Below are 72089 nucleotides of genomic sequence, written 5' to 3' on the forward strand. Positions count from 1 at the left end.
ATGACACCAGCACCTACACCCTCCCTTTTCCCACCGCTCTCCCAAAAACAATAAAAGCGCAGGAAGGAAAATTGTATGAAAATTGGCAGCTTTCCACATTGCAGGCATTTCTCTTAAGGTCTTAAAGAAAAATTAAATTTTAAACAAGCCAAGGACACATGCATGTGTCCTTGGCTTGTTTAAAATTTAATTTTCATTGTTCTATCCTGTAAACGTCGAGCTGATAAATTATGCACACCAGAAGCTTTGGTTATTAAACAAGGTGGCTTACAATTTCTTGTACTTCTTGATTTGTAGTACTAACATTTGGTAACACTTTAGGATTAGCCACATCAGGAGACAATAAATTATCATCAATGGAAGATTTTGAATAAATTGATTGAGAAGAACTCCTTGAACAGTTCCACCTTACTAGTCAAGTCAGTAGAATAAAAGTAAAAAATAACCTAAACTTTTGCAGGCTTTCTGTTCACGGCTGCTTAAGCTGCATACTGCTGTGGTTGCTCATTCATTACCAGTAATTCCTTCATCCACTGTTTGAATACTGGAATTGCATATATTTTTTGTTTCACATCCACAATTTTGTGTATACATGTATTTAATTTCAAAACGATGTCCAACTACAGTGTGGTTATAAGGTCTAAAAGTGATGTTAGTTACAGCTCGCTTACTTGCTTTTGTGTATCTTTGTGACAATTACATGATGTCATTAAATTGATACTTGACCTATGCTTGTTACTTTCCTTTACCTGTAGTTTATCACCCCCCATGCCATCCGTGTCCAGGCCCCTCCCAGACCCCTCCAAGGTGTAGTGGAGGTTACCCTGATGTACAGAAATAAACAGTTTTGCAAGACTGCCCCCGGCAGATTTATCTATTCTGGTAAGTAATATGTCATATATCTATATTCAATCACATGTCCTTGTTATGCTTGCATTTACAGATCTAGTTCATGTTTGTCATTTTTATTTCAGGTAAAAATTGTATTTAAGGTTGATTGTACAGTTTTAACATGCAAGAAACAGTTATAATTAAAGTTTAACACAAATCCAGTGTACAGAATAGTATTTATTTAGTAGTGTTGCTTCCAGGTTCCACATTATAACCACTAAATTTGCATCTTCAGCACCGCTCCCAACCCCCTTCATCTTCCTCAAGCAATAAAACCACTTCACAGACCACATTAAATTTGTCTGTCTCACTCATTACATTGTATTTATTATTATGTATTGTGACATTTGCAGCACTTTGTGAGCCCACCATTGACTATGGATTCCAGAGACTAGCAAAACTTATTCCACGGCATCCTGGAGATCCTGAAAAGTTACCTAAGGTAATTAACACATTTTTAAACTCCCTTGAGTGCATATTAATTGGTAATATATTCACCCCATATCCAACAAGTGTGAGTGGAATGATTATAACATTTTTTTTATGGAAAACAACGAAGAAATAGCGCTAGCTTTTGCTGATTTCATTTTGCAAGAAGACAAGGAGACGATTTAATGGCCGCTATTTGTCGGAGATAGTGATATAATGGCTGTAATTATTACCCCAGGCATTGCAACGCTGTCCACATATGCTCATGCAGCCCTATCAAAATATGCCAGCGGCTGGCAATTTCGCCAGCTGCGATGGAACATTTGCTGCCTATTCTTACCCTTATTAGAAAGAAAAATGAAGCGTACTAGCTGTAATCCAAATTGTAACCAAAAACAAAGGTCTTGAATCTGTACCTACAATACATGCGCTGGTCACTTGATTAGGTTAAGAGTAAACTCAATGATGGACGTTCACAAATTTGGTCTTAATGTTCAATTTAGTATTGTTTTACACTTGACATTATTTGCAAACACTTGCTTAACTTTGTCACTTAAGCTACTGGTGGAAAATAACTATGATTTGAAATAAAAAGCTCTTAAAGAGTGCTATCTGAAAGCTGTCAAAAATGGGGCATCAGATGCATGCAACCATTTGAAGCCATTATTTTCAGGCCTCTGGTGCCTTGCCATGAGGTCACTCCATATTTGCTGAACGTTTACAGCCCATTGAGCATCACCAATTGAACAATGAAACAACCAAACAAGTGACATTTTCATTCATTACTAAACAATAACTCCTTTGTTACATATGCACAATTTACAAGTTAAAAAATTATGAGATGATAAAATACTTAAAATCTATAAAAAGGGAGAGGCAAAAGAAAACAAAAATTGTATACCATGTAACCATCACTTGCACAAATTTGTCCCTGGACCATTTAAGTAGTTAGTGAAATTAGTGTATTAGCAAGATACCCGGAGTATGTAGCAATCCTTCTCTAATATTAGTGCTTCACAACTTGTTTCTTTTCTTTATTTTACCAGGAAATCATTTTAAAGAGGGCAGCCGATCTTGTTGAGGCTGTGTGCTTCAACATTCCTCGCACCCCAACTCAGATCCACGGATCCCAATACCCACACCCTGGGGGTCCACCACCCACCACTGCGAGCGGCACACATTCAATGATGATAGGACAGCACTTGACAGCTATCACCCCTGATGGGATAAGTAATGGAGGGACGTATGTAACCATCACTAACCCAGAGAGTGCATCAGGGGTTTATGGCAGTTCAAACCCTAGTAACCAACAACAGAGAATAGCAAACTCTACTGATGTGAACAATAATGATGTCACAATAGCCACATCAGGTATGCTTAATTCCTGAAACTAAATATTTTTAGTTTTCTTGTATGGTTGAATTTTTACTGTCCAGAAATAGCTTACGGAGGTAATTCTCCACTTCAGAAACAATGGGGAGACTGGTACGATGAGCGATTGTGGGATGGTTTGGATAAACAGAAGAACCTCACACTGATTAATAAGGGCATTTTTCAGTTGTTTCTCATAGGTGGTGTTGACCTCATCCCCAGGGTCTTTGTGTTATTCAAAATGGTGGATGGCAGCAAAACCTTGGGACAGTATATAATACTCCAACGATCATGGAATGTTTTGTCAATGTTTTTGACACTTTATATTCATCTTTGCTTCAATTTTTCCGCGAGGAAATATGGTATCCATTTGATCTTTTTAAAAGGAAAGACGTTTTGTAGCGTGTCTCAGAATATTGCAAAGACCCTGCGAACAACAGTTTTTTCTCCACAGCTGACTGCCACTGCCTTTTGTCCCCCCCCCGCTCCCCGCCCCTCAAAAAAAAAAAAGTGTATAGGTGATATTGACCAGCATAGTTTAGAGAAACAACCAAACAAATCAAGGAGAAATGAGAAACTTGTGATACCATTGCTATAAATTCACTCAGTTGGTGGATATATTTTCGCTCTAAAGTGCTACTACATTGTACATTTTACATATCAAAACATGTTACTGTTCAATGGTAGCTTGATCTTTGTCATTATAAACAATAAACAAGATTAAACTATATAATAATGATCATTGTTTTTCACCTTAGGGAGTAGTACACCCACATCAAGACACGTGAACATGCCACCACCAGGCTATCCACATGCCAACTCTCTCACGAATGAAGGACATGTAGTGTCTCAGCCAAACACCGATGTGCCAGTCACTCTTGCTGCGGCAATCTCCATGTCCAGTGCGCCAAACGGCATCAATGGATTCACAGGAAATCTTCCACCATCAATCACTCTGCATAACATGGCTGTTCCCTCCTCACCGGGCTTCCTGAATGGTGCTACATGTAAGATTAAACAATGCGTGCATGATTTTTGCCCTACAACACAGATTTGTGATCACATGTATGCAAACTTCTTTTGATCAATTAAGCTAGTCACAAATCAAGGAGAGTTGCAGCAGATCAGGAAATTTGGTTTCATGGAAGCCATACATTCTATAGTACTGGTTGTAGAGATGATCACACAAAAGATTGCAAAGTAATAGAAAATGGACTCTCTCTTGCGTGTACGTGTCACACTGTAACTAAGTTGCATTGCTTGCCATCCATCCTGAAATTGTTATTGTTGTTTGTTTTAGTTGTGCCGCAGTCCCCATCACTGCCACCAACACCTAACAGTGTACCTCCAAGTGCAAATGCAGGAATGTTCACATTCCCACCAAACATGCTTCAGGCTGTGAAACAAAAGAGTGCATTTAATCCAGTTATGAGACCACCAAACGTCTCAGAGGGAAGCGCACCCACTGGTTCCCATGGAAATGCAGTGCAAGGTTAGTTGTTGTTGTTTTCTTTTTTTGCCCCACATAAGAAGTGACAACGCTAAAAATACAATTAGGCACACAGTTAAGCCACAGGTTTGTATCAATGGTGTGTACTGTATTCATGGGTTGTCATATCCAGATACCTCATGTTGTCTCTGTGAAAAAGAAGCGTGAAGGTGAGACTTGAAATCAACTGGTGATACACAGTCAGCCCTTGCAAAATGTCCCGGCAGCTGTCTACAGACGATGATTTGCAGCTAAGTTCATACTAATATCCCCTAAGACCTTAGCTCTTTCTGCCTACAATAGGCCATTACCGAGTTGCTTTGAACCTCATTTTGAAAGCGAGGCTTCTTCATATGCAAACAAACTAATTTTCATAGGAAAAGCTTTGCACTTTAATAGCCTCGCTTTCAAAATGAGGTTCAAAACATCTCTGAAATGGCCTGTTGACTTGACTGTGACTGCCAAGGCTGTCAGAACCGTAAATTATCACTGTCACCAATAGAAGTACTTTAATTCATTAACCACCACCCAAGTTTGTTTGTTCATTTTTGACTTCATGGAAGGAAAGGGCTTCTAGGCTAAAGCTGATTGGTTGTTTGCTTTGTTATTTCATAGGAATGGTGTCTCCGTCCTTTGGCGGTACTTTTGCTATTCCTGTAAGTGCCGCGGTCCAGTCTAAGACATCAAACCACGTTGGAGGAAACTCGTAAAATGGCCCGTGAGAGCTGATGACTGAAGTAAAAAATACTGACAGTTGAGATTGCTTGGTCACTTGCATGAATAAACATACAGTACATCCGCAAGAATACAATGATTGTCATATGCGGAGAAGATCGCTGGAGAATTGTTGACAACTCCAACATCTCGTTCACGTGTACTTATAACATGTATGCAAGCACGCACAAGCATTTTTCGCAATTGCACAACAATCTAATATGATCTTCAATCAAAGTTCTCTAAACAGTTTTTCCCGTATCAACTGAATAATTGTGTACGAAGCGACACAAATTTTGTTGCTTCTAACTCATGCCATCGCTTCATTGTTGAGCATGTACAAAGAAAAGTCATAATTTGTTGCTGTGACCTTGGTACCACCACTAAATTTTTAATCGAAGATAGGCCTTCAAGAATTCTCATAGGCACGGTGGACAAAAACATTTCTAGATGGATCAGAATATTTTTGAGAGTCATATTTCCTAGTAATAAGCTATGTAAAAAAAGAAAAAAACTATTTTCCTGCTATTTTCACGAGTTACCTGGCCCAAAGATGAGTTGTAAAATTTTTTCGATAAACTGCCTTCGTCATTTTTCGAGAAGGTGGAGGCTCTTTTGTATTTTATTCTGCACAGTGAGATAAATATTGTAATTTACAAAACTGAAGGTTTTTGCGAATACGGATAAAGCAACGTGATGTATTTTCACTGAGATTTTTAATTCCAGTACAAACAACAGCCTTTTCAGTTACATCCAAGGGGTGGGGAATTTTTTGAAATCTCTTTTATGCAAAGACTTCTTTTCTACTTGAATTAAATTGTAACAAGTCAATAATTCAGAAATTAGTGAATTTCATGTCATAATATTTTTTTCTAAAAAGTTAATATATTTTTGTACTATAGATATTTTTCGAGCATCCAAACGTTATAAAAAAGATGTATGCAATTTTTGGTGAGAGTAATAAGCGACACTTTTATACTGCAGGTTTCGTAAGTTATTTTTCTATACTACTGATGAATTTGAGCTCTTTTTTGCATTGCCCACTGACTATAATTCATGTGTGAGTAACCAATATTTATTTTGCTACATTGTACAGTAATGACTGATTGCAAATTTATGAACTTTTCGCGACAAAATCCGTCATCTTGAAAAATGGGACAAATACGAAGCTAAGTGCAATGTTGGCATCAAGAAAACCTGTAATCTTGTATTAAATAATTTCCGTAAAACTTAAGATCTGGCAAATCATCAAATAGAAACTTAAGAAGCTAAGTAAGAGACTATTCTCTTGAAATGTTTGGTACCGATTTCGCTGAGGTAGTGCTGAGCTCTTTAAATTTTGCCGTTTATTTGCCACTTACATATTGTCAAAGTCCGTGCTAGAAATTTAAAGACATCTTTATGGAAAACTGAAAACTTGGTAACTCGCTATTTAGCTAACCTTAGCCCAGTTGCGTATCTTACTTTTGAAATGTTTTCTAAATGCCAAATTTGACAGAAATCAGGAGAGTAGACTTTTGCACATACAGACACCGTTTTTCATGCCATATGTGTCCCATTTTTACAAAGACAGATTTTTGGGCGAAAAGTTCTATTTATTTGGTAAATCGCGGATAACCTTAAGTTTGACAAGCGTGAAAATTAAACTAAAAGTGTATTCGATAGGAGACACGCATGCGTAATGGCGTCAAAAATGGAATTGACAGATTATAGACATGCTATCGGCTACTGAGGATAATGTCACGATTTATACTTTGTAATAAATGAAAGGATTTTTTTGACCAGTCCCGGAAGAACCACAAGTTTCATAAACTCCACTGCAATGCGGACACCAGGGATTTACCTAGACGGAAAAGAAAAATCTTCTAGAATTTTTCTTGCTCTTTACCTGTTCTATCACTCTTTTTAGAACACCTAAGATTAAGTAACAACTCTAGGATTGAATGACAAATAACCGTTTCCATGAATCTGGTTAAAATGGTTGAATTGTATTAGCGCCCACCAGTTCCTTGAATGTAAATATATGATGGTGTGGACTATTTTTTTATCAAACGCGTGCATTAAACACATTTAAAAAAAAAACAAATTTCGTGGTGTTGTTTTGTACTCGCGGATTCTTCTCTTCCGGTCTCTTGTCTATTTATTCAGGGTGTTTCTTGTAATGGGTTCAGGCAAGAGAGTTCATCCTCTCTTGGTTCAGGTTATTCTTGAGGCGTCGAATATTTTTCATCTTCCCACAGTTCACACGCGACAGTCGCGTCTTTAGTACACTGGAGTATCTTCCCCCGTGGAGGTCGGGGGTGGGGGGTGGTGCCGGGACTCTCATATAAAAGTGATGGTGATCGTGGGAGCATTTGAAGAGAACCCTTAAAAGGTACCAGAAATCTGTTTTGTGGGCGTGGTCCGAACAATTTTTTACCCCTTAGAGGTACCAACTCTAAAACAATACGCTATTAAACTGACAGTTGACTGACATTTACTTCCTCTCAAATTTTTCGGCTCAATACCCTAAAAGGTACCACCATACCTCTGACGGAATTCATTTTAGATTTTGACACGCTAAGTGGTACCAAACCACGAACTTTAACCACTAAAAGGTACCTCCTGAATAGTGCAGGGACCACTTGTACAAACAGTAGCAAAGTGTAGCCGGATCTTTGTGTAGATCAGGATCAGCAATGTTGAATGAAACGTAAAATTAAATGCAAGGCTGATCGGACAGCTAAAGTAATTTTATTGCCCAATATTTCGGTTAGACATATTCATGGGCGGCAGAAAGCTAAGTAAAAATTGGAAATAAACGGTTACCATATTTAAATACGATCCAATTTTTACTTAGCTTTTTGCCACCCCTGAAGAAGGTTAGTATTGTCTAACCAAAATTTTGGGCAATAAAATTATTTTAGCTGTCCGATCAGCCTTGCAGTAATTTTACTAAAAGGTACGACGACCACACCCGTCGCTTTTATATGGGAGTCCCCCCCCCCCTCCCCCGGCGTATCTGCGACATGATCTCCGTTTTAATAATCACTTTCAATGCCGGAACATCCAGGTATCTCTGCGACAAACCGCCTGTTGACGAATTTAAAATCATTGCTTCGCACCTTAGTACGAATGCTTCATGCTTTCCGTCATATTGAAATCTAATGATTTCCTGGCATAGATTTTACCTCCGGTCCAGCGCCGAAGACGTTCTTTCTAAAACATTTTGTCACCAGCGTTTGGGTAGAATTGCATGCCGTCGTGCTGCTAAGTAAACTTCCTGGGTACGTCGGTGGTAAAGATTTGCATATGTATGTGCTCTGTGATGGTAGGGGGTCATGTTTTCATACGTCGGAACAGTATCCCAGGTAGTGTCAGAGGCTATGTCGGTGGTGTATAAGAAACAGGCTTTTGCCTGGGCATTTTATCTTCAACAGAGACCCAAGGGAAATAAGTAAAAGTACAGCTGTGTTTTTAGGTGCTGCTGTCGGGACCTGTGACAACATAGCCTGTGCACAGGCTCCCAAGTGGGGTATAGGGCGAAAAAAAAATCGGCGAGCCAGGTAGGCTTTTACACAAGTTGCTCGGCAACTTTTTGACAACTTTTGGCCTTTCGAGCAACTTTTGAACAACTTATGGTTTAGAGCATTTTTTCGGCAACTTATGGTCTTTCGAGCATTTTTTCGGCAACTTTTTTCAATCTGAGAAAATATATCCTTTCTTAGTGACAAAAATCTCTTTTTTGATCCATTTCCTCTCTAACAAAACGGACAAATATCCATGCTAACTCGATAGTTAGGCTCTACTGACTACAAGTGACTAGTGACTACTGCCATCAGTGAGTGCCATGTCTGCAGTGTGTTGTGTTAGTGTGATCGACAGAACTTTGGGTTACCTGTGGCTGTGTGTTTCCAGCGCGCTACAAGGTCATTTTCAAAATGACGGCTCGTGCATTTACTTTCATCAGTAGTAGAAACTGATTTTTTGAGTTGATAAAGAGCAACTTTTGAGCAACTTTTTCGTGAAATGAGCAACTTTTGGGCAACTTTTGAAATTTTTTTGGGCAACTTTTGAGAGATATCCGAGCAACTTGTGTAAAAGCCTAGAGCCAGGCGAGCGGCGCACGGTATGGGGGGGGGGGGACCCCACCTCCCCTTTCCGAACTCAATTTTTGTCTTCGCCCTGTACCCCACTTGGGAACCTGTTCACAGTTAAGTGACAACGAAGCCCGTAATACCACCTGGGATACTATTCAAACATCAGCTGCCGACATCAGGAGATTTCCTGACACATCCCAACCGACACTGAACCGACTTTCTTTTATAACAACTTTATTGAAGAAGAAAAGTTTCAAACGGGTTACAACAAATAATAACTAAATCCCCATATTAAGCCGTATCAGGGATTTATGGCTCCTCCTGGTATCAGTCAATTCCAGCAGTCAAATCTTGAATAATGCAAGGGCCACTTGCACAAACAGCAGCAAAGTGGAGCCGGATCTTCGAGTAGATCAGGATAAGCAATATTGAATAAAACGTAAAACCAAATGCAAGGCTGATCGGACAGCAGTACCCATCCCATTGGGGGGGGGGGGGGGGGAGAGGGGGGCTAGTGGGGCATGTTTTAACATTGCCCTTCGAAGCATTTGACAGGCTCTTGATTTTCACCTCACAGCACTGTCGTTTCGTTTCAATGACGAGTTCATCAACAAAGATAATGAATTTATGATTTACGACGTCTGAGGGTGATACAAGTGAGTTGATAGATATAGATCCATAGAACGAACGTTCACTGCGACAATACTCAGAAATACATACTCAGCTCAGCTCAGTTGGTATCTCTAGATAGAATATTAGGTCTATTAGATGCTTCGTGAACTGCACTGCTATCGCAGAGGTCATGCGTTCGAATGCCGTTCAAGCATCATTTTTTTTGCTTTTTGCGTCTCTCACCGTTGGTATGGCTCTCTTTTCCTTAGTCTTTGTATAGATCAATACAAAACGGCCCTAAGGTCCAGTCTCCCTCGGCTTCGCCAGAGAGAAATCATCCACAAACATCACAACACTTCGGCACCATGGTTTGAGGAAGAGAATGAATTGTTGGTGGTTTTGTTCTGCCATCGTACTTATCCCGCATTTTATATCATGTGAATCTGGTAAATGCACAAAGAACCTTGACTGTATCGGTGGTATTTGTAACAGTGGATCTTTCTGCGTGTGTAACGCGAATTGGTGGGGCGATCTTTGCCAGTTTTGTCGAGAAAGGTGAGATGAAAACGTATAAAACTACGCTTAAATAATAGTCGAGGTAAGGCTTATTTGTATCATCTGTTTATCATAATAAACTGTGCTGAGATCTTCAGCATATTGGGGTATCAAAGAGTGCTACATCGCTTGCACATTCGATCTGTTGGTACCGATTGAGTGGATCATTTTTGAGTGTCAAACGCATGGCGAGCGTGAATATAAACTTAAGCTTATAATTAAGCTTAAAATATCTAGAGATTTTTAGCGATGCGATAAGCATTGTGGCATTAAAGTCTCGCTTTATAAAATGGTTTGAGTAGTCCTGGTTTTGTGTAAGAGTTTTATTCATTTAAAATTCAATTTAATATTTTGATCAGAGTGGAACAATATTTTTTAAACAGCTACAGTGTATGAAAAGGCCATGCACGAAACTTTGAGAAACCTGGTTATGTGAATTATCTGCATTGTCTGACAGCTGTTTCTAAAAAGACATGCTACCAGATGCGAATTGAACTTGGGATTATCAATTATCACTAAAGTTATAAAACGTGCGATTTAGAAAAAAAAGGCACTTTATTCATTTCCGATTGGTTTAGACACTTGTGGACAAAAAACAATGATCTCGTTTAGGTTGTTTTATATGGTCTTTTTCTTTTCCTTTGTTCTTTATTTTCCTTTAGCTCTTTATGCAGTCATTTAGCTTTTGACTTTCAAAGATTCCAAGTTGAAAGTGTTATTTCATTAGTGTTTTGCCACTTTTTGGTCCAGACTGCGTCAGAGCTCCGAAGTCCTGAGGCACTATAAAGCACACAAGTTCTCAAAGTGCTTGAGGTAGTGCTTCTGTGTTCAAAAAGTGACAGAGTAAACGATGATAGCCTTTGTATTGATTGTTGAATGATTAATTAGTTTTAAACAAAATTGCAGAGTTGTTTTCTATAGGTCTCCATTGATTCAAATGTCATTTGGGTTTTCAAAGTGATAAGTTTAATCATCTTGATATAATGTCGTGAACCAAATACTTTGGCCGTTCACTTGGTGAGGAGTTATAAGAGCTCTACTTTATGTTTCACACTTGGAGAAAAATTCTCAAGTAAATTATAATAATCTCATTTTGTACGTCATGTAATTAATTTTAATATCATTGTTTGCAATAAATAAAAACTCAATTCTCATATTACAAGTAAAAATAATTCTTTTTTGAAGTAAAAGAGAAAACTTGTGGCTTAAAGTTATCTATGTAACCTGCAGTGGTCCTTATGCAGTCTCTTTCATGGTATTTAATGGTGTAATCTAACAATAATAATAATCTTTTATTAGGAAGCTTTCGTTCACTAATTGTGGTTTTCAGAAAGGTCCTATAAAGATTAAAAATATAACAGGTTAAAAAATACAATATATAAGACAAAATTACAAAGTGATAAAAACAGCAATTCAAACTAGAAGCTAAAACTACAAAGATATCATCGATGGGGTTAAAAACTTCAAATTGATAAAAAATAAAAAATAATAAAAGCAAAAAAGCTAAAACTACAAAAATTCTTACCGATAGGGTTAATTAAAAAACCTGCCAAACATGTTTCGCTTAAAAGTAGCAATATTCGGTGCATTTCTGGTCTCTCTCTCTAATTCATTCCAGTCTTTTAGAGAGTGATGGCAAACTCTCTGCTTCCCCCAATTTCTGGTAACACAGGGTAGTCTGAGCATGTCTTTGTTCCTTGTATTATAATTATGAATGTCACTGTTTGTTAGTAAATTCAAAGAGTGGTCCATAAGTCCATTAATGCACTTGTAAATATAACATTATGCTCTGATTGAGTGCAAACGCGTGGTTAAATTTCATGAAGCTAGTACTCCAAAATTAGCAATGTCTTGGTTGATTTCAATAAGCACTATGCTTCAAATATTTATAGATGAAGAAATCCTCTTAACTGATAATTATCATTCAACTCCAATCTTTTGCCTAACTAGAGGCAAAACAAACTGCAGTGGAATGGCAGCCACCTTGTTATTAGACTGTATATCTGTATATCTGTTGTTGTTCAAAAAAATTTTGGTTTAAATTTTTTAAACTAGTTTGATATTTACTTGCCTTTGTCTCAGATTGTGGTAATGAATACTGCACAAAGAAAAATGAAAATTAAACTGGTTTGAAAAATTTTAAATAAAAAAATTTAAACCACAAGATACTGTATCCACTTTATTTTGGTCCAATCAAAATCTCCTGCAGCCATATAAAACAATAACTTCTTACCGTTTAGGCCGCAGTGGGCCCTTATAAAATATTGCATTTTAGTAACATGTCCAATGAGGTAAACTATCATTGCACATTGTGGTGGATTTTTGTTTCCTGTCTGGGCACGTTGTCTTCCTCAGACTTGCTGCTTAGTCTAATATATTTCATTTGCCCTCTGTAATAATTCAACTCATTCCTCAATCCAAGGCTAAAGGGTACCTTCTACAGTGTACATGTACATCTTCATTAATGAATTGAAAATCCCTAAAGGGACATACAGTAAGTTTCAATAGTACAATAGAAATTTAAAAACATAGTACTGTACATGTATGTTATTAACTGACCCAAATGATTTCTCAGATCCCTTTTATTGTTTTAGCTCAGATTCACTCAAGTTTTTACACATGTGGCCTTATATTCCTTCAGGAAATGTTGCTTCAATGTTTTATCCACTGCTTTGCACTTTGTTGGCAATAAAAAAACCCTATCATTTTGGGCAAGATGTTTTTTTTTATCACAAAATGAATTGCAAAGCAGCAGATAAAGCATTGGGGTGACATTTCCTGAAGGAATTCAAGGACACGTGCAAAAACTCCGGTGAATCTAAGCTAAAACAACAAACAGTGATCTGTAATGTCATTTGGGTTGGTTATGCTCTCAGTCCTTCAATAAAATTATTATAATATTATTTTACATTTAAAGAAAGGTTTGATTGGAATGAATAGGTGACAGATTTAAAGCGTGACAGACAGCGATAATTTTTCTGCTTTCATCTTGTTCTAGATGCACTCCTAACGTGAAAGACACAGATACATGTAGTAAGCAAGAGATAATTGAAGGAAAACAAAACTCTTTACCATCCAAATGTGCATGGCTTATTGAGATAGATGGGTGAGTACAACATTATTATGATTGTGACGATGATAATCATAATTTAAAGTAAAAAGAAATAAACTGAATCAACTTCGTTTAATGGGGATGATGCTTTGCAGTATACCTGCATCCAGATATTTTGGAAAAGACCACAACAAAATTCTGAATTGTTTTTCAGACTATTTACTTTGTTTTTCAGGCATAGAAATAACAGATCTGTGGTACTGAATATAAATGAATTTTCTGGTACCTGTGGTAATAGAAGACTGAACATATATGATGGAAATTCTATCCGCTCGCCACTTCTTGCAGTTATCAGGTAGGATTTTGTCATCCAGTTGAAGCAGCTGTGCAATTTAGATGTACATGTACTGAGTAGCAAAACTTATACATAATAATATTATTGTAACGAATGTAATTCAATAAATGCATGAATTTGACCATCCAGTCTAACACTAATTTTTGTTCATAAGGAAATTTTCACTTTACACAGGCAGAGAGACCCTAAAAGATAAGGCTAGTATGTCAGCATTTCAAGGTATCCAAGGTCCTCATCAAGGCATGTTTTTGCACCAAAATATCATCCAGTGTTAATATTTATCCTTCCAGGAAAAAAAATTCATTTCCTGCAAGTGTTCAAGGGAAACTGAAAATTTTACAGGAAAATACTGTAAGAAATAGCTGAAATAAAGTGATGTAAAATGGTTTGACAGTGGCTGAAAAAAAAATGTTAAAAGCAAACGTTTTGTAAAAAAATTAACAATGAAAGATGTTTCAACCTAAGAGCTTAGGTCGTCATCAGACAAGCATAACAATGAATTATGAAAAGTCAAAAATTATGCAAATTTCTAGGCATGTGAGCAAACGGCAAAGTAGCAAAGGGAACTCGCATAAGTGTCAGGAAATTGTCTACATGGTCATTCCCTGAGTTGGGATCTCTTTGGGAATTTATCATGCTTCCAGAAATAGTCTTTTTATATCAAATGATAATTTCTTGCTCTGTCAATGATGTTGTTTTCAAAATTCATGTTATGATCGTGTTGTCAACACAGTTGATGTAGTCAAAAGTTTAAACTGCTCTAGTTTTTGTGTCACAGAATTCTAGTACGTGTATAACAGCTCTTCCGGTTTGCCTATAATACATAAAATGGCAACTGGTAAGAAATACATGTAGCTGAGTTAGTCTTTTTTTGTTGCTTAACTGATTTCTTTTGTGTACATGTTGTAGGTTAAAATGAATCCCAGGTTAAAATGATTTCAACCTAGGTTGATTTGTGTTTTCCTTTGTTTCAGATGTAAATTACCCAACCTTAACAAAGGAAAATACAAATCAACCTAGGTTGAAACCATTTTAACCTGGGATTCGTTTTAACCTACAACATACACTCATGACTAAACCAAGTCAAGCAAAGCATTTATGATTGTGAACAAAGAGAACCATCAAGTGTCGGTATCTCTTTTGTGTAGGTCACTTCGTACTTGTACTAACAGTACTTCTTGTTTACTATGTAGCATTTTGCCCAAAAACAAATATACAGCTAAGTTTCCTTCATGATAACCAGTCTCTGAGCCAAAATAGAGCTTATCTGAAGCCATTTCTATTTCAAGGCAAAGAAGCCACTTGGACATCAAGTCTTGCCAAAAACCATTCAATTAGAACAATAAAAGGCAAAAAATCCTTCAAGAGGGAGGTTGGGACTGAATGTACAGGTGTGCAAAATCATGGGTGGCTCAGGGTGGCACTGGCATGAATGGGTTATATTTAAAAATTATAATTTTATTAGATTAGGAGCTCAAAATTTCTATTGCGTGATAGGGGATAGTTGATGAGGGTGAAGCCCGAATCAACTGTCACGCGATAGAAATCAAGAGCGAATAATCTAATTATTTTAGTGTAAATCTATTAGTTGTTTAAAATCCTCTTCACAGACGCTTTGAAAACACAACCGACAACCACATACTGTTAGGCTACTCACTCTACTAACTATCTACAGCAGAATAGATAGCGAGTAGTGTAGCCAATTAGAGAACAGCATTTGTGATAGAATGCTAGTACATTTATACTACCGTAATACTGAATAGGGGATGTTATTTCAGTGACGTCATTTCAACTGGTCCAGAAGCAGAAGCTAAACCACTTCTTCAGCTGAGAGCGAAATCAGGGTCAGCATTCATTGTCCTTGCAGGAAAAGAGGAGAAAGCATATGGTGCAAAGTGTGGATTTAATATCACTTACAGGTATAATACTGCTAGTAAGAGTTGCTCCAACTCACTTGTTACAAGAGGACATATTAGGTTTTTTAGCAAAAGCAATGGCTGCTTGACTGCTTTCATGTAGGAAGTTATTATTTCATTTATAAGAAAGTATGACATATTTGTGTTTAATAACCAAACATTGAGAACCCTGCACCATCTATGGAGTATCAAAAATGAGAAAATGAACTATTAATAAAAGTTATTTATAAGTGTCCATAATATTCGCTTGAGATTTACGATACTATTTATAAGGCTAAAAAGTTAAGATATTAATAAAAAACCAAACGTTTTCGACCAAGCAAGTCATAAACCAAACGTTTTTGACTAATCAAGTCATCCTTAGGGTAGCTTTTTAACTTCATCTTTTTAACTTTTTAGCCTTGTAAATAGTACTGTTTATTTATAAGTGATTATTAGGTCGACATAAAACCCTTAAGTGTCCCTGACTGAGAAAGTGGTCCAGATGTTGGAAGTAGGGGTCAACCGAATTTGATGAAACTTGCTGCAGAAGTTGGCCTTGGTGAGATATTCCAAACGCCATTTGGGTTTTGTTTTCCGACCTTTGGTTTAAAAGTTTCAGGGGGGGTCCCATTTCGGGCCTCCGAATCAGTGAAAATCCTGTTTTTGAGGGGGTATGTTTGTACTGGTACAAAAATAAACACATTAAACATACTGAATATTTTTCTGCATAGTGTTTTTCTACTATAAATACCCTTTCAGGTCGTATGTAAGGATTCAGCATTAAGGCATCTGACTGTGTGGGGCCTGATACTAGTTTTGGCCAAATTTTAAAGAGAAAATTACCACCAAAAATTGCCAAAGTTTAGCAGTTGATAATTTTTTACTGCCAACTTAGCTAAAACGGATTCTTCTGTCAGGAGTTGCTCCAATGTAAGTACAACCAAAATCAACTGTGAAAAAATTGGCTCGCTAAATTTAAGGGGCTTTAGCAAAGCATTTTAGAGTCACACCCTCACAAAATTTACATATTACCAAAAGCAACAATTTAACAATCATGGTAGCTTTATTTATATTTTAACATTTCAGTTTGCTTTGTTAATGCTTACTTTACTCACAAAGTCTGTGATAAGCAATAAGTGTGTGATTAAAAACTACCTGTGACCCTTAAATTGCCTTAGAACTGGCAAATAGTACTCACAAAATCAACGTTTGTTCCACTTAAACGGGAATATTCGTACAAAACAACTAATTGGAACTCAAATAACTAAATAAGCGGCATGATAGTTATACTGACATTTCTCCCAAGCATAACCTTGCTTGCTTACCTTTAATTAATTGTGTTAAAGCTTATTCGAAGGTCCTTAGCAAGGAGGAAAATTAGTCCAAAGTAAATGCAAATATACAGCTCCGGATCCATTCCTAAAAATCATGGAAAATGAATCATCCTGGGCCTAAACCACTTTGGCTGATAGTCAGGTTAACTCAGTTTTTTGGACAATTAGATATTTAACAATAGTCTGATGCAATTTAGAAGCTACTTACATGTAAGTCTTAGTTGTTTCGAAGCACCGCAGCTTCTTATCGAATTTAGTCAGGAGTACTCGTTGGAGGTGAATCATTATAAACATTTGGCGTAGGAGGTGCATATGATAGGCATATTTTCTCCAGGGATAAAACACACATCATTTTACTGGATTGCAATGCATAGAAGATGAGTCCAGGCATCACATGCTTACATCCTTGCCATACTTTGGGCACCGCCATTTTGGACCGTGGCGTGGCGGTACTGGGTCGAGGGTAACCTCAGTACCAGTCTTTTTGAAAGTGCTCACCCCACAAATGGCACCGACATATATGCGTTGATCATATGCGTTATTGACCAAGCGTGAGGTCAAGATGGCTGGATATTGGCCAAGTTCTTTTTTTGCGTTTTTATGGGCCGAGATGAAGTCGAGGTCCATAAAAACGCAAAAAAAGAACGAGGCCAATATCTGGCCATCTTTACCGAACAAGCTTGGTCAATAAAGGATTTATTATATGGCTTTACCATCAAATTAAAACTATAACAACAAAACAAAACAGGACAAGAAACTGCTCTACTCGGAAAGAAATTCTTCATAGTTGGCCGGTACAAGATTTATTTTCAGTGCATTTTTGGATTAGCATGTAATCGTGGAAAACAAGGAATCCTAAATTATCTTAGGGCTCTAACTTTGCAATGGCAAAGCAATTAAAGGGAGTATACAATTATTGAGAACGAAAAATTTAGATTTTCGCAAGAGCGGGAAGATTTGAATAAAATCCGGCAAACTCGCCATTTTCAGCTGATCGCGCGGAGGCGTAAATAATAAAAATGTTTACACATTTTTCGGCTTCCATTCATTAATTCTTGAATGAAACAATAGATTTTGAGATTATATTCAAACATAAGCCGAAAAAGAGAGCGGGTAAATCAGAAAACTGGGCGAAAGTTTGACAAGATTTTGTTGTTTACAACAAGCAAGACGCGGCTAAATTAAAAACGTGAGCTTCTTCGGCGAACTTAAAAAAAAGACTTTTCTGAACTGCTCTAAACACTAACCGCCACTTCCACTACGCTATGATTTAAATACAGTCATTGCAAACCTAGAGAACTTATCAATTTGGCACTCGACTTGAGACAATAAGTTTTTCAAAATCAATTCTATCCAAAATACTACACGCAGAGCAACTCACCGATTCAACTCACATTCATTGTAGCTGAAACAAAGTTTTCACTACACCAGGACGATTCCAGTCTCTTTCCTTTCCTTTAGGTAAATGTTGAGAGTTTACCGAACTTTTTAGTGAGCGTTTTCCCCCAAAACAACGGGAAAATCGAAGAAAACCCGCATTGTTGTTGGGATTAAACTTTCGATGCCAAGCGGACAGGCAACAGGTAATCCCGAGCGGGCAAGATAGCTCCATCTTGCCCGCTCGGGTAGCCAATCACAGCGCAGGATTTGACTCATCTTGCCCGCTCGCGGAGCCAGCCATATAATAAACTTATTTATTCAATCTGCCAGAAACAAACCTAAGAATAGCTATGTCAGAGTACGAGGAAGTAGTTGCATGCCAATAATCCTATTAGGCTAAACGATCTCAACAGCCATTTACAAATAGAATGTAATGAAAAACAATTAATAGCTAACTTAATAATACAATGGTAACATTAGTGAGAGCATGCAGCATGGGTAGATAAACCATTGTCAAAACAAAAATCGGTCCTAGATTAACCCGGGATTATAATATGTTCGTTATGAGCCTCCTGAACTAAGATTTTTGATATCAATGTGCACCATTACAGGGCCTGCTCGTAGTCTAAATTCCAGCTCTGGTTTTTGCATCTTTACCTGACAACTAAACAACTGAATTCAAAGGTCCATCATTGGCACCGGCAAGATCTTACTAGGTCAAAAATAGGACTGATAAATGATGCTTTACGGGTAGCTGGACCCTCAGCCTCCACGCCAAATACATCACACATGCATTTCAAAGTAGATAAATTTAACTTTCGCACGATCGAGTTTGTTGTCAACAAAAAGTTCACAGAGATTGATGCCCTCATATATTAGAGGATGCTGAAGACCAATTTGGTCATGGGCTTCATGTATCAAATTTTTAAGGAATTCTTCTTTTTCGACCACCACATCTTGACAGCCTGTCTCTTCCTCGTTCATTTCTTGGCCTTTTTGCAATGCAGCCAGTCGAGAGAAGTATCCTTTGATAGTTTTTGCCTCCAGCCACTCGGTTCTCGCGAACTTCATTTTCACATCTTCTGCAACGTCAGCAGGGTTTGCTTTTGACTGTCCTTCCTTGGCACCTTCGTTGAAAACCAGGGTGAGGTATTGCTTGACTGCTGGTGAAATTCGAACGGTAGCCTTCTGCTTCTTAAGAGCCCATCCCTGACCAGCCTTCTCTTGAACTGTAGTGTCATGGTCAATGTATCGACAGGCCCCAATCTTCTCACTCTTCCCCTTGATTGAAGTAGTTGTTGCTGCCCACTGTCTTTGGATTGTGTCGTATACATTTTCCTTTTCGGGAAGCATGACATGACGTCCAGCATCCATATGTTCATCAGCCTCTTCCAGTGTGCTGAACGTCAAAATGCATGCTGGCTCCAAACAGGCATATGTGCTCGTAAGATCACCATTATGAGCTATGGATTTTGTTTTGCTTTGCTTTGCTTTGCTCCATATTCTCTCGCCTGCATTCCTCCTGATACAAGTATATAATCTTGGTCGTGGTCATAGTTCGGATAAGAGCTGGAATCGGAATGGATTCCCCAGAATTGAGCTTCAGTGTTTTTGTGCCAAATGCAACATCTTGTAAAAAGGTAGATCGCGAAATAAAGTCAACGAAATCCTTCACCTTTTTCATATCTAGTCTGCATCGAAAAGTTTGCTCATTTGGCAACGGTTCCCCTGGCCCCTGCTCCTGGGCGTGCTTTCTTGCCTTCTTTATCTGCAGTAAGGAGATTCCAGGGAGGAATTCTTGTATTTGGGACTGACTGTATTTGTTGCTTATGAGTGATAATATTTGCATCTTGGTGGACTTGTTTTGACATTCCTTATAAGCGAGCAAAATCGCATCTAGACCAACATCTGGCGGCTGAGCATTCTTAGAGCTGTTTATTGCATGGTGACACTGAATAAAAGCTTGCCCCAAACTTTCTTCCTGCAGAGGAACAATAGTGCCCAAAACAAGTGATACAGCTTGTTCAGCTTTTGCACTGTAATCATTTCTGGTTTTGTCTGAAAGTGCATTCCATTGAACATCTACGTAATGCGGCAAAGGTTCGAATTTCCCCTCCGATATAAGACTCAGGGCGCTATTCAGAGCTTCTAAGTGTTTCCTTTCTTGTTCACCATCAGGCAAGTAGATGCTGCTTCGTTCCTCCTGGGACGAGCTACTGCAAGCAGAAAACATTGAACCAAATGACACACGATAATGCTCACTATTTTGCCTACGCTGTCGGAACTGTCTGGGTATGGATTTTGATGTAGTTGGCACTGCCATTTGTATATCTTCTCCAAGTTTTAGTGCTGGGGTGGCCGGTGTCTCACCGACTAGTTGTCGACACGTAGAGCAAATAGCTGCAATGTAGGAAGAGAATAAATTAGAACTGCACATATACAAAGGTCACCCACACACTTAGCTAACACAGGGTCTAATCTCGACAAGACACTAATATAATAGACGGGAGAGAAACCGTTTTGACTTTTGGTCTCCAGATTGCATATGTGTTATGTGTCTCTTCGAGGGAAAGGTAAAGCACAAACCCGACCTGCTAACTACAGGAGGCTGCCAATTAAGGGTAAAAGATATCCCAACAAGGTTAGACTGTTAGTAATCGTTCCTTTCAGTTCTTTAAAGCAGCCGGAAAGGCCGGCAAAGTTCCCTCCTTTCGGGCGCGCCATTCTAAGACAATTGGTAATCATGGCGTTAAAATTATTTTATTTTGTTTCATGTGTCAGGGTATCACATGCATATTAAGAACTGCACGTTTATGGGGCAGCCCAGTGTTGCAATGCAATACTCATTTCTAAAGAAACACCTGAATAAAGCAGAAACGACCGAGCATCTCAGGTTTGAACTTTATCCATCGTCAACGGCTTTATTTGTGTACTGATACTGTTGCACGTTAGTTTCTAGTTTCGAAACGGGTGTTTATACCGCCTACCGCCCTGGATATAACCACCCCCCCCCCCCCCCCAAAAAAAAAAAAAAAAAAAATCTGTTTACAAGTCCAGGGTTAAAATAACTCAGATTTTACAGCAGGAGATTTCTGGGATACCTGTGCCTATAGCAACAACAATCCCTGTCTTCTTATAGATTGTGTTGGCCATGGTTTTGTTCACCCTTCGAGGGCGTTTCAGCATTTTGCTGACACGTGTCTTTATACTTGAAGGGCCTTTACTATTTACTTGAAATGGATGACAGCACTTGTCCTATGAAAACAACAGTACAAAAATTAACGGTTATCAGACAGTTATCACTTTTAAAAAATTCAAAAGCGGTTGTGGTTAACTCTTCTTACCTTTGCTTTATACAGCGTTGTAGGTTTATAACGATGTTTGGGGCAGATAGAAAGTCCCGTTGCGTTTACATTATCACACGCTATCCCTGCACGGTTCAATATTAGTTCCCATTCACAAACCTCATTGCCTAAAGGGAAAAAGATTGATTCAACACATGCAAACAACTCGGCCTCCCTGATCAGTTCCGTGTGAATAACACTACTCCCCCCCCCCCCCCCCCGCCAAAAAAAAAAGCCTCTTAGAGAAAACTACATCAGCATGGAAACATTTATACACAGTTTATTTATGTATTAATACACAAACCTTCTACCTGTAACCATCGCTTTTCATTCTAAAGTGACGCGCTTTTGCAATGTAACTTTCGCGGCGAGAAAACCGAGTTGGCAAGATTTGTGATTGTAACCATTTGGTCACGCGAATGACGCGTGACTGCATGCCAACTGCAGAAAGTTGTCCAATCGAACATACATTAAAAGTACATTAACATTTCTTATATATGAATATATGAAGGGTTAAATAAACGAGGGTATAACAAATTATCTTGCATTTCTTACCGCCACTTCCCGAACCCTTGTCAGCAGGACGTCCCCTGCTCCCTGAAGCCCCTGAACCTTTGTATTTATCCTTGAGCCACGAGCTCATATCCACATTACAGCTAAGCAATGGTACCATGGAACTTTCTTGTTTTGCCCATTCTATAGCACCACATAGATTGTCTTCCCCCGGCCCCCCGAAAGAACAAAACGCCATTTCTTTCCTTTCCTTCCTACAAGATTTATGTTTCCGACATCGACAGGTGCTTCTAAACAAAGGAGCAGTTGATAGGAAGACTGGGAACCACTACCGACCTAGTCCTTCTTTGCCTACATCCAAGATGGCGGAACAAACAGTGAAATTTCATTTACTGTACAGTAGCAATATAAAATGTGGACGTAGAAATATTGGCTATGGCTATAAGGACGCAGGTACCGACAAAGAGAATATCTCTGCCTTTTTACACAAAATGTGCATAATATTACTTACACACAATCATGAGCTGAATATCGAAATCTTCGATAAAGAAAAGAGCTGCCTAAACAACTCAGTGGCTTGAGAAAGCATTCTCCGTACATATATCAGACTGTGGACTTGTCTGTAAACAAATACAACAAGAACTGTTCATCGGGCATTATGAATTGTCCGTAAAGTGCTGTCAATTATCAGGAATATGGCTATTTCTTGACATAAAAGAGTACCTTGGAGACATTTCTCCCGAAGCCAAGGAGCCTTACCACTGTAAACATGGCTAATATAAAGTGATATAAAGGTAAGCAAGCAAGGTTATGCTTGGAAGAAATGTCAGTATAACTACCATGCTGCCTATTTAGTTATTTGAGTTCCCATTAGTTACTTTGCACAAATATTCCACCGTTCAAGTAGAACAAACGCTGATTTTGTGAGTACTATTTGCCAGTTCTAAGGCAATTTAAGGGTCACAGGTAGCTTTTAATCACACAGTTATTGCTTATCACAGACTTTGTAAGTAAAGTAAGCATTAACAAAGCAAACTGAAATGTTAAAATATAAATAAAGCTACCATGATTGTTGAATTGTTGCTTTTGGTAATATGTAAATTTTGTGAGGGTGTGACTCTAAAATGCTTTGCTAAAGCCCCTTAAATTTAGCGAGCCAATTTTTTCACAGTTGATTTTGGTTGTACTTACATTGGAGCAACTCCTGACAGAAGAATCCGTTTTAGCTAAGTTGGCAGTAAAAAATTATCAACTGCTAAACTTTGGCAATTTTTGGTGGTAATTTTCTCTTTAAAATTTGGCCAAAACTAGTACCAGGCCCCACACAGTCAGATGCCTTAATGCCGAATCCTTGCATATCAACTGAAAGGGTATTTATAGTAGAAAAACACTATGCAGAAAAATTTTTAATATGTTTAATGTGTTTATTTTTATACTAGGACAAACCTGCCCCCTCAAAAACAGGATTTTCACTGATTCGGAGGCCCGAAATGGGACCCCCCCTGAAACTTTTAAACCAAAGGTCAGAAAACAAATCCCAAATGGCTTTTGGAATATCTCACCAAGGCAAACTTCTGCAGCAAGTTTCATCAAATTCTGTTGACCACTACTTCCAACATCTGGACCACTTTCTCAGTCAGGGACACTTAAGCCTCCAAGCTCTTAACCAATAACAGTGCTCAGCAGTTCATTTCTTCAACCATATATCACAGCACGAGCATTCATGTATATAGAAACCTTAGCCTCAGCTGATCACTGGGAATTACTACTGACAGTAACTGTCTTAATACAGTTGAACCTCCCTGTATGACCACCTCCCATTTATAAGCAACCACTTTTCCAAAATATAAGCTTAAAATTTTTCCATTCAAATTACTATAATTAATAGTTGGAACCTCCTGTTAAAGTGATCACCTCTCGTAAGCATCCACAACCACTTTTTGGGCTGACAGTTTTCAATTTTCTATTGTTGTTAACCTCCTTTAAGCAACCACCTGACTGAAGACCTGTAACACATAAGTAAGCCATAAACTAAGAGACATCGTCAGTCTCTACGTTGAGAGCATTGAACTGTCGTACTTTGGTGAATACAGTATGCAGAAAGATCATATGATCTGTGAGAGGGAAGTATATAAAACTATAGCCCGCATCAAGTTAGTGTCGTACGTATTTACATGCCCCTGCATGATTTTTTTGTTATTATTTGCTCACCCTAATCAGCCCATCACAGAAAGAAGTTCTGCAGAAAAATTTGCAGTTTGGCTAAAATACAATTTTTTTTCTGTCACTTGACATTTTGGGTAGTTGCGTACGAAAGGTTCATTTGTACATGATGAACAACACAAACAACTGTACATGCTGGAACAACACAAACTGTGTTGTTCCAGCAAATATTGATTATTACTTCAATCTTCCCCTCCTCCCTTGAAAGTTATTTTTTTTCAGTTTGGACCTTTAAACCCTCTGGAAGAATTTTCCAATTTAGCTTCCTATTTTTCCTTTAAAGCCATTTGCTATGTACAGTGTATTTGAAAGCCCTCCACCCCCCCCCCCCCTCCCTCAGAATTTCCAATGAAAAAACCTTTCACAGAAGTCTGATTTATTTTCTGGAGCTACACCTTCTTCCAAAAAACAACTATAGTTAATGAACCATCATCCTGAAAGATAGCACTCTTTTGTTATATGTTGTAGTTTTGAAGAGGAATGCACCATAAAATGTGGTAGCCATGGTTTCTGTTCTCAAAAGGGTAGTCCAACGTGTGATTGTGATGCCGGGTGGATGTCCAGTAACTGTAGCATACCAACTTGTCCTGTTTTGTGTAACAACAACACCTGTGATGTGAAAACAAGAAAGTGTGACTGTAGAAATGGTTTAACAGGTGTGTGATGTTTATGCTTAACCTATCTAGACTGCCTGTGATGTTACCATGGCAACCAATGTTTGACAGGCAGTAACGTTTGTGATTTAAGTGTTGCTTTTAAGTATTGGTTTTGATTACTTTGCTGCCGTTTGGTGATTGTGATCAATTTATCACGTCATATGATGTCATCACTTCCTGTTGCATACCTCAAAGGAAACATCAACCTACTACCTATCCTCAAAGCCTCATTCAGCTGCGACAGAATCCCCAGCCCCAAAAGACCAAAAAAATTGCAGTCTAGATAGGATTAATTATGCTACTGTTAGTGTGTGTATCATTGGGTAGTGAATGGTTTATCAAGACAATGATTCTCTATGATCGCTTTCCATTTGACCAAAACTTCCAGAAACCACAGGTTAGAAATCAAATGGAACAGAATTTTTCTGCAATAAATTTTGGAATTTTGGGCATGCAGTCATGTATCCGGCAAGGTTGTCCTAACGTTCCAGAAGATCAGAACAACTGGAAAATGCCAATTCTACTTGGCCATGGGTCCAGTTTCGCTGACCTCAATTGTGTCAATGTTAGTTTATGTGGGAAATTCTTGAATGGAATCGGGTGGCTTTCAAGTTGATTGCAGTATGTTATTTGGAAAATACTGTAGTTCCATTTGGCACCTACACAGTGTACATGTAAATCTTTTGAACCCTGAACAGGTATTTTCTATATGCAATCATTATCCACTGTCTCCACCACTGAACAAAAATAAACTCATCTTGACAGTATTTTCAGAATTTTACAGCTGAATGTATACATTGTGTACATGTTAAGTTCATATAATAATATACTTACATTTAGTGTATTCTTGAAAGCAATAGTAAGGAATTTTGTATTTAATGGAGTTGCCTTGTATTGCAGGGGAATCGTGCGAGATCTCGGATGCAAAGAGTTTTTGGAGTTCACCTATAGCAAACAACCAAGGTGCGCCATTAAGTACCCAATAAAATAATTATTAATAGGAAATTAATGCATTGTGAAGTGAACACAAATTTTAGAAAATTAACATTTAAATTTTAGTTGTGAATGTTCCACAGAGACAATTTTCATCAGTGTTACTTCAATTGCTGAATCTTGTAGGTAGCTGGAAAATTTACCACTTGTTGATACTTGCTGACATAATCAGAATTATAAAATAATAAAAATAATAAATATTCACTTCCCTACTTGTATGTATCAAAGGGCCTTATAGGCCAAAACGTTTGTACAGTATCTGGACTCTAGACTCTGATCACATTCAGTGGTCACAACACTCAATGACATCATTTGTGCCCAGGGGGGGGTACTCGGGTATAAACGTGACGGGGGGGTCCGACAGAGCCTAATATTTTGCGCCCCCCCAAAATACATGGACCTTATATTGTGCACCCAAAAAAAATGCAAGATTGCCAGCGATGAAAGTTGTGTTCCCAAAGATACCGATGATCGGGCCAATGATAAGCTTGTGTAATAGATAAGTCATGGAGAGAAGTAAATGACGTCTCAGTTTACAAAGTGTCGTTGTCGTCATTCCCATTGGTGTTTGCCGGTGGCCCCCGGGCCCCATGCTGCTTAGAAAATATGCAGCTGCCTGGAAATTCGGCACTCCAGCTACATGCAGATGATTTGAATCATGCTTTCGGATCTTGCGGGAACTTTGGCTTGAATTGTGTAAGAACTATTAGCCTGGCGAAAATTCAAACCCAAAAAAATACGCGCAGATTTTTCAGACCCAAAAAAATACATGGTTAAGTTGAAAGTTTTAGACCCAAAAAAATACGTCGGACCCTCCCAGTCATGTTTATACCCGAGTATCCCCCCTGGGCATTTGTGCATCTATACTCTAATCACAAGCTCTCTTACACCAATCAAAACACAGATTTTACACTGTTCATTGTATAAATTATTATCACATTGTCATGAACCAAATAAAGGGTTGAGGGTAAAAAGGGCCTACCGTAATGATTCGATTTAGCACCCAGGGCGCTTATTTACTTTTGGTACCTCAAGGGAGGGCGCTTTTTTGAGACAGGGCGCTTATTTAATTTTTTGAGAAACAACCTAATTTTCAAAACAAAACTTTAATAAATATTAAAATAACTAACAATAACATAAACCGTAACAGTAACAAATTGTTGAAAGTTCAGTTGGTTTTAAAAAAAATTGTTCATTTTGGCAGTAATAAACGGTATACATGTACGGTACGGTGAATGTTTATGAGTTTATCTATTCGACGTCGATGACTTCAGTGTCACTTGCGTCAATTATCAAGCTATCTGGTGCTGCATCCTCAACGTTGGATTCTGTAATCCCGTGGAAAGGATCTTTGTCGCGTGAATTGCTCATGGCTTGTTGGACAACCTTGAGCCGTTCTAGCCCTGCACCGCAAGGCTGATTTTCCTTGAAGCAGTGAATGTGTCTGTCCTCTGATCCATCCACTGCAATGGTTAGCGCACAGCTCTTGAATGAATTGATAATCTTCATTAGAATAGGGGCGCTTATTAACAAAAACACATTCGAAGGGGGGTGCTTATTTGGAAGGGGGTGCTTATTGGAAGGAGGGCACTAAATCGAATCATTACGGTATGTGCATTTTTAGGCTAAATTTTAGAATACACTCAGTTTGAACAAAATAGAACAAACCATTTATTAAGTTGTTTCTTGGCAGGCTGATTTCAACACAGAACCTGCTTCAATTCTACCTTCAGGAACAGATTTGGCCTTAAAATGCATGGAGGCTTTTTTTTGTGTTCTTCCCTTTAAATATTACATCCTCTATTTCACAGCTTGCTTATTTCCGTGAAGAATTTTACAATTACCAAATGAATTAAGTTGTAGCTTGTCATCACTTGGTAATATTTTTTTTCTCATAGGCATTTTAGATGGTGTTGCATCTCATGCAATGGTGGTTATTGGAGATCATTTATGGTTGTATGGTGGTTTGTCTTTTTCCAAAGGACCCTTAGACACATTAGCAAGGTATGGACATCCATTTACTGAACACTTTTTTAATTTAACAAGGGTGACTTCTCATCAAGGGGCCTCAATGGTGATGGGGAGGGGGGGTTATTAAGTTAGCCAAACATGACATTAATTCAAGTATTCAGAAATCGAATATTTACACTTACAGTTGTAGAAAAACCAATGCTGAATGCTTTAACATGTTATCCAAACAAACACAAAGTAGAAGTTTGACTTCGTTAAAGCATTTTGCAAGGGGGTTTCTCTGTGTAAAGATTCTTATTTATTCTGATTTGTATTTAGCCTGTTATTTAAGGGCTGTGATAACACTAAATAGTAAAGCCAATTCCATAATGTTAAGAGACTCACACAGAAATTACACTAGAAATAGCTACTTACCAAAGTTCCCTATCCCAAGATTGATTGGGGGAAAAGAACAACATAATCTTTATAGATGTATAAGTTACCATTTTGAATTTTCAAGCACAACATATGTATCATATAGTTTTAATAGTATTTTTAGAGACTGTGATTAGTTCAATGACCTTTTATGAACTTAAACTTTATATTTGTACAAATTATGCTAATCACATGTATCAATAATTAAAAGCAGCATTCATTTATAAAATAGTAGCGGTACCTGATTATTTTCTGTAGCTATATCTATTGGTGCATTTAGAAAAACTGTAAGATATTTTGCTGACTGTAACAATGAGAAATTGCTTTGCTTACTTAGGTATAACATCAAGGAAAACACATGGGAGATTGTTCAAGCTTCCAGTAAACAAAATCTAGGACCAGAAGCAAGATATGGACACTCATTAGTGGCATTTAATGTGAGTGATTTCTTCTGACTAATAATTCATCTCTTGCGGATGTAGTAAAACCTCTTTGTATGAAAACTCTCATTATCATGGGCACTTCTTCAGTGTAACCTCTATTCTTCTGTGGATAACGTCACTTTTGTCTAATCACACATAACACGACTGTAGTTGACACAGAGACGGCTGAATACTACATTAACTGGTGTATCTTTATTTTTGTCTTGCGCTGGAATTCAAATGCATCATGAAACTCATTGAGGTTGAAGTCCTGGCAAAGGCCAAGAACAGTGAAGTGATGATGTGATGAGTTGATGATGATGGTTCGAATGAAGCAAGAAATAACAATAATGATCAGCAGGAAAAAGACATGAAATGGCAACTGGTAAACTACGAACTTACAAATGCTTCCAGAACACGGCAAGAATGAATTGAGCATCTTGTAGGATGAAAATTCTTGAAAAATTGATTTAAACTTGAACGTTGAAAAACGAGAAAATTGGGACAAGTTGATTGAGGTGGAAAGCCCTAAAGTACAAGGCAATGTGTGCAGCGTCTGGGGAATGCGTTATTGAGCCTTATAAGCAATACATATGCGAAAAATCTAAACTAAAAAGAATGTGCATGTGTGAATCCTACGATGACCACCACCATCATGGCCAATCTAAATGCTGTCATTATTGTAAGAATACATTGTACTGTAGGGCTGTGAGGCTTGCCTATAGATTTGGTGAGCTGCCCAATAATTTGATAGTAATAAACGTTTTTCATGTGCTCAAGCTGCCTTAACTGCACAAGTGCAAATTGATTGCACCAAACCATACAGTCATACATGTATACATGTAGAAGCCAAGATCGTTATCACTATCATCATTACTACCGCCTTCACCTTAATCTCCTTGAATCTTTACCATCATCACCATCATCACACACACCTTAACCTTTACCATCACCATGAACACCACTACTGTCACCATAATCATCACTGTCACCACCACCATTGCCATCATCACCATTCACTGCGGCCGCCTTCATCTTCCCAGTGATCGTCGTCCTCGTTTTCATCATCATCACTATGTATGGCACCACCACCACCACCGTCTTTGTCATGTTCCTCATCGCCATAACTATTCCCACTACATTTTCATCATCATTATCATCAAAATCATCATCATCATCACCATATTGCCAAACTTTTACATGTACTATCACCATGCCAGCAGTATTTAATTTTGACCTTTGCAATTATGGTTTCAGAACTCTTTAATCCTGTTTGGTGGAATTTGTCAAAGAGTTGCATCAAATGAGACATGGATATTCAACACATTATTACGCCAGTGGACTTTGTTAGAAATCAACAATCTTGTAGTCAAGCCTGTGGGTACCACAGGACACACAGCTACTGTTGTTGGACAAGAAATGATTGTTTTGTTTGGGTATAATCCTGAACATGGTTTTGTAAACAGAATGCAGTTTTTCAACTTGGGTGAGTAAAATGTGAAAATTGGAGGGCTTGCTCAAACACTTTGCTAATAAAGTGGAAATTTGGGCATAAACCCAAGTTGTTCAAAATAAGTTCTAGTTTGGCATACAGATTGATAATTATGTGGGCATCATCAGTATTTCAGTTTTCATTTGCTCATCTTGAGATTGAAACTTCAAGACGTAACATGACTTTTATTGCTTCCATTAATTTAATTAGCCAAGATTAGGAAAAAGCCATAGGCTAACTCTTCAAATTTATACCTGTATATGTATAAAAACGACACAGACCTACATATTTTAAATTGTTATCTGATAGTGAGTCTGTTTGCCAAATTAAAGAGCTAATTTGTAGCAATTAGGAATTCACTGCCAAATTGTCACTTAGGATAGTATTTGACCATGTCTCCTTCAATTTTCTTCACTGGCAGTATTCAGTTTGTCACACAAATGAGAACCCTAAAAAATTGACATCAGTATAAACCCATGACCTTCCGTCCATTACATGCGAATTATCTACATGTACAGATGTATCTGTACTAAGCTATTAAGGGTCAGGGAGAACCCATAATGAACCAGGATATTTTAAGGTTCTTGTGTAGAAAGCATCTCCGACTGTACATTGTAGGGTGGTAATAAAGATTGTGTACTTACAGAGCCATATTCAGTTTAGTTATGATTAAATTGGTTAATTCTAAACTGGATCTCGCCTGAAGATATAACTCTTTGCAGATCACAAAAATAAGCCTAAAAGTAATCTCCCAAACCCTGTAAAATTTGTAGAGTTTAATTTATTTAATTACCACTAAAATTTTCCTATTATACACTGAACATGTAGCCTCATCATACATGTAAGTTGCAACTGAAACTTGTGAATTCATTTCAGTTACCAGAGAGTGGAATTTAGAAAGACAGGTACCACCACATATAAGACCAAGATATGGTCATAGCAGCGTGTATGATCCACGGACAGGACGTATCTACATACACGGAGGATACAGAACGCTTAACAACACCTGCCATGCAACATCTAGTGAGACATTTTATTACCATCCCAAGAATAATTTATGGACACACACTCTGCATTCTAGTGGTGATCCAAGATTCCTTCATTCTGCTGTTCTTGTCGGTAGCATTATGATTGTGTATGGTGGCCGGGGAAACCATGGATTGCCATCACAACATCTCATGGTGTATGACATTGGTGAGTAGTTTACAGGCAATGGCCATGTCATTCTCTGTGAGAAGTTTTGTCATGGGGCTTACTTCCGTGTTGAAGGATTCTCATGCAATAGTGGGATTTTTTGCTAATAAGGGGTAGAAATTTCTGGTTTGTTGCTGCTCTTAGCGGTTTTCATTTGTAAAAATATTAATAACACCAGCATTAGAGTTACCTTAGTGGCTTTGAGGGCATTCAATATGTCAAAACGTTTAATTATGGGGGTGAAAATGAATTTTAGAGACAGTCAGATAGACACAAAGTTAAAAAAATATACACAAGAACTATCACAAAACGTTTTAATGTTGCTCAGGATGTTGGTAACGTCCTAAATATCAAGGAGAGAATGACACTATGAAGATGAATTTAAGTGAACATAAATTAGTGAATATAATAATAATAATAATAATAATAATAATAATAATAATAATAATAATAATAATAATAATAATAATAATGATAAATGATAATAATAATAATAATAATAATAATAATAATAATAATAATAGATACGTAAAGAAACCCCATCAAACTCTATCATAAAAAAGAAACAAGAAAAAGAATGTATAAAAATCATAGGACCTAGATTTTGGCGAGGCATCTATCTAATTCAAAGTCCACTTCTCGAGCATTGCTTCTAATTGCTCTTCTAACTGTTCTTGACCCTCTAAGACAGAGTAAAGCCGACCTAAGGATGGCAAAGGATACTTTAGAACGTATCCAAGAGACAGTGGTGGCATAGTTCTCTCCTTTCTTCGCTGCGACTAGCTCTGCCAGCCTGTCATGGTATCTCTTGCACTCCTCTCTCATGCCGCCTGTTGTTGTAAAGACTGATAATAATGATAATAATAATAAATTAGTGGTTATAATAAATATATTCATTTGACCTTTTGGAGTTTTAACTAATGTACCCTCAACGTAGCGCAGATGGAGTCTGGTTCCACGCAATGCTGTTAAGGCTTACATCATAGATCATAGAACTGAAACCAACTTCAATTTAAAGTTGTCATCAAACACTCTATTAGCTAAGTTGTTGACATAACTTAAGACTCAAAAAAATTTCTACTATTTTCCACTAGTATATTTACTATTTACCTTCTTGCCGTCATGCACCACTTGATGATGATGTTACCAGTATCAAAACATCCCATTGCACTAATTTTTGTGTTACGTTTTTACAAAATCTTTTTAATTGGAGTGGGTTTTTTGCCATTTCAGACAAAAATGAGTGGAAGATTCCAAGTGATTTTGTTGTACCAAAGACTGTGTCACGATATGGTCACTCAGCAGTAATGGTTAACAGGTGAGTTCAAGTTTTTTTTATATATAATTTCTAAAGCCCCGTCTACACGAGCAATTTTTATATGGCAATTTTTATTTGCCTGTGTAGATGATGAGAAATGACCAATTTTTATATGACAACTGTATTTGCTGAAAAGCTGGCGTGTTAGTTTTTATGTGGCAAATAAAAATTGCCACATAAAAAAATTGTCCGTGTAGACGAGATGCCACAAAAAATGTGACAGTTTTTTCAATATCATCTGTAGAACCCAGTCCCTACAGTCCCTGACATTTGCACATCCAGCATGGCGCCATCTTGCTTTTTGCCTTTCCATGGTCATCTCCGCTGTGCGAAATTATTACTGATGCAAATTAACAACAAATATTTGTCAAGCCATCTACACGGGCAAATAAAAATTGCTCATACAGTTGCCACATAAAAATTGCTTGTTTGGACGGGGCTTAACTCCAGAAACTGTAGAGATTGGTGCATGTGAGGAATTGTAGGATCATTTCAGTAGATGGATGGTCATTAAATTTACAGGTGTCGATGCACTTTTTGGTGTTTTCTGGCAGTAGTGTAGCTCTTGTTAAATAAAAGTATGTTTTACCTGTAACAATGTTCCATCTGCAGCTTACTCCCACTGCCATTTTAAAGGACAGTGCTGCCTCCCCGGGGAGGGGGGGGTACTCCCCAAAATTTTCGATAGGGGTGTGCCGCAAAGGTTCTCGAACCCTGACCCTATTTAAGGGTAAAGGAAGGGAAAACGGATACCCTTTTTAAGGACTGAACCGGAAAAATTACACCCTATTCAAGGGACCCAAACAACGGCTAATGTGCACGGATAAACACAAATCTCTATGAAAATTGCTTTTCTAATACTTCAGCGGAGACTTCAGTTTTAAAAAGCCATTTCTTTTTCGTAAAACGTGGCACTTACAAGCTTCAATTTAACAGATGCAATTTAGGTACCCTGTCTAAGGACTAATCCAGGAACGCGTTGCTAAATGAGGAAAAAATGGTACCCTATTTAAGGACTGAGAACCTCAAAAACCGTACCCTTTCTCGCAGCATGTATCTATATAGCCCATGTCTGGGAGTACCCCCCCCCCCCCCTCCGAGGCTGCCTCATACAAATTAAGGTATTTTTACACTGTTTAAGACTGTGTGGGGAAAGCAGATTATAGCACTTGGGCTACTGGGATCCAAAAAGAAAGTTAGAGGTGAACCAAAACGTTTCAGAGCTTATTAAGCAGCAACAATCATAAAAAAGCCTTGAAATACAAAAATAAATAAAATATAAAGAAATATACTGTTTATTTGCCACATTGCAGAATCAACTGAATTAAGGACGGTCCGTACTAATAAAGAAATATTTTTGTTTGGTTTACGACTATGCTGGGAAAGTAGATCTTAGCAAGGCTTATTGAAATCCAAAAAGAAATTTTGGGGTAACCACGCTTTTTTTAAAGAGATAATTACGCAAAAATTATTCTAAAAAACAGTAAAATACAAAGAAATGTAAGGCATTTTGTTCAAAATTGAAGCTTTTTTATCTCTAAAAAATGCATGGTTAACCCCAGTTTTCTTTTTGGATACCAAGAGCACTTGCTAAGTTCTGCTTTCTCTGCATAGTTTTAAACCGTGCAAAAATATCCCTGTATTAGTAGGCACCACCCATAGGAAAACCGAGTATCTTGAGATGCGCAGAACATATGTGCAGTAACAAAAGTAGGTACCATCCTCAAAGGGCTATAAATTTACAATCAATGAATAATTAAACTACTTCTACTATAGGAACAATAAAAATATGTATGGCTTTTTTTTTCAATATCCCGTGCCAAGATCTCCTTTTGTGGCATAGTTGTAAAATGTGCAAAAATATCTCACAAAGTCCTCTAGACCAATCATAATGCAAGTTTTACACTGTCCATTGTATAATGGATGATATCACCCAAGGAATAGCCATGCAGAAGACTAATTAAGTATGGAGATTGGAATGTTTCCTTGTTTTGTAGTGACATGTATGCCTTTGGTGGGTTTCGAGGAAATATGTTGAATTCATTTCTTCAGTATTCTCTTGGTAAGTCTACTTTGTATCTCCCTCGTGTTATATTCTAATCAAGAGATGTTGCTTGCATCATTATCAAGAAGAGATTGACAGTCCAAGGTTAAAAGTGACTACAAATTAGTTTGAAGTAAAAAGGTCATGTTCTCTTGAGTCCCAAGTTACGTAAAGTACTTACTTATCTTGGATAGATTGTTTCATTCTCTGCTTGTTAATGGTAGCAACATCAAAACATTGTATTTCAATAATTTTTGTATTTTAACGAAGTATTTCACAAAATACATTTCTGGTAAGTAACTGTAGTGGCAAAATTGCTGAACGTAGTTTTGAAGGGAGAAAAACTCATAACATGCATGCATATTATTGCCAATTTTTTTTTGGGCCAAAGTTTGCGTCTTGATGTAGATTCCCTAGGAGGCATGCTTGCACAGGAAGTCGTAGTAAACTATGTTTGCAAAGTTTGCAGGAAATCTCTGATGATAACCAGAGATGTATTGTTTTGTTAAATGTTTGTTTACTAGCTGTTTAAAAATACCATGATTTACTTTTGAAAATTCATCGTTGTTCCAAGACTATTTTTAATCTACGTGCAATGAAATGTTAATTTAGTTTTTTTTGGAAGTGAAATATATTTGAACTGCGGATGAGAGAATTAATAAATGAGACAACATTGCAGTTGGGTGAACATAGTTTAATTTGTTTTATTTCTATTTTCAGGGGACTGCTTGTTACCAGGTTCTTCCCTCAACTGCTTTAAGTCAGCACCGTCTGTTGTTTCTTCCAAGGCATTGCTCTCACCTTCAGGTACAGTGTGTGTGCAACATGACTGTATTTCCCATAGTTTGTAACACAGTTTATAGAGTTTTGTCCAAAATTGCTACCATCTTAAACTCCTTTGTTCTTATTCAAATTCAAATCAGTGCAAATTACCTCGTTTTCAAGCTCAAAAATCAACAGAGCACCTTGAACGTGGCAAGAAAGGCTAATTTGAATGCAAACAGAGGAATGTTGAATTGGAACCATTTTGACATTTTCTTATCACTAAGTCTTCATTTCTGATTCTGCTGTAAAGGGCGTGGCAACTTCCTTGTTTCACCTGCACCTTTACATTTAAAAAGTAACCCATTTTTCAGTTGTGTGCTTTTTAATCTGGCCTTTGATTGGAAGCGAAGCTGGGGGTAACCTTGTTTTGATACAAACCTCCCTGCTATTCATAATGTAGATCACGCTGTTCTTATGCTAACTATTTGGCATTTACATGTGAAAAGCAGTGAGGTTTGTATCAAAACAAAATCACCCCCAGTCTTGCTTCCAATCCGAGGCCAGCTCACTAATCACACAATAATTGTGGTTTATTGTCAATCACGGCACTTTGTTCACTCAACCTTCTGAATACTTCTGAATAGTATAATAGCTAAAATATCTCCACAACAAGATACCATGCAAGCTCTTTTGTTCACGCATGTACTTCGAAAATTAGACAATTTTCAGACCGTTATTTAACTTTCCAAAAATGTAATTAATTTTTGACACTCAAACTGCTTAAAGGGCAAAGCGTTCTAGTCACACTTGTTACATTTCTTGTGTGTATGTTCGTATTCTACATGTTAGCTTAGTTTAATTTAAGTAAACTAGATTTAAGGATTGTTTTTAGACAGACACCACCCATCATCGATTATCATATTTCCTTGTTCTTAAATTGCTGTTGTCAATAAAAGTCTCAAGGTTCATGGATGGGAGTTCAAATTTTATTATTAAAATATTTGTTTGTTCATGTATTTATTTTTTATTTTATTCCGTCCTTTTTCTTTAAAGAAAAGCAAGGAAATCTTGTTTCACGAGAAATGAAAATGCCGCTTACAGCTCCAGAGAAGAGTGTCATTTTGCAAGTTACTACATACATGGGAACTGTTAGTTGAACTGTTTTTAGCAGAGCTACTGGCTTTGCAAACAAGGTTGTGAAACCTCGAAAATCGTTTTTTAATAGTAAAGCAAGTAAAATGCACGAATGCACATGAAAGGCACCTACCACACAGAAACATAATGTGCAGATGAAACATTTTATAAATAAAAGACCCTCTTGCAAAGTTAGAAAGAAAACTGAAAAATTTCAAGGTTGAATACGGTATGAACCCTTGACCTTGCGCTGTCAGATCAAAGTTCCTGTACGCTGACAGTATTGGTGTACCAGGGTTTGGCAAAGTCGCAGGGTTAAATCCTGTTCAAACCTGAATTATTTCAGTTCCTTTCTGTAGCTGCTTAATTGTAAACTGACAGTCAATATTGCGGTGTAACATTGCCGTTGTTATTTAATCTTATTTCAGATATTTGCACGTTGCACAACCCACAAGAGGACCGCTGCCATAAGCGCCATACATGCGAAGAGTGTGTCAGTGTGGATTCAGAGGACAGTTGCATATGGTGCGAGTCTCACGGTCTGTGTGTGTCTAGGACTGTGTACGATATCACCTTTCCGTATCTTGAGTGTATGCAGGTGCTGGAACGAGGAACTGGAACATGTGCTGGTGAGTCCGCCACTTTAAGGCTGGCATCCCACTTGATCCCTAAGGTTGCCATGGTGATTCAGCATGAAATTGAGCGATCGAATGCACTGCAAATGTTTATGTAGCTTGGGTTTCTTTTATCACTTACAATAATAATAATAATAATAATATAATAATATTTATATGGGGCAACCACTTCAGTTATTATTATTATTATTATTATTATTATTATTATTATATGTTAATCTTCAGCTCTAGCCTATTTAAATATCCGCGTTCACAAACTGATTTTTTTCTCTTGATTATGGAGTCAAAATGACTCCGAAACGTCGAGCCCCAAATCTCTCTGTAATTTTTGCATTATTATTATTATTATTGTTTATTTATTTATTTATTTACTTCATTAAAAATAAAATAAAAAATATAACACTACTGATAGTATTAACAATGATCAGAATAATAAAAAACAAATGGTTTTCTCTATTCCTTGCTTGTATGATACGAATGAATTGCTCAGTTTTTGGAATGCTACCCTTTGAGTAGAGATTCCTTCGAAGGGATCTGTAATCGCAGGATCCATTGGCACCAGCTAGGGCTTATTTCCATGCCACGCTACACAAACAGATAAAGAAATCGGTGGACAAACTTGTAACGTGCAAATTTGGTTCATGCGATTAAACTCACAAATCGGGCGGAAAATTGGTATGTGTGAATTAGTTGGTAATTAAATTACTAGTTGATCCAAATTTGAAAATCCGTCTTTCCGTAAAAAAAAATTAAAAAAATAAAAAAACTCTAACCAGGGCGTCATCCCACACTTTGTAATAATTGGGTGACATTAGAGATTAGTTACCTTGGTGATTGAGCAGTGATTGAGTGTCGTAAAACCAAACCCAAAGTAGCAATGTTAACCAATCACAACAGACGCAGACAAGGCAATGAACCAATCAGAATTCGAAGCAGGTACGTGTAACCGGTGCCAAGCGCGGGAAAACGAGTGCGAGCAGGTCACGATTGGTCACGATTGGTTTTGGTCTTGTTTCTGATTGGCTGTGAAAGTGGCGCGAATTCGAATTTTGCTAGCCGGTCACAGAGCGTAGTAAAGCAAAAGGAAAGTAAACCCGGAATTGCCCTCAACAATCAAATAAAAAAGACTGCTGTGATCGGATTGTTACTTAGATGATAACGCAGAAACCTTCCTTACGTTGTTAGGCCTCCAGTGTTCAGAGATGAAGTCTTGTCGTGACTGTCACATGCTGCCTGGATGTGGTTGGTGTGATGATGGCTCAGGTACCGGCTTAGGCCGATGTATGCAAGGTGGCAACGATGGACCATTTCCACCGCCAAAGAATTCTCACTCGTCTTCCCTTTGTTCACGTTGGCATTTCGGAGATTGCCCAGGTAAATCTCGGAGTTTGTTCATGGCTTTATTCAAGGCCTCCTTTCTCAAACAACTGTTAATTTGGAGATAATCGTTTATGAAAACAATTAAAATTGTTTTTATGTAATTTACTGCACGGTTTGGCGATCCCAAGCAACGTCTTCGTTAGCGGAGGCTAACAATCCTCCGGTGACAGTCATTCATGGTGGTGTTGGAGTAGTAAGTAAGTTCCCTCTCTCCTGTCCACCTCACCCCCCTCTCCCCCGGTTTTATGTTGGCTGCTACGGTCTCCTATGGCAGTGTCGCAATCGTCTACCTTGTAGGCTACAGTAGTCACACAGCTGTCTGTCTTGGAGATTATTAATTAACTATTATTAATTAACGTAAGTTTGATTTGAGTTTAATTACTAACCAATAAGCAATTTTCCAAGAGATATTTCCCCTTCAGTTTTGATTTGGCTTTGACCTTTAGTTAAAAGCAGCTGTTAAAAACATTTTTAACGAGCGAGATGAAAACCTCGGTTAACTTTTAATCGGGGATTAGCGTTAATTGGCTTTTGAACAACCGGGCCCAGAAGATTAAACACGCTCCTTTTAATTTTCTATTTGTTTTGCAGCTTGTCAGTGTAATGGCCACAGTCAGTGTATAAAGGGAAACAGCTGTGGGGAGTGCAAGAATAACACTACAGGTGAGAGGACAGAGTTTTTTTAATTGACTGAAAGAACAGGTGTAAAATGAAATTGAGATTTGTGGCAAACGTTTGTTATATCAGAAGAAGGCTGGGAAAATCGTAAGTGTTGCTATGAAGATCGGTCAAAGTAGCACAACTTCCCCAGTTAGAAAGAACCTCTTGTGTAACACAACAGAACAAGGTTATGGGATTAATACCAGCAGTGGCTCCTTTAAAGAACCAATCAGTAAAGGTTTTTCCAAAGCATTTAAGTTTCATTATTACTTTTATTCATCCTGTGTTTAAAACTGGTTAGCTTTAGGTCACGCTTTGGATACGAAATTGAAGAGTTTGATTAGCATTTAATCAGAAATTAACCTTGTCGGCTCTTGAACTTCTACAGAATGTGGAAGGCCTGCCCTCAGAAGGCAGTGGATAGAGTAGCTTATGAGACAAGTCAGCCGGTCGGCCGGTCAGTCAGACAGACAGTTGGTCTGTCAGTCAGTCAGACAGCCAGCCAGTTGGTCGGTCGGTCAGTCAGACAGGCAGTCAGTCAGTCAGCCAGTTTTACAGTATCTCTTCTTCATTTTGCTTTCCCTTAGGAACTCACTGTGAACAGTGTGCTAAAGGATATTTTGGAGACCCCAGAAATGGAGGCACATGTTCAGGTTTGTGAAAGCAGCTTGTAATTCACAGTAACGGTAATATACGTCCTACTAAGGAATATTCTTTGTAGCTGTTACTGAAAATTTGTATGTCACTGAACGCTTTTCGTTGATGCAAGGTCTAAAGTAATGTTGGCCCAAAAGACGGCCATTTGATTCTGTGATCTCGGAATCGTTTTTCAAGAAAGGTGTGAAATACCTGCACAATTGGGTCTTTGGCAGGAATTTTTTCAGACCTTTCTGTAGCCCAATTTCAAGAGTAAGATTTCCTGTCAATGAAACAAACAATCATGGTAACCATTTAAGCAGCAGTTTTGTTGGTCCAATTCAGTTCTTTCAGGAAGCATATAGCAACCGGCTGAAAGTGAGAATTGAAAACCATGCTGTCACGTCAAATTATAAGGAGGCGATCATGACGGATTCGTAACCTGGAACGGTGCCTTCTCGTCTATCCTTCCACTGATCGTGGCCCCTTCATTCTCTCAGGTTAACACAACTGTGTTGATATTAAAGATGAGTTTTACACTGTTTTCCTTGATGTCTTTTTTTCAGTGTGTCGGTGCACTCCCCATGCAAAGAGCTGCTCTGCTTCTTCTGGTGTCTGCCACTGTCTTACAAAGGGAGTCAAAGGAAAAAATTGTGATGAGTAAGTTCCTTCATAGATCTGCACTGTGTATCGGTGGTCCTTAAACCTAGTTTATACACTATTTAGAACGACTTAATAAAAGGCTGAAACATTTTCCTCTCACACAAAAACATGGTTCGAATATTATCGGTTATGTATACATTTGTATAGGTTAATACGCACTTGAATTACTGCAGTTTGAAGCCTTTTACAACAAGCAAAACCGACGAAAATGCTCCACCGTGTGATTCGTTTCGCTGGAAACAAATTTAAGGTATTTAACCATCGTCTTCCCCAAACTGCGAATTTTGAATTTTCGTGGAGCATCGTCAACGAGAAAATGGACGGTCTTGCTAGAAGTTAGTTTCTGTGAAGTCTTCACTTTGTTTTGTTATGTTCAGGGATCGGCATAATCCTAGTTGCTTCTTGCTGCAGACGCCAGATAAGTCAGAGAAGTTGGGGAGAGTTTTAAAGTCAAAACTGTACTGAAATGAAACTACTAGTTACCTTTTCCCTCTCAAACCGGCTCTTACGCTTAGCACTTGCGTGAGAATTTTCGCCCATCACTTAGACCTTGACACGTTACATCTCTCAAAGAAGCGGCCGGCCAAGGCGTTTATTTTGGAAAGTCGTTAACGTCATCTTAGTTAATACACCATCATTCGGTGAGGTGTTGGCGGGTTTTAATTTGTCAGTTATCAGGACACCGGGGGAACTCGTATTCGAGTAGGGGACTGGAGAATTATACGGGTACCATGCAGGGGGTACTCTTATTCGAGCAAGGGCGCTTAATTGAAGAATTATACGGGCACCTAAGATGCAGCATTAACCAACTTTATTGGGGGTAAAGTTTGTGGTTCACGGACAGCACCAATTTGACTGTAATAGAGAGACACCACAATATCTCGAGTTATTTTCAGTAACTTCAGCTCCCGTCTGTAACTGCGTGCTGTCCACAAGGGGGAGTTTACTCTATTGTTTCAAAGAAAAATTATTTCCAGTTGTGTTCATCCATCTTTTCCTTTGCAATGCTTATTCCACAGATGCGATGTCAGTGAGGGTTACTATGGAAATGCCTCCAAAGGCGGCTTTTGTTACTGTGAGTGACACGTCGGCCCCTTTGATCATTTTGTCTGTGATTTGAAGCCAAAATGCTGAAAAAGGTTAATTGTGTTTGCCTCTAGTTTCTTTCAAGGGCTCTTCGATGACTTTCAACCTGACTGGATTAAAGAGGCTTAGTTTTACATATTTACCAACGGCGGTGAGTCAGCTTGTCTTTTACAGTTGTTCATCGTAATGAGACTCCAGTTTTGACGTTTCGAGCGTTCGCTCTGACGCAGAACGTCAGCACTCGAATCCCTTTACGGTGACCTTATCAATTCTGTGGATAAAACCAAACAGTCGTTTCCATTGCCCACCGACGCAACATCGCAGTTTCTTAAAGTGCACATAACCCCAAAAGTTGTTTTCGCTAAAATAAATCTTTGCACGCGTTCGAAACGCATTGAGCCTTTTTGCGCCTTTTTTCAACCAAATCTTGACTTTTTATAGGCTGTAAAAGTTACGAAATCTAGCCATCATCTGTCCCATGACCGAGCTAGTAAGGGGCATGGGTCTATTCCTTACTTGACGTCACAAACTGATTTGCATTGTATTAAGTCTTTGTGAAAATGCATGCAAAGCAGTTTGTGACGTCATATAAGGAATAGACCTATGCCCCTTACAAGCTCGGTCATGGGACAGATGATGGCTAGATTTCGTAACTTTTACAGCTTATAAAAAGTCAAGATTTAGTTGAAAAAAGGCGCAAAAAGGCTCAATGCGTTTCAAACAGGTGCAAAGATTTATTTAAGCGAAAAATTGTTTTGGGGTTATGGGCACTTAAAGAAACAAATCTCCTTGTCTTTTTACTTCCTTTTGTCATACGAGTGTGTTTGCAAGGTTACAGTAGTTTAGTAAATCCGCTTATTCACCTCGTGAATTGCTATCGCCCCAATTGTTTTTCACATTATACGGAAGATAAATCAAGTCTCGAGGTTAAGAAAACGGAAAGCACGTGAAAATTGCCATTTGGAGTAATACCGCTTGTCGACGCCAGCGACAGACTTTAATTTGTCTTCCATACTAAAACGCATTTCTCTGTTGTATTTCCCTTCCAACGTGTTCCACTTGGCCACAAATTTATCTTTCGGCATTCCCAGACTCTCTTCGATTTCTGCCAATGCGAGTGCGCGATCAGTTTTTTGTCCGTATTTTGGTATTCCTTGTTAAATGTGTCCCTCAAATAAAGCCTCTTCTCGTATTTCTCGATTAAAATTTTAACTTCACCGTCTTTCTAAGCCCTCTTTCGTTTCGGTGTTCTCACCTCGACTGTTTTTGGCTCCGCCATTTTGAATTTCCTACTTTGTCCAATTGGGGACTAGGAGCTTAAATCCGATTGGTCTTTGGCATGTAACATTATTGAAAAGCCGGCTAAACGCTTTCAACGTTGGACAGAACGTGTGATCGAAATCATTTTTTAACCAAAAAAAAAGTGTTAAAAAAACGTCATTAAACAAGGATGCTAAACGTTCTAAGATTGTTGAATTAAGAAATGTTGTATAACAATGGTAAAATCTTTAGCTGGGACTTTGAAGACTCTTCCAAGCACACCATGCTGAGTACTGTCGGCGCGCAAATAATCGATCAGAAGGTGAGTATTGGGACACTCCCTACCCCCCCCCCCCCCTCCTCCCACCGCAACGCCTCCCATCCAAAGCATATTCAACAAATTTCACTTGTATCGACATTGAGTAATACAAGATTGACATACACCTGCTTAGGATTGGATGTGTTTTGTTTACAGGTTAAACGCAGCATAAAGGTAGAGATTAAATGGACCGAAGAGAGCCTGGGATCTAAAGCGAAAGTCAACTTGACGACTTTCTTTGGTAAGAATTGATAAGGGAGGGAGGGGTATGACCATTTTGAAAAAAGACTTTTACGACGAATCGTTCAAAAATAATGTGCTCCACCCGCGGTCCATATTGTTGTAAGCTTGCCTGGATTGGCCGCTTAGCGTGTATTGGTGTCATTGCATCCCAGATTTAATGAGCACCATGAGTAATGTTCAAAATGTTTTCCTGTGAACGCCATATTTGGAAACAGGAAAAAGAATCAAGTGAAACAAAACCTCTCGAAAGCCGTCATTTGAATATTCACAACATAGGGATTCATCCACAGAGTTAAAATGAAATACCTTGTACAATATGATAAACTGCACCTACAGAATCGAAGTTAGAACCACGTTGTACAGAATATGAACGCAATCCAGAGAGGTACCTTTTAGGGGCTTCTACTCAATGGCCACATTTTAGGATTTCATCCACAGACTCAAACGCTAGAACAACCTTGTACAGCACAACAAACAGCACCACAGGAAAGTACTGCTCAGTAGCTTTCATTTGAATGGTTAAACTGAGGGTTCGTTGTGACCGCTGTGTACACGATAATAAACAGCATGACGTGAAAGCACTGCTGAATAGTTTTCAAGTTGAGGTTTATTTTAAGGACTAAATCGGTAGATCCAGAATTGCATGAATTATGATCTGACTCAATCAACGAGAGAGTGAAGAGTGACACACAAACCCGGTTAAGTTTGGTTAATACTTACATCATTTAACCTCTAACATCAAAAACAAATTCTCCTATCTTGTCCCCATACTTACTTATAAAGTACTGGGGAGAAGTTATTAAGGTATCAAGAAAGTTCACCTTGGGTGATCATATCCTTAATTCTCATGACCTCAGTAGTTGAGTAAGCATTGACATTACAAGGAGAAATTCGATACTGATCACTGTACAGGAACGTCATACCAGCATAGCAACCCAAGGCGTAAGACCATACTTGAACTAAAAATTGTTTTCCAATCCTGTGATGGTCTGAAATGAATATGTGAAAATTCATACATTTGAACTGCGGAAGAAAGAATGAATAAGCCTGAAAAAAAAATTCAGGATTGAACGGGATGTGATGGTTCACAAAGCGATTTCACCCATTCCCAGGAAACGCTCAAATGGCTCGAAAACGCCAGTTACCCCGGTTTACGCTTTCCACACGAATTGCTTAAACGGCGTATTCGAAAATACCCACTTTGGAAAAATGCGTTTACCATGACATTTTCGTCGTGTACTTGGACACAGTACTCATCATGCCTACTCGTGGACGGACCTCAGATGCCTGTCGCATGCAAATGAGATTGCTTACTATGAGACGTTGATCAAGCTAAGTATGCAAGTTGATGCGTTTTTCACCGTTAGGCCACTGAAATGAAGTCGAGGCAAAGTGGCTTCGGTATTGTTTCCAATGTGCGGCAAGCGTACGTCCAACTTGCGTGCAACTTGCGTCAACTTGGGCATGTTGGGAATACGTTTGACTAAAGCGGCTGTGTACGCAGGGTGGCCAAACTTGCGACTCCGTTTTGGCCAGGCTTAAAGTTCTCTTTATCACTGTCTTTCGCCAGATAAAAGGCGTGACGAAGAAGAGACTGTGGTTTATAGAAGAGAACCGGTCAAAGAGACATTCGAGGCGACATTTCTTTACCATGATTACGACTTTGGTCATGACGACAAGTTTGGATTGCGCGGCTATGTTTATGATGTTGATTCCAATGGCAACAGCGCAAAGCTCCTGGTTAGTACGATTTGCCATTTTGGATTTCTCTTGTACATCAATTGTAAATAGCTAAGGTAAAGCAATGAATTTACAGGAGAGATAAAGTGGTCATGTTTTTCTGTGCTGGATGAAGTTTTGCTTATACAGTCGTATTTTTAGTAGCCGTAAAGTTCAGATTTGGTTCCTTCATGCTTGTTTCTAAAACCCGGTCACTTTCCTCGATATCAAAGTTTCAATCAGCCCGTCTACCAGTGTGTGCGCTTACAGATTCTTATAGTCTTGTTGCATTCATCTTCTCAACCGTTGCACGTGAACAACTCTATCCCTTTATATACTCAATTTCTTTTACTTCAATGTTTGTGAAGAGATAACACCGATTCTCCAACAAAGCAGAAGATATGTGCCAGTTCAGCACGATACTTGGCTATCCTGACAGTGTTATCGACACAGGTCGATACCAAACATCACAGAAAGAAAAGGACGAGAGAATTCCACATAATGATACAGTGGAAAGCGTCACTGAAAACTTTTGATTACTCAAAAATTTCCCGAATGTGATAACCTTTTTTCACAAACGTCACTGATTTCTTTCCAACGCTTTAAAACACGGGTAACTTTCCAATATTTTATTTTACACCGCATAATGTGATCAAGCAGCACGCCGCGGTAAACTGGAGCTAATGTTGCGCTGTTAACTATTTCAGGTGTCTATCACTCAGCTGTCAGAAACCATTGATCTTTTGGAATTCTTCCTTACGTTTTTCGGGTGAGTATGAACTTTCTTGATTTTAAGCGTCCTTCAGCCTGAGTTTTCCCGATGATGAATTGGTGAAAACTCGCGGAAGCGGGAGAGATGGCTGCATAGCCCAGTATTGGTGGAACCGAACATTGCAGGAACCATCTTGCTGATAAACCTTTTTCCGGTAACATAAAAGTAGGATTGGCTGGTAGTATTCATACGTTACACACTAAAACATGGTTGGAAATCTGGATAAACTCTGTAACAGTGCTGGACAATATTTGTTGGTCCAGCATCTGGTACTAGTCTGGTCTCTGAATTGTCCGAAGATTGCCCAACACTTATTGTTTGAGTGGCATGGTCAATTAAACATTTTGCGTAACAGTTTTATTAAACGTATTAAAAGTTACTCTATAGCTGTGTGATGCATGGAAATATATTCGAAACGCCAATCAGCTTTTATAGCAAACCTGTAACTTGGTTAATAACATGATCAGATTTCTTTGCTTGTAAGGTTACAGTCTAAACACGTTGTAAAATTGCGACGGCGTAGTTTTAATGCTATAATTTTTCATGCGACTGCCAATTTTGATAATGTGACTATCGCGATAAAACGATATCAGGCCATACTGTCCTGCCTTATTGCGTTCGATGTGGAAAGAACACACTCCTAATACAGATTGGAGTCGAGATTGTATACAACAACGTTGAAAGAATGGATCTTGGGACGCGTATCTGGCATCCCCCGCAGATTTTGCAGGGGCGGATGACATCATCGCCAACTTGGCAAAGGAGAGAGAGCCTGGTGACATCGAACGCACTACCTAATGTTTGATTATTACTAGTTGGTAGGTTTAGAAAGAGAAACCAAAAAAAACCCAGCCATTTATTGCATCATGGCACGTTTTTAAGACATATGATTTCAGGTTAGATTATCCAGGTAGACTCTGAGAATGTTGACCTGTCAGTTCTGTTGTCCTACTGATCAAACTATCAAACATGCTGTAGCTCAGTTTCCAGTTTCTTTTTTTCTTTTGTAGCTGTTTTCTGTCACTACTTGTCATTGCTGGTGTTGTGTGGAAAGTCAGAAGTCGTTACGTCAACTTCGTCCTCAATCGGGTTTGTTCTCTGCTTTGTGGTACCAGTTATGTTGTGTTCAGTTTGTCTACTTTTTGGACTGATTTATAGTGTCCCCAATTAGCAACACAGTGCTAAATACTTAGACACTTAAATAAAGTCATTTTTTTTTTATTTATATTTAATCCGTGTGATAGTTCCCCTTCCTAGTGGGAGAGTAATAGTTACTAACAGTGTGTGTGGTGTGAAAGAACAAAAACAGTGATAAGGAATGATGAGGGAACGTGTTCAGGAGTTCGCAGATTGTACGTTTTTTGTCACAATTTGGGGAATGTAAGGATGGTGCCTTCTTTAGCTACTGTGCATATGTTCTGTACATCTGGGAATGGTCTGTGAACCTCTAATTTCTTAAGGAAGGTGCCTACTTATTCGAAATTTTGCGCGGTTTATGACTCTGTGGGAAAAGAAAATTTTAGCCAGGGCTGCTGATATCCAAAATGAAAATTGGCAGTAACCACGCATTTTCCAGAGATAACTAAGCTTCAATTTGGAAAAAAAATGCCATACATTCTTATGTATTTTAACGCTTTTTAAAATTATTGTGGCTTGATATCTTTGAAAAATGCGTGGTTGCCCCCAGTTTCTCTCTCCGTTTCAATAGCCCTTGCTAAGATCTGCTTTCCCGGATAGTCATAAACTTGGTAAAAGTAACTCTGTATGAGGAGGCATCACGTGTCAGTTTCCAGTACATTTCCCCCTGGATTTTGACAGGGGTTTTACAGACATATAAAACGTGATTACACTCCTTACGGTTCAGATGCATCCCTCGGATTTAAATTGTATTGGTCCAATGTGTTCAAATCTCACTGAAATCGAGATTGATGTATTTATTGTTCAATCAGTGACACAGGCATACTCGGATAAAAGACCTTACGACCTTCTGATCTCGGATGCTCTACCACTGAGCTACAGGAGACTCATGTGAGCTAAGGCCATTAAACTAGGTTCATGGGACAAACATCCTGCACACTGCTAAGATTTGAATGTCAATATGTGGCATATGCGCAAAAGAATAAACCTGGTTAATAAATGAGAATGGTGTAATATACTCACGGAAATTGTTGACCATGATCTTTTCATGATTCTATCTTTGACAGCAAAGGCGTGAGGAAAGACAGAAAATGGCGAGTCGCCCGTTTGCCAAAGTTCCCATTCTACTTCATAATCATCATAAGGTAATGTGCCTATACATTGTACATGCTCTATTGTACCAGTAAAGAACTTGAACTGGAGGCATCCGAACTATACCAGTTATACACTCGCCCTGTAGCTTGTAGCTCGAGCCTCGTAGCTCAGTCGGTAGAGCAACGGACGATCAAATGCAGAGGTCACGGATTCGATTGTCGCTGAGGTGAAAGGTTTTTTTTCTTTGTCTCGTTCGGTCTACCATTTCGTTACTGAAGCAAACACTCAGTGCGAATTTCGTGGGTTCACTTTAGCATGCGCTACAGGGTTAATTATCCGATCCATCATTTAGACCAGTTATGCAGTTTGGCTTGGAACAACTTTTTTTTTTCAAGCCAACGCCATACATTCAGTTTAAAATCCCGTGCAATGTTCACACCGTACCAGTGTGGGTTTTAGACAAGTGTGGATCCACAAACTGTACCTGTCTCCGGAGACGGATAGACATATCCATGGAAATTTTGTTATTGATCCAACATGGGTCCGGTACAATTTTGACATTCACTTAAGGACGGTGCCTACTAATACCGAAATAATTTTTGCGTGGTTTATGACTATGCTGGAAAAGCAGATCTTAGATCTTTTTTAGAGAGCTTCCAAAAAGCCGTAAATACAAAGCAATGTATGGCATTTTTTTTCTCCAAGTTAAAAAGCTTTATTATCTCTGAAAAATGCACGGTTATCCCCAATTTTCTTTTTGGATACCAAGAACACTTGCTAAGTTCTGCTTTCTCCTCATAGTTTTAAACCGCGCAAAAATATCCCTGTATTAGAAGGCACCACGCATAGGAAGCCCGAGTATCTCCAGGTGCGCAGAAGGTATGCGCAGTAACAAAAGTAGGCACTGTCCTTAAGTGCCGATAAGCTGACAATCATCGACTCCTTACGCTGTGTCCTTGGGAAATATACTTTCGTTTTTTATTTATTTGTTCTTGTTTACGTGTTTGTTTGTTTTTTAATTTACCAGTTTTTGTAAGGATGATCTGTGGGTGTAGTGTTCAGCGCGTCGTACTTCAGTTCCGGAGGTTGTTGATACGAGGCTTAGCCACCATCGTTGTGTTGTTTTCTCCTTAGAAAATAAATTTTGCTCCTCAATCTCTCTTTACCCAATTGACGCAATTAATCGTTTATAAGAGGACAGACGCGGCATAAAATTACGAACAATTACTTTCGGAAAACAATGATATTTGCATGGTAATTGCAAAACATCAAAAGGGATTTTTTTCCCAAGTACGTAGCATGCGGGATCATTGTTTATCAGCCAATGTATAATGACGATTGAGCCAATCATATTCGCTTATTTTGTAACACTCTAAGGCAAGTGTCTACTACAGTGGAACCTTGATTTAACCAAGTGCCAAGGGACTAGGGAGGTTCTGTTCCATATATTTAAAAAGGCCCGGCTGGAGAATATCGTTTGTTATACCGAGAACTTGGTGAAATAGAGACTCGTTAAATCGAGGTCCCACTGTATCATCTGTTTCTGTTTGTTAAAGTCTAGCGGACGTCATCATAACAAGGTGTTTTATTCAAAACATATTTGGCCGTTCTCTCTACTTCAGGCTTTCCCAGGTCCTGTTGCCATAGAAACCTGTGAAAATGGCAAAGCGGCGGTCATTACAGTTCTTTTGCGCCTTCCTGGGACCGAGGAGGGATTTGCTGCTATTGGCCAGAGTGGTGTCTGTTTCGCGAGTGTTCTGGGGACCCGTGGGGACTCCGCAGGGACCACCCCCGCGGGAAAGGCCACGCGTATTAGAACCCACAGGAGGTGTAATGGGACCTGTGTGTAGACTCCACAACGCCTTGAAAACCCAAAGCATTGCAGGTCAAGATCTTAGTGTAGCTTTGAACTAGATGCAAAAGACATTTGTGAGCGCTGCTACCATATGGCGTCAAAGGTGTTTTCTTTGTGACAGGAAATTGACGAGCGCCCTGATGGCGCGCTAATCAAGACGTTGGCACATCCAACTTTGGACATGAAGGCTTTTAGTGGCAGAGTTAAAGCAGGTAGTGTAGGTGACCTGTGTTTCGGGTCAGCTGTGGGCTGCCTGTGTCGGGAAGACTCCTTTATGTTTTCCATGTGCCATGAACTAAGATGTGTCGTAGACCTTCGGATTAAGCCACTGCACTTACTCACTTGTCACTGAGGAGATAACTGTTCAGAGGAACGATCTTTCTCCTTTGAGAAGCTTGAATAAGTATACAGTTAAATAACTAAAGCTTAGAGAGGTTAGGAAGAAATAATCTTTCAAAGGATAACTGTTTTCTTACACGTAATCACGTCAACGCGAGGTGGTCGTCCGGCGATCTTCGTCAGTTGTTGCTAAGCAACATTGTCCGGCCAACTAACGCAAAGTTTTCCAGTGTTCTCGTGTGCTTTCTTATTAAACACTCCGCGACTACGCAAATTCCCCCAAATAGTGAGCTCGTTCCGATTTCGCCCGTCAAATCCTCGCCGCGGACATTTTTTTTTCCAGATACGCAAAGCGTAACAAAATATCTCTAAGTTAAACTGCCGGAGAATCATGGACTAAGAATGAAAATTTAATTTTATCATTGATTTTTATAGATGTTTTTATTAAAAATTATTGATTGAAATTTATGATTTTAAATCAAAGAAAATAATTATGACACTGACATGTTTCAAAATGAAAAGGCTTGGTAGAGAAAATGAATACCAGATTAATTGATTGAGAATTTTGTCACAGTTGAAAAACTTAGAGGACAGTTATTTTGCTGAAAAGGACCTTGTTGCTACAGTAGACAACTTACGTATAGGAACCAATTCCCGCCACAACCTTGTTCCCAGGGTCTTTCCTCTGGAGGTTGAGAAGAGAGATCTTGCGAACGAGGTTGTTCCCGGCGATTTGTCCTTAGATTTCGCGGTTCTTGTACGCGGTTGTCTGTTGTACATTGACTTATAATGCTTTAAGGGAACCTCCACTCCGACAGCAAATTGTCGGAAATAGTCTCTAAATTCTAAATTTTAGTTTGACAAGTAGAAATGGCATTCAAGTGTGTTAAAAATTAGATATGATTATCGCTTATTTTCGATTTTAAATTTCCCGGGCGTCGCCATTTTGGATTTCATGAGGTCAAACGGTTGCCCCTATTGTGAAACAATTGAACAGCCGTATTACGTCATGAAATCCAACATGGCGGCGCCCGGCAAATTTGAAATGAAAAATAGGCCAGAATCAAATTCTGTTTTGTCCGACACAGAAATGTTATTTCCATGTTTTCCAAAGAAATTTATTATTAGATTGTATTTTCGACATTTCAAGAGTGGAGATTTCGTTTAAAGTCCAGATAGTGCTGTTTCAGTGTTGATGTGATAAGCACATCTTTGTGCCACTGTAGGCTTTGAAAGTAATATTTTTTAGGGGAGCTAAGCAACCGCGATGGCAACGCCAACGAAAGTGTCACTTAAAAGTTCAATTAGCGTTCATTAACTTCTTGGAGATGATTCCAACTCGTTCAATTTGCAAACTGTGGCTGAACTGTCCACGAGTGCATTTCAGAGGCAGTGTTCAAATTAGAAATGGAAAGAAGAATTTCACTAGTGTAGCAACTCTCATTAGCTTGTAATTGTTTTAATTGTGTATCAGCTGCTGTTGTTTGTAGAATTAGGGTATTGTTCTTTGTTCTATTGTTTTGTAGAGAGGTTACAAGCCAATCACGCGAGACCTTGTGAGAGCTGCGACATCGCCCGAAAATGCGCCTGCGCAGCTGGTGGTATTGTCCGCGCGCGATTATAAAATTTAGGAGTAGACCCGCCATGAGCGGCGTATGCCGCGAGAAATGAACCCAATTACGTTCACCCAACCTCCCGGCAGCTACGCAGGCTAAAGAAAAATTCACGGTTCGTGTTCTCGATTACCGGTAGTTTTTGCAGACCAAAAGAAGCGAAACCATAACACAGAAGGCACGTGTGAATCGTTGTTTTACTTGTGGAAATTATTGTTTTCTGACGCTCTCGTTGTTGTTGCCGTTATTAAGCTACTTATTTAAATCAGGGACGGCGGAGCGGGCTGTTCCCCCTTCCCCACCCCCCATCGCGCTACCACGCTTTTACCCTTACCTTTTCAGCTCCTTTTATAGATTGCTCTGGAGGTGCTTTTCTCCTATGTCCCAGCCTAAAAAGTATCTTTATTTATAAATTTGTAAATTTGTTTTTAGCGGTAAGAGAAAGAAAATAATTTCGAATAGTAAACAAGAAAAATATAACTATATACTATTACGTTTTGTACAGAAATATGAAAATAAATGAAAAAGAGAACACAGCTGGTTTATTGTTATCCCTACTTGAGAGGGATGAATAGCCTTTTTTGATGTTGAGTTAGGGAAGTTTTACACCCATGATCAGCGCAGAGACTATCGTCACGACGGCAAACCAAACTCTTGGTCCGGTAGACATGTAAAACAGTCAACCCCCGAAGCATTTATGTCGCATATGAGTACCTAGTTAAAATTAGTTTCCAATACTGCATCGTAATTTGGGACCCCTTTAAGAAAGGTGACATTGCTGAACTTGAAAAAGTACAACGAAGAGCGACAAGGTTGTGGCCAGGGACTACTAGACACTTAGATGATTGAGGACACTGGATGGCTAAGTGCGGAGTAACTAGAGCGATTTTTCGTTTGACGCTGCTCCACGAAATTATGCATGGGCATGTTGACGTTAAACCAATGAGTACACTCGTAAAGATTGAGACGAGAACTCTCGCCTCCTGAATTGTATTGACAACCGTAGTTCCACACATCATTCGTGATGTGGCGTATATAAACTTAAGGGCTGGAAGGTTGTTGTTTCAAAACTCGTCTATGCGTCGTGCTGTTTTCCTTTATGGACAAGAAACTTTACACAGTTTCGCGCTACCCTGGTGTAAACAATTAAGCTGCCGCGGGTAACGTTTAGGTGAACAAGCACCCAAGGGGAATTGGTAATATTCGACGAGGATGGGATTGTCGTGTGGTGGCGGTGATGGTAATTGTGGCTGGCGGTATTGTAGGCGCGCGCGAAATAAAGTTGGGGAGGGGGACTTTGACTTTGACTTTGACCCGGTGCCAAAACTTTATTTTGCACGCGCCTACAATAAAGGTAATGAAAATCTCCTTTCTTCAGGAGTGTGAAAATAGGACGTAGCTAATTCGATGTTGCCAAAGGAGATTCTTCAAGGATAGCATGAATGTTTCTTGGGTTTTCGTGGGAGCTTAAATTTGGGGTTTCCTGCTTTTTTACGTTTCGCGGAAACCTGTCAGTTACCTGAGAAGTTATTAATCAAGTGGTTTCCTTTTACCAAGTGAGCGTTCAAAACAGATCAAAACAATAGAAACAGCTCTTTCGAGCTGTGTAGTGTGAACCTGCAGTATAAATGAATGTTTCTGTTTTGTGAGAGATCAGTCCAATAGTTAGAGCCGCACAAACTATTTAGATTGGATTAGATTAACTGTTTAGATTAGATTAGATTAGATTAGATTAGTATAACTGTTTAGATTGGATTAGATTAACTGTTTACATTAGATTAGATTATCTGTTTAGATCGGATTAGATTAACTGTTTAGATTGGATCAGATTATCTGTCTAGATTAGACTAGATTAGATTAGATTAACTGTTTAGATTGGATTAGATTAACTGTTTAGATTAGATTAGATTAGATTAGATTAACTGTCGGTTCAATAGTTTTAGATTGTTTTGTAGTTTTTAGATCGGATTAGATTAGATTAGATTAGATGAGATTAGATTAACTGTTTAGTTTAGACTAGATTAGATTACATTAGATTAGATTAGATTAGATTAGCTGTTTAGATAAGACTAGATTAGATCAACTGTTTAGATTAGATTACTTTAGATTGGATTATGATTAGATTAACTGTTTAGTTTAGACTAGATTAAATTAGATTAGATTAGATTAGATTAGCTGTTTAGATAATACTAGATTAGATTAACTGTTTAGATTAGATTAGATTAGATTAGCTGTTTAGATAAGACTAGATTAGATTAACTGTTTAGATTAGATTAGACTAAATTAGATTAGATTGACTGTTACAGTTTGTGTCTAAGCCACGATACAGTGCTTGAAACGTTTGACGTTTGAACTACGCACTACAACGAACCCTAAAATGCAAATTGAGCTAACAATGTGATGAACGGAAAATCAAAGCTGGAATTTGGCCTTCAGACACGGAACCGTTCGCGTCTCGTGTTGAGTTTGTCACTAGAACACGAGGTACTTGCCCTGCCGTCAGCGTGGGCATGCGCTGTATAATTTGTTGTTATTTCAGCAGTTGCAGTGTATGTAACATTAGCACGAATGGAAGCTTCTTGAGTAAAATGCACTTCAAACGTCTTGGCACTCACTGAACTGGTAGGAACATCACTAGCTTAGGTAGGAGGGGGAAACTTTGTGATTGTGTTACATAACAAGAGGACAACCGCTGCCCCATCCTGGACGCGACCGGCGAGGTAGTCAATCTCGTACCCAGAGTCCTCAGGCCTTTTGGTCAGCGGGGCAACGCCGGGAAGACTCTGGGGACATCGCAAAAATTCAATTTTTTTGATTAGCTGTTCCGTAACGGTTTCCATTGTTTTACCGCAGAAATCCTGCGGTAATAAAATTCGATGTCCCCAGAGTCTTCCCGGCGTTGCGCCGCTGACCAAAAAGCCTGAAGACTTTGGGTACGAGATTGAGGAGTAGTTGGAAGATTTATCGGGTGAACATTTTGCGAATCTTCTTGAGAAAAGATGAGCGCTGAAGACGCAGACAAAGTTAAGGAAAGTGTAAAGGACTACTATGGTAAAAGACTCAAGACTTCTGATGACCTTCAGACGAATGCGTGCAAACTCGACAACAAGAACTTGTCTCCTGCAGTTAAGAACGCCTTAAAACTCATACATGACGAAGTATCCAGCAGGTAAGCACATTATCCGAACGAGATGTGAAGGCAGTTGTCATGTAGCTAAAGCCGTTTCCATTGATTGTATCAATATGATTTGAAACTTCCATCGATTCTTTGTGTTACGTAATTAGTTAAACAGGGGTTTTATTGAGGGCCGGGCACCGGGCAAATTGACCGGCTGTGGACGCAACCTCAACATCTCAACGTGTTTCTCTCTTTTTTTGTATTCTCTAATATAAGGGACGATTAAAAAACAGTATTAAGTTACAATCGTGCCCTTTTCTTAATGTGTCTTCTCGAACTTAAAACATACATGTACTTTACCGTCAAAATGCTACGATTGCCGATTTCCTTGCCTATTAGCAGTCTACCGGGTACCGCAAGGGTATGTCTCAAATGTTGCGAGCACGTGTTTATGTCATTGCGCCCGGAAAAGAGCGCCCTCGATCGCCCAGTATTTTCAATTGAGAAAAGGCAAGAGGTGAGTAGATTTCTTATTAAGTTCCTTGTATGTTAGCGAGGAGTGAAATTTTTTCGTGTCATCGGTTGGTTCCGGTCTATGGCTTGTCACGGCATGTAAGCCAAGCATGGCCAATCGAACTTTCGGTAATCAAACTCAATCGAACGTAATCCATGATTGAGTTCGGAAATCGAACACAAGCAAACAGCGTGATCAAGAGATTGGATGCAATCGAGCGCAGACTCTGGTTTAGTTACAAAACTATAATTTTGTCAAGCTATTAATTATTAGCCAAGCTGTCAACTGTAACAATAACAAGCTCAAAACGTACATTGGACTCCTCCATGCTGCACGTTCATGCTGTGCAAAGGTCAGTTGCAGTCAGCTGCAAAGTCACAGCTGACAGACGTATCACTTTTTAATACTGACCATATTTTTTTATAGCAAATAAACTTACCGCGACACAGGCAACGGCATATAACATTTTGAATGATTATAAAAATATCAGAGTAATTGTGAACAATTTTTCATATTTCCTCAGGAGCAAGTAACAACGATTTTGAGAGCTTTAAGTGTATTATTTTCAGTTTATTGGACATTTGATTCAGGGCACAGCTTGCTCCCAGGATGGAAAGAATAAATACAAAATGTAACAGTAAAGTTATTTTCTTCCTCAGATCGATGTGATCTTGGCTTGCTCGGTGAAAAAAAAGTATTGCTTGACGTTAGCAGTACTTCTTGAACTTGATGTTCTTGAACTTGATGCCTCAACATGATTGTAATGATAATGGTTATGACATGCATTCAATGTGTAATAAATGCATCAAGCCTCGACAAGACTAGCCTACTATATTCTTTTTTTGCCAATTGAGAGTTCAGAAACTGAACATTCGATTACTCTCAAGCCTCAAGCTTTTTTGTGAGTTCAATTAGTTCACTTGCCAAACTCAATTGAGTTTGAGTAAGTTAGAGTGAAAGTCTGTTCGATTTCGCTTGATTACCTATGTGGGGGGTAAGTCCAAACATTTTAAAATATTTGAAACAAATAAAATTTTCCAGTCTGGTATAAAATGCAAAGGAAGTTTTTTTTTTTCCCAGCAACAGATCAACACAAAGTGAAGAAATGGAAGATTGTTATCTATTACCAAAGTACTTAATCTATTTCTTCCCAACAATTCAAAATATTGGACTTTAACAAATTTCAGAAACATAGTGCTCTTCCCGTGGTCACTGAAACATGTGAGATAAGCTTTTATATTTATTCTGTTATGATTTGCGTTTTCATTCATCTTCAATTGACAAAAAAATCCTATTGCTAACGTTTTGTCTGCCGTACTTCATGTGTATTTATAGAATGTAAAACTCAACAGGTGTGCGTTGTCGCCGTCAGTAATCTTTCATTCACCAATTTAACCGTGGTAAGACCTAAGAAATAAGAAAAGTCCATAAAGATAGGATTTTACTTTGAGGGTTAAAAGCTGATAAGTTTGTTGGGAGTCTGTGAGCCTGCTGACTCATTTTACAAAAAAAAAATTACGAACAATTCGTACAGTGCCAACCGGCCTCCACATGCTGAAACTAAATAAATCATAAAATGATTTTATTAGTGAATTCAGACTCATGAAAAATTTCTCATCTTTGAGTTCTAAAATTATGTCTCTTTTCTTTGAGATGTGACTGCAGTTAAACTGAAAATAATTATTATTTATAGTATGTAATACAATGTAGCAATGCGTCAGTAAGACATTATGAATTATCCCTAGACAACCAATTTGTCTGGTTGATATGGGTATCAAATCATGATTAAATAATTGTCTAAAAAAAGTTATCATTTTTTGGTAGTTGAAGGACATTGTTTTGGGCTTCAGAATGCAGGAAAATGCATCTCTACAACTAGAAATTGTTTCAAAATTTTCCAAGACCCCCATAGGGGAGCAAGGCCTTAATGAAACCCCTGTTTAATCATACAATGCGGCAATCAATTTAAACAGTCAACTTTGATCCCCATCCCCACCCCTCCCTGGGTATTTGACTATGTTTCATTTAATTTGATATGAAAGGCCTTCCTAGGGATAGGAAATTTGAACTTTCCCTGTAAAGGGTAGGGAATTTTAGCTGGGAGGATCAAGTTATCAATATTATTCGTTGTCCAGCTCAATACATCTGCTTGTTTAACCATGGGGGATGGGCTCAACCCACTTCTCACAACCACTTCTCCACCATGTGTCTTTCTTTGTTTATACACATACAACTCAAGCTTATTTTGCATTAAATTTCATTTGCATGCAGATGTTTGTCTTTTATCTTCCACTTGAACAACAAGTTGACATACATTGTAAATAAAAAAAAAAAACTAATCCTAATGCTATAAAATTGAAAAAGAGAGCATTAAATCAGAGTAGGGTTAATGGGTGGGGGGGAGTACAAGGTACTGGGGTGAAACATGAGTTGCATGTAAATATCTCCCTATCAGTATAATATTTTCAACATTTAGAGGCCTGAACTACAGTTTTATGACCAAAGTTCAGACCAAAGATGAACACATTTATTTAGGATATTGGCCACATCGATACTTCATCTTCTACATGTACATACCTAAGAATCCACCCCCACCCCACCCCCTCCATTAGGGAGAGAATTTTTTTAAAGACCCATACCCCTCTGGCAATCCTAGCTAAACTTCATTTCCAGGGAGTAAAGGTAAAATGAAATGTACTACTAATATAACAATAATTTTTGCAACTAAAGCACCATCCTGTGACAGTTTTAAAAAAAGGGTCACAGATTAAGGCATTTTGTTTAAATAGAGGTGGAAAATCAAGAATCATTATTTTTAACAGGGTCAAAGCAGTACCTACCTACTCAAGCTTTGGTCGAGTACCAGTTCACCCCCCCCCCCCCCCTCCAGTAGTAGTATAGAATGGTAAATCTGAGACTTTGCTAGACCCTTGTTTTAATTCCGAGACCAAGACTTCATTGTTTCCATAATTTTTGAGCCTGAGACTTTACCTAAAAAAATTTGAGCCAGCTTCTGAGTACTGGACAATTTTCAAGTCAATAGTACCAAAAAGAAAGTTGTTATTCTTCATGCATGTGTTCATTGTTAATTGCTACTCACCGAAATAGACTATAGAACCTTCCTTTTCTTGCTCGACAGTTTGCAAGACTTCGAGAGTCAAACATTTGAAATTCAAGACTTCGAGAAAGTCCAAATTCTAACAAGTGCAAGATGCCAAGACAATAACTGTAAATTGCGGGAATTCAAGACTCAGTTAATAGTATTTTTTCAAGACCCTTCCTTTTCAGTAGACCATTCCATACCCCTCCCATTGCATGTTCTAAAAAGTTTATTGGGATTTCATTGACAAATATCAGTTCAAATTTTTGTGTTTACCTGCGATAACTTGTTGTGCTATATTTCAGGTTTTATGGATGTGGCCTAGTGGTCCCAGAAGCCCTTGAGGGCATGCACATCCTGGATCTTGGCAGTGGATCAGGACAGGACTGCTTTGTTCTCAGTAAACTTGTTGGTGAACACGGTCATGTGACTGGAGTGGATATGACAAAAGAACAGGTAATGCAAAAAAGAACAAGGTTCATTTAATGGCTAGGGGGTTAGGAAAATATATCTTGAAAGTAAGCCTGTCCTCTTCAGGGTATTTCAGAAACTGATCCTAAGGCAAAAGACATTACAATAGTTGTAATTATTAAAAACAGGAGGGGATGTAATTAGATACCACACAGGCTTAAGAAATATAACTAAAGTTAGAAGAACATTGCGATAAATTTTACTTGAAATTTAAAAATGCAACTTGTCAGTAGGAACAGGGTGAGCAAAACGGAAAATGTATGGGTAAAATAGCAAAAGTTACAACCTAGAAAATGAAAACAAAAATGTTACAATGAGAATTTTTTGAGAAAGCAACATAATATTGGAGGATGAAAGACACAAAATATGTTCATGTCTTATGTCTCCTATTTATTCCTTGGTTCTCAAGGTCGATAAGGTACATGTATTCATTTCTAATTTTGCATACAATGTCACAATTAGATTGAACAATTTGAGAGGAATAAGTACCAAGTATCATTAAACAGTGTTCCACTGTGGACTGTTTTAAATCAAGATTAAAATCTTTTCTTTTTAAGAGAGCATTTTCAGATTAGGGCTTTTATATAAAAGGACTATAAAAAGCATTGAGACTTTGTTATGATGTAAAATGCATTTTTTAAGAACCTATTTATTATTATAGATTTGTCTTTGATTTTGCCACAGTGGTCGTTACAAATAGTCAAAAAAAAAAAAAAAACTGGCACAGAACAAATTAAAAAAATACAGTAAAACCATTCCAACCTAAAAATATATACATAAGGTCAGGCGGTTACGTTACACATAGAAGAAGTATGTAGTTTCTTACAAGAGGTCCAAAATATAGTAATTAGCTAGAAGAAAGAAATTTGATATTGTGGACAAGGAGTCATGTAACAAAGAATATTAGGTAATTTTGACTGCAAGTTTTCAACCATGAGCCTCTTAATGCTGGGGTAGGGTATTCTTTAGCCAGTGTGAAATGTGAAAATGACGTTTGTCCTTGTGAAATTCACCAAACATTTATTGGTTGATTTTTTTTATCTGAGAAGCCCCACTGTTAAAGTAAACTGTAGCCAACAGGTACAGTACTCTGTGGTCATGGTAAATCAAACACTTTTTCGCCAAATTTTGCGAAACCCCAATATTTCAATGTTGTTTTACAAAGACTGCAATTTCAAGACTCTGCTAAAGTTCAGTGTGACCAAGAAGTATTAATAGTACAATGTATTTCATGGACTGCCATCCATCCATGATTCCAACTCATATCTGCACAATATAAACATAATTTGTAAATTATAGAGTACTGATTAGCCCTGCAGTGTCTCTTGTGCGTATATTATCTAAGGTTTTAAAATGTCAATTTGATGCAATACATACATGACTCTGAATGTTTGCTTTGTTGTGTTGTAATGTGAACATAATTTGTTTCATAGTCCTACAAGTCATATCTTTTTGTCCTCTTCAGGTGGAAGTTGCTAACAAGTATGCACCTTACCATGCAGAACAGTTTGGATATTCAAAGCCCAACACTGATTTTAAACTTGGTGAAATGGAGCACCTGTCTGATGTTGGTATACAGGACAATTCCATGGACATCATCATGTAAGCTCTGTACCAGTACAGTGGAAACCTGCTTTACAGACACCCGCTTATTATGGACAGTTGTGTTTGTTCAGATGAAAGGCTCCTACTTTATATTAGCCTGTGTTGGCCCACTCATATATTAGCTCTTACATTAGCACACTCAATGCAGAAACCAATAATTGGTTAATAATTGATTAATTATTAATATGGGCAAAAAGCTCTTTTCAGTGAACTTACTGAAACACTCTCATACAAAATTAATCTCGCTAAATACAGACACTAGTTATCTGCACACTGTAATTATAATTATTGTCTCCAATTCAGTCCATCGGGTTGAACCACAAACTGAAAATGTCAGTGCAGAGCAAATTCACAAACTATTTTAAATGATTATGTTGCCAGCGGCATTTGAAGCACTGAAAGAACATTAGTGTTTGTGTGATTTGCATGAGTGTAAGGTTTCTTCACTTTGAACTGCTTCTTCATGTCCTTTTAAACTGTATGCTATAGTCTTTGTATTTGTAAAACATGTGTCCATATTATCCGGGTGTCCATACATGTATTAAGCAGAATTTATTCTGAGAGCCCGCTTAATACAATGTATGGACACTTTTGCTTGTCCACTGTAGTTATGAAAATGTAGCTCACGTGTGTCATAAACATAGTTTGATATTTCTATTTTTTTACTCTCTCCTTAAATGTTAAAAAGTTTCCACTGTTCTGTCTTTTTTTTTTTTTCATTAAAATCTTGTAGTTACCGGTAATTTCTGCAGGTAAAATTATGTGGATAAGCCACATCATGATGCGCTGGCATCCCAGAAACAAAATAAATTAAATAGATATTAAATTTTATGTTTGTTTTAGTGTAATAAATTTATTTCAAGATCACAAGCAAATAAAGCAAAACATGTGCATAGTTGTAGTTTAATCATATTATTTGTTGTCTTTTGCAGTTCAAACTGTGTTGTTAACCTGACAGCAGACAAAAGAGTTGTTCTTAAAGAAGCTCACCGGGTTCTTAAGGTTTAATGAATCAGCCTCTTCTTATTATGATAATACTTTATTTACTGCCTTTGGCCATTAGAAATTTTCTGGTAGACTGTAAATTAGAGTGGAAACATTTTGGTAAGGAGAGATCTAGAGTTTTATTATATCTAATAATTAATCATTATAATAATCATATAATCCTAATTATCCTATTAAGTACGACTATTCCACAAGGTGATGTCTTGGTGTGCTGAAGTGATGCAACGAGTCTGTACAACAAATGTCTGATGTGATTGTAAAAACACAAACAGAACAAAACTCCTGTCATAGTTTTTGTCACTTATGTGCTATTTCCACAAAGCTTTTCTGTTTCGCAATTAGATTATGAGCTCGAAAGTTCTATTGCATGATAGATGACACAACAGAAATTGAGAGCAAATAATCTAATACTACATTTTTATTATTGTTTAAGTATACTAGTCGTTTTAACAACAAGACAGGTTCACTTTTTTATTGAATAATATAACAACCGCACACTGTTAGGCTACCCACTCACTCACTATCTACAACAGAAAAGATAGTGAGTAATGTAGCCAATAAGACAACAATATTCGTGATAGAACACTATTAGATTTATACTTATCAATAATATTACTCTGGTTTGAACAAAATAACCTACAGGTATCATAATTTTTTTTCTTACATTCTTGTAATGTTTTGTGTTAGGTCGGAGGTGAGGTATACTTCAGTGATGTTTACACGGACACCAAACTCTCTGAGGAGGCCAGGAACGATGAAGTGCTTTGGGGTAAAACATTTGTTAAGATCTTTAACTGATTCAACAGTTTAATGAATTAGTAATTTGAGACTCTTTTAACAAGAGTAGAGTAGAGTAGAGTAGAGTTTCTCTTGACCATTGTGAAGCCATGGTAAAATTATCACATGAGTGTTGCATACATCTTAGAGGCGCGATAAAAAGTAAGCATGCTAGGCTTCTGGGTAGAGCAAAGACAGCCTTCAAAATTGAACTTTTGCTCTGTGAATGTGAATCGTGCTGCACTCTCAACAATTGAGCATGCCCATTTAAAAGTCTTAACGTTCTCTTACATTTCACTTGCGGTTTTTCCCACATGTGAGCGCTCCTTTATTGCCTTAATGGGAATTTTGACCTTTTATTGTGAAAATGGTGCAACAAGACCTTCACTTAGTTAAAAGAAAATAATTCTATAACATCAAGAAAAAGAAATCAACTGAACTCTTGAAAAGAAAAACTCATGACCTGCTCTAGTGCATTTTGGGAATGACAACACGAGAACTCGAGTAGGCCTAATTTTTTTCAAGTTGCAGTCCATTTTCAGCATTTTAACCCAGTCCATCTGTGACCAGAGACACTCATCGGAGAAAAACGTTTTTGTCTACACTGTAGCTTCTGAAAATTTGTGCACTTCATTTCTGTTAGATTTGCAGTGAAATGTCCTTTTTTCAGCAGTGGTTCTCAGTTCAGTTTGGCTTTTAATTTAGTTGATCCATTCATTGTACTAATGTCTGCAAAATTCTTTAACACGTTGTCGCCATTGTCGCACACTGTGGGATGTCAGTTGAATGGAAGGCATTGTCAGATTTATGAAAGTCAACTTAGGTACATGTTTTGTTTGTCCTTGCAGGTGAGTGTGTTTCAGGAGCCTTACACTGGAAGGAGCTGGTTGAGCTGTGCAAGGAAGTGGGCCTCAGTGGACCTCACTTGGTTACAGCCAGAATATTTGAAGTTGAACCGCATCTAAGGAGACCTTTGGGTATGGGAAGAATTTTTTTCTTCTTTAGATTACTGGCAAATTAGTAGAGGAAAATACATAATAGTGCCTAACACTAATAAACTTGTAGCCCTCAAGACTAAATTAAATCAATACAAATAGATAAAAAAGAAAAGAAAAAACATGCATAAATTACAGATACAGTAGAAAATAATCAGTCAATGTGTTACTCCGACGAACACTCCCAGTTCACATCTATAAGCAATAGTGCTATTTCAAAATCTGGTGTTTTCGTTGTAGCCTGCATGCCACAGGAGACATGTATGTAATTGTTATTTTAGAAACAAAGTCTTTTTTTTTCTACAGTAAATGTTAATGCTCTAAAATTACCTTTCTGTTAATGCTATTTAGGTGATGCTGAGTTTGTGTCTGCTACGTATCGTTTGTTCAAACTTCCCCAAGACAAGGCTCCGAAAGCAGGTGCCATTGTGGTTTACAAAGGTAACTTAATGTCCTCATTGTACCTTTTAAACCCTATTAAGTACGACTGTTCCCCCCACCCACCCTCCCCCCCCCCCCTTTCCCCTCCCACCACGTACCAGGACAAAATGTATTCTCGACGCACGGATTTTTGATAAAACACTCGCCTACGTAGTAAGCATTTCCGTTGAGGGTTTGTGCATTATTAGCTTTTTGACCGCGCGGATATTGGGTAGCTCTCGTCCCAATTTCCGCGCGTTCAAACAGCGAAAAAGCACAAAACCCTGTGGAAACGTTTGCTGCACAGGCTAATAAACTGGCAAGAATCTTGACTCCCTTACCCCGTTGAAGAAAGTAGTTGTACCTTTTAAACTAGCCGTGATTTTGGTTTTCTTTGAGTAGCCTACCTGTATTTGTTTTTTAGGTTCTATCGAAGGAAATCCGGAGGAGTTCAAGTTTAACGTTCACAATACATTAACGGTATGTTAATAAAACTGTATGGAAGCTTGCTATTAACATAAACATTCTTATATAACACATAATTCATCACTGCTCTGTGCGCTTTACAACTGTATGTAAAGTTAACACTATCCATAGCCTTGTTTGAAAAGAATGTCTCCAGTCTTGATTTAACAATGTCTAAACTCTCACTCTCTCGGATGTCAATCGGCAATAAATACCGTAACTGCCGTCAAACAGCTCAGCAGACCTCTTAAAAAACAAAGTTGCTTGGCCCAACGGGTTCGAAAGGTCTCGTTCATGTGCTGTGATTGGCGGATTTCGATCTTCTTTGTCAGGTGTCGATCATCATCATCAACATCATCATCGATGTTATTGTGATTATTCTCAGAATAAGGGAGGCTCCCTTGGGCCTACCGCGGACATTTGACCATTTTCCATGCCCGGGGAGTATTGCATTTAACCTGAGTATCAGGCCTTTCTGATACTCAGGCTTATTGACGCCAATGGCCTACCACATCGACAAAAAAGCGTTCAGTTTTTCTTCCAAGAACCTCCGCAATTTTTTTCTAGCGTCGTGTTGTTGCCGAATGACACCTGATACATGTAAAGGATTTTGGTTGCCTAGCACGTGACCTAAATCTTGCTGTTTTCAGCATGGTAATATCCCTTTCTACGTTCAAACGACAGCTTCTGTCAACATTTTATAGCATCTTGCTAAAGTTGTTATTTTGGCTTTATCCAAGTGAATGTAAATACAGAAATGCGTCCAGTGTTGTGTTCGGCTGTATGTAAATTCAGTGTTGACCTCCTGATCGTATCGATTACGTTTGACACCGAACGGAGAATTATCGCGCCTTTGAATTTCCTATTCTTTCAGTCCCATCATTTTCTCTTATTTTTAGGGTAAGCCCCTTTTAAAGTTTTCATGTTTGCGTTTGATGCCTCTCTCGCAGACGCTCTTTTGGCTCGTCACACAATCTTTCCTCCCCAACGACATGAGCCAAAAGAGCGTGCGAGGGAGGTTAATCGAAGTCGAACTTTTGGAAAATATCCGTCCTGAAAGGAAAGGTGCCCCTTAGTTTCCGTAAATGGAAGGATTTAGCAGACAACACACATACTAGCTGTTTTCTTTAAATTATTTGTTACGTTTATTTTACGTCCTTGTTTTTTGTCCCGTAATGGCGGCTGATGGTGAATACATGCGCTATACGTAGACTAATGAATAATTTATGATTTTGATTAAATTCCGGTTAAATATCAAGTTTACGGCTGAACGATCGAGCGAGTGACAATTTCCCCACATACCGATAACTTGTTTATTGCGCATGCGTGCATTCACGAGTTAAAAATGGGCATCAACAGGGCGCCAAGCAACTGAAGTTATTTGATAAATTCTAAAACCTTTTTTTTCTTTTTCTACATAAACTTTGCAGAAGACTCCAAAGATTGTATCAGCTGATACAGCCACCGTTCTGAGAGTTTCTCGCTTTGCGAAGCATCTGGAATTTCAGTCGTTAGAGCTTGGAACCGACGCTCCTGTTGATGACGTGTACAGTGACGCAGATCCTTTTGCTTACTGCGCGACAAACGATGTCGCAAAGGCTTCTGGAAGTTGTTGTCCAAAACCGGCTAAACAGGAAAGTGTAGGGTGCGGCGCTAAACCTCCTAAGCAAAAAAGTACAAGTTGTTGTCCTAAGCCTGCTCCGCAAGAAAGTACAGGTTCCTGTACCAAACCTGCTGAGCAGATCAACGGCTGTTCCAAACGTACCAAGACAGACAATGGAGGAAAGTGTTGCTGAGCGTTGACAACGACAACAACTGTTCACAGAACTTAAAGGACGCGTAGTTGTAACCAAAACATTTTGCTGTGGAAAAAGTAGTTAGACTGCTATTTGTCGTAAAGTATTATCCCCTACTTTGTAGTAATAGGAAATGGTGACATTAAAATTACTGTGTGCTACTTGCAATGTTTGTAGCTACAGAGGGGCGTTTCCTTACGTGCCCAGATTAAAATAAAATGCATGTGGCACTATCAGTGTGTGGTGTACTGTATGTGTTAAGTTCTGGATCCAAAGTATAAGGGTTCCTGAAGAACCAGTGTTGCAAGTATAAAATAAAAAATATTGACGGGTTGAAGTTGAGTTGGAGTGACAAATTGCTATGTACAACTTCGACCACGATACAGTGCCCAAAAGAATTCAGAGGGAGCCTATGGTTAGTATTAGTTAAGGAGACTGAGAGGTTAAACACCGTGGGAGTGCAGTCTTGGCTAGCTAAATCTGGAGAGAATATACGCCCTGCCATGCAGCAATGACAAGCTAAATGTGGGGAGAATAAACCCTATGCCCTGGGGTTAGCTTTTGTGTGGAAGACTTGAAGCGCAGCCGTAGCTCGGTGAAAGTGGCGAGAATAAAAAACGCCCCTGCTGGACTAGCTAAATTGGAGAAATCCAGAAATTAAAGACGGCGGATCCAAGATGGCCTCCAATTAGCAATCATTACGTAACTACTACGTCATATGACGTCATCACTTCCCGCTACGGACCTCAAAGGAAACATTTTTAGACGTGCTATCTATCCTCAAAGCCTCATTGTCATAAATTTTATGCTTGCGAAATTATGGAGGCCCCAAAAGACAAAAAATCCCGGTTGAGATAGGCTGAAGACAAGAGGGCCGCATGAGGCTCCAAATCAGTACTTATACCCTTCCAGCTAACCTCCATCTGAGGTCAGTTTCTAGAGTTACAACTGCTCGAAAAAAAAAAACATTGCTGTGTCTTTTCACTGGTTTACGCTTAATCTCGTACCCAGATCTCCCACGGTCAGGCGGGGGGGAGATCTGGTAAAGTTCGATTTGAGGCCCGGAATACGGGCCTGCCCATCATCCTTTGTCCACCGTGCTGAATGGCCGCCGGCTCGTAACTGTGATCATTCCTGGTGAGGTTTTCGCTTTCGAGGGTGCTCTTCGGAACGTTCTTCGGTCGAGAGGACAACAAAACTTGAAACTTAAACCAAAACGAAAAAGGCAACAGGATAGATTGCAATCAACAAGCGCGGTAAATCACTTTTTTACTAAGATTAGTTCCTACCCTTTGTGACCATCTAGACCATCTTTGTAATGAAAACTGTTCCAAAATCCATCGTAATTGTGCTTTCTCCACTCAAGATCAACGTGCTTATCGACGATCAATTAAAAAGACTTAAGTCAACCGGAGTAAGCTGTACCAGTTTTCGCCTTAGATGGTAACTGTGTTGAAGATACTGTAATTTACAGGCAGGGAAATGTCACATAATTTTTGTGCACCCCAAGGTAAAGGTAGCAACAGACAGTGCAGAGAGTTTTTGTTGTCGAAGCTTTATCAGAAAAATTTTGTGGTCGTTGTTGTAGATGAGGCACAATAGAGATACTGATTGGCATCTTGGTGTTAAATTTCGCATTGTATGTTGTTTTTTTGCTTTTTTTTTTGTTTTTATTTATTTATTGTTTTGTTCTTCTTTTATTAAGCTTGTCCTGTTTAGATTTCTTGCTCGGTTCAGTATATCTCGAACATACCTTAATTTACACAAATGTAATTCTCTCTTGTACATCCTAGGCTCTACAAACATTTCCTACATTTTCTAATATCTCAATAAAGCTCAGAGTCATTTCTTTGTTTACTTAAAAGTAGGTGGTGGTCAGTTAGAAAGCCTTTGCTACTTTGACCACCACACACATTTTATAATTTGTACTGTATTTATTTTTATCTTGTAATCATTTGTTGTAATACTTTTCTTTCTATGTTAATGTTGTGTAAATAGTGTGAAATAAATGAACCATGAACCATCCTAGCCCTAACACCATGCTACTGTCTTGGTTATATACCAGCAAACCAGAAAGATCGGTCCGTGTAAATGGTAGGCGCCCAATTATGTCCAACATTAAAATACCAAGTACACCCTTGCTGTTTTAAAGGGTTTTTTTTTTCTCAAAAATGGAAGTTTGAATTTCTTTTGGGAAATGGAGGTACCACATCTGGATTTGGGATCTGAAGAATGTTTGGTTACTTGCAACATGTGAGCAAACAGAGCAAGTCCCTATGAGTTTCCCATTAGAGTTTTATTTGGTAGTGATGAGCTTTCCATTTCAGTGGTTCTTGATTCACCTTTATCACATAACACTTGAAAAGTTTTCACCTGAAATTTATGTTAAGTTTAGGGGACATGCCCCCTCGACTGCTTCTTTGATGACAAATTAATAAAGGTTATAATATTTTACACATAGGAGTCCACAGACTCGAAAATTAGAACCACATGATACACAAGTCTAATAATATTTGACTCTTGATATGAAGAACAAAGGTCATTATCTGCATTTGATTTGCAAGGCACAATGAGCTGCTTAAATAATCATTGTTGTACTGAGCATTGCATTATTTGTACATGCATAGAGGATGATACACTAAGAATAATACAAGGTTCTTTATGTCCAAAGCAGCTATCTTGGTGCTTGGACACTCACCTCTGATGGGATCCTTGATTTCAGCAAAAAAAAATAATAACAATAATAATAGGAAGGTGTGAAGGTCTTTTGGGCTCATAAAAGTAGCAAATGGCAGATAAAAAGAAAACAAATAAAAAAAATATTTCCACTCTTTGTTTTCCTGTGCATGTCTGTGTGTTCTAATGAACTGTCACCCATTTCTGCAGCAAAACAACAGCTTTCACAGTAAGCTGATCTTCAGTAACCATGAATTCCTAAGTATTCCTTAACCATGGCCTTCCATAGCCAGGAAACAACATTTAATCAAACTGTCAGACACAAACCCACTGCAGAGAAGTGGTGGGGAAAAGAAACTTTGAAAACAGTGTCTGTCTTGGATGAAAATTCCTTGTTGATGCCAATTCCTCGAGCAAAAAAAAATTTCTTGTATTGATATTTGCACCCATCTCAGGTCCTAACTTTTCTTAATGTTAAGACCAGCAACACAAAATTATGTTCAAGGACTTTTCACACAAGTACACAAAAAATATCAGAACAGTGAACCTTGAACCTTTAAGCCCCAGTAGTGATCAGTATCAAAATTTCTCCTAATATTTATCAATACACAATCAAGGAGAGGTCATGAGATCACCAGTGGTGAAATATCTTGATATTTCAACAACCTCCCTATAATGCTACTATGAAAAATGGAAATGTAGAGACCAGTAAGGAGAAACTGTATGTTGACACTGAGGCTTAAAGGTTAAAAGCTAATAAATACAGAGCCATATTGTTGGTGATTATCGCAGCTTCTTTTATGCTTCGTCCTTCCACCACCCCATGCGTCAAAAAGGGCTTAGTTACTTGAGAATCCCTTTTTATTCAGCCTTCTCATTATCCATTTTCTGGTAATTATAAAAAAAAAAAAAAAAAAATATTGTCTTATTCTAATGGAAAGAATAACAACATCCCAGTGAATGACTACAGTTTTTTCTTAATTAATTGCATCTTTGTTCAGGGAGCACAACTTCAGAGTACAGCAAACGAGGAACACTTTCCTCAGTATTCCCTACAGTGAAGATTGTTGTCATGACAATAACAGCAACAGAAAAACAACCAAACTACAATCATACAAAGTTTGAATATGAAAGATTTATGGAGTACTACAAAGGCCCTCCTATCTTAACACAAAGTAATGTTGACCAGTTTGATTACATATTTTCACCCATAGCAGATGAACTTTTCACCACCAATGTCAAAAATTAAGCCTGTCAGCCTATTATTTACTCATCATTAGTACTGTGTGGAGTTGGGGGTGCCTTTTTGGGTGGAAAGCTTGGGGATCACCAGTTCTACCTTACTCCCCAAATTCCTCAAAATGCACTTTTGGCTCAGTCTCATTCTCTACAGACTGACAATGAATATTATTTGCCACAATCTTTGGGAATGGGGTTTGATTCTCATTGTGTTGGAAGGATAATAATTTATTCATTTTGGTCTTCCGCAAACTATGGAAAGTTTTTTCCAAGAAAGTGGAAGAGATGAGAAGCCTGCTACATCAAAACTTTACTTTAACAACAATCATATTGGTGCAAATATTGAAGAAATGCAACCCATCATGACAGATTAGTGTAAATACCCCAGAAATCTGTGCAGGGGAAAATTTTTGCTTATAATCACTTTGGTTTTGGCTTTTGTGTGAGAAATGCAGCTGTTGTGATATCTGTTGTCCGAAATGACTGTCATTGCTCTTAATTATGTGTTGAGCTGTGTCCAGCTGTTTTAGCCCTTGAAGATATTCACATCACTGATAGGAACTTTAGGAACTTGCTTCTCCCTAGAAATCAGGTGGAAGAAATTAAGACAGAGTTAACAAGAAATAAAGGAGAAACTGAGGCCAGTGATAACTATTTGTATCAGAGAATGTGCTAAGGATTAACAATGGAAGTAGTAAATGAAGTGTGTTTAGTACTTCAAGGACTCCATACTAATGATAAAATAATGGAGAAATTCCCCTATCTTGAAGAAAAGAACAATGGCAAAAAGATTCTAAAAACTATAAGTGATGTCAAATCCAAAGAGGCATGTCCTCCTTTTAAAACTACTTCTTTTCTAAAGCCTATCACAAGCATAGACCTGCAAAACGTTAGGTGGTGCAGACATGTAAACCAATGTCCCCATTTTTATTTTAGAGGAAGGCTAGTTTTATATTTTGGATCCAAATTTTTTTTAACTCAGTAGGTGGGAGAGAGGGGATAAAATTAAACTAACTACACTTACATAAAGAGCCCTAATCGGTTCAGACAAGGTGTTCTCTGTTGTAGTACGGGTTTCATTACTATTATTTTGGCGGTCATAAGTCGGACATTTTTCATTTCTCTTAGCTGAGGGGTGGGAGGGATATTGATCTCACCAGCAGATGAATAATAATATTGTGTGGACACTCTATCAATTTCTCCAAAGTCCTATGAGAGATGTTGTATGGATCTTGAAGGAATAAGCACACTGGTCTGAAAGGACTAATATTATATTATGAAGTCTCTTACTCAAAGTCCAGTTCAATTTATAGAAGGAAAATAGTCTTTTAGCAGAAGACAAAAACTGAAAATATGCTAGCAAATGCGGCGCGCGTGTTCAGGAACTCAAGGTAAAGTATTTTGGGGAAATTAATTTGCGTTTACTAAAAAAATAATCATTTAAAAAAAAATCATTTTTTGTTAAGAAATACCAAAAAAAAAAAATATATGACTTACCTCCATTTTATCCCCAAAAGTAAGCAAGCTTATATCCATCGTGTTGGAAACTTGTGTAATTTGGCAAGGCCGTTTGAACGTTACTGCAAACTCTTTTCGGCTAAAGTCGCTGTTGTCTTCCGAAAAAACAATTTCTCACTGTTCTCTCCCCACACAAAGGGCATGTATGTACTAAAACGTCGCATGACAATCTTAATCGGAGCGAAAACTTCTCCGTGTTTTTGTTTCTTCCCCGAACTGAGCGAAAACCAAACACAGAAGGAAAGAGCCAATCACAGAGCAGATTAGAATGAGGCATTCTTAATTCTGGTAACCAACCAGAAATGGCGTTATATCGAACTTTACCAGATCTCACAT

At 38.3% G+C, this 72089-nt stretch overlaps 3 protein-coding genes and 1 long non-coding RNA gene across 4 annotated transcripts in view; 3 read left to right on the forward strand and 1 right to left on the reverse strand.

The window, feature by feature from the left end:
* The window catches only part of LOC146472484 (transcription factor COE2-like), a 12861-nt gene extending 5881 nt beyond the window's left edge, over window positions 1-6980 (forward strand). The window contains exons 10-15 of the mRNA XM_085119247.1: window positions 756-882; window positions 1245-1333; window positions 2367-2691; window positions 3450-3698; window positions 3992-4183; window positions 4796-6980. Of these exons, the coding sequence (XP_084975373.1) occupies window positions 756-882; window positions 1245-1333; window positions 2367-2691; window positions 3450-3698; window positions 3992-4183; window positions 4796-4890 (1077 nt within the window). The 3' untranslated portion in view covers window positions 4891-6980. The remainder of the gene's footprint in view (window positions 1-755; window positions 883-1244; window positions 1334-2366; window positions 2692-3449; window positions 3699-3991; window positions 4184-4795) is intronic.
* A 2938-nt stretch (window positions 6981-9918) lies between these two features.
* On the forward strand, window positions 9919-52590 carry LOC146472485 (attractin-like protein 1). The gene is made up of 26 exons (XM_085119248.1): window positions 9919-10140; window positions 13139-13246; window positions 13428-13547; window positions 15326-15466; window positions 24708-24895; window positions 25796-25858; window positions 27787-27892; window positions 28611-28710; window positions 29953-30181; window positions 31064-31381; window positions 32615-32699; window positions 34697-34761; window positions 35464-35550; window positions 37071-37271; window positions 38463-38651; window positions 39249-39320; window positions 39905-39970; window positions 40520-40613; window positions 41636-41691; window positions 41777-41853; window positions 43438-43522; window positions 45095-45264; window positions 45951-46012; window positions 47026-47104; window positions 48220-48297; window positions 49870-52590. The coding sequence occupies exons 1-26, from the start codon at window positions 9968-9970 to the stop codon at window positions 50095-50097; spliced, it is 3240 nt and encodes a 1079-aa protein (XP_084975374.1). The 5' UTR covers window positions 9919-9967; the 3' UTR covers window positions 50098-52590.
* Window positions 52591-55053: 2463 nt separating this feature from the next.
* Window positions 55054-66556, forward strand: LOC146472486 (arsenite methyltransferase-like). Its single transcript, XM_085119250.1, has 9 exons — window positions 55054-55223; window positions 59092-59242; window positions 60723-60859; window positions 61795-61864; window positions 62555-62636; window positions 63493-63621; window positions 63991-64080; window positions 64484-64539; window positions 65955-66556. The coding sequence occupies exons 1-9, from the start codon at window positions 55054-55056 to the stop codon at window positions 66318-66320; spliced, it is 1251 nt and encodes a 416-aa protein (XP_084975376.1). The 3' UTR covers window positions 66321-66556.
* LOC146472487 (uncharacterized) lies at window positions 56536-59073 on the reverse strand. The gene is made up of 2 exons (XR_014866538.1): window positions 58420-59073; window positions 56536-58338 (listed from the first exon to the last, which is right to left on the reverse strand). It is a non-coding gene; the product is annotated as an uncharacterized LOC146472487 (long non-coding RNA).
* Window positions 66557-72089: the final 5533 nt, after the last annotated feature.

This window comes from Pavona decussata, unplaced genomic scaffold (genome assembly GCF_977016875.1).
Source record: "Pavona decussata unplaced genomic scaffold, jaPavDecu1.1 SCAFFOLD_98, whole genome shotgun sequence".
Taxonomy (NCBI): Eukaryota; Metazoa; Cnidaria; class Anthozoa; order Scleractinia; family Agariciidae; genus Pavona; species Pavona decussata.

What these genes read in the sequence shown, in the direction of transcription:
- LOC146472485 (XM_085119248.1), top strand. Translation starts at nt 9,968, where the DNA reads ATGAATTGTTGGTGGTTTTGTTCTGCCATCGTACTTATCCCGCATTTT. An exon ending in GGCATTGCTCTCACCTTCAG is followed by an intron (nt 35,551 to 37,070) that starts GTACAGTGTGTG and finishes ATCTTATTTCAG; the next exon opens with ATATTTGCACGTTGCACAAC. An exon ending in TCAACTTCGTCCTCAATCGG is followed by an intron (nt 47,105 to 48,219) that starts GTTTGTTCTCTG and finishes TATCTTTGACAG; the next exon opens with CAAAGGCGTGAGGAAAGACA.
- LOC146472486 (XM_085119250.1), top strand. Translation starts at nt 55,054, where the DNA reads ATGAGCGCTGAAGACGCAGACAAAGTTAAGGAAAGTGTAAAGGACTAC. An exon ending in CATGACGAAGTATCCAGCAG is followed by an intron (nt 55,224 to 59,091) that starts GTAAGCACATTA and finishes GCTATATTTCAG; the next exon opens with GTTTTATGGATGTGGCCTAG. An exon ending in TGGATATGACAAAAGAACAG is followed by an intron (nt 59,243 to 60,722) that starts GTAATGCAAAAA and finishes TGTCCTCTTCAG; the next exon opens with GTGGAAGTTGCTAACAAGTA.